General features: G+C 27.0%; 2 protein-coding genes and 1 non-coding gene across 7 annotated transcripts; all 3 read left to right on the forward strand.

Annotated features, from left to right (window-relative positions):
* The first annotated feature begins 26,115 nt into the window (after positions 1-26,115).
* Positions 26,116-26,234, forward strand: LOC149056017 (5S ribosomal RNA). The gene has a single exon (XR_016191821.1). It is a non-coding gene; the product is annotated as a 5S ribosomal RNA (ribosomal RNA).
* A 7,255-nt stretch (positions 26,235-33,489) lies between these two features.
* Positions 33,490-51,615, forward strand: Hel89B (histone acetyltransferase 1). 5 transcript variants are annotated; one of them, XR_016191436.1, is made up of 33 exons: positions 33,490-33,789; positions 34,937-34,994; positions 35,184-35,428; positions 35,498-35,644; positions 37,338-37,468; positions 38,236-38,424; positions 38,775-38,936; positions 39,056-39,191; positions 39,269-39,405; positions 41,786-42,051; positions 42,113-42,341; positions 42,413-42,568; positions 42,659-42,794; positions 42,871-43,214; positions 43,299-43,465; positions 43,538-43,655; positions 43,721-43,849; positions 45,324-45,380; positions 45,452-45,556; positions 46,400-46,559; positions 46,663-46,769; positions 47,586-47,853; positions 47,923-48,296; positions 48,363-48,514; positions 48,667-49,016; positions 49,092-49,192; positions 49,251-49,391; positions 49,460-49,608; positions 49,686-49,811; positions 49,874-50,036; positions 50,136-50,259; positions 50,340-50,421; positions 50,487-50,606. XR_016191436.1 is itself a non-coding variant. In XM_089225946.1 (33 exons), the coding sequence occupies exons 2-33, from the start codon at positions 34,984-34,986 to the stop codon at positions 50,655-50,657; spliced, it is 5,346 nt and encodes a 1,781-aa protein (XP_089082072.1). In that variant the 5' UTR covers positions 33,492-33,789; positions 34,937-34,983; the 3' UTR covers positions 50,658-51,615. The 5 variants fall into 5 exon arrangements, 4 of the variants coding, with proteins under 4 accessions (XP_089082072.1, XP_089082073.1, XP_089082075.1 ...); XM_089225946.1 differs by having other exon boundaries at positions 33,492-33,789; positions 50,123-50,259; positions 50,487-51,615; XM_089225947.1 differs by lacking the exon at positions 33,490-33,789 and adding an exon at positions 33,810-33,935 and having other exon boundaries at positions 50,123-50,259; positions 50,487-51,615.
* Positions 51,616-57,166: 5,551 nt separating this feature from the next.
* On the forward strand, positions 57,167-67,045 carry LOC107162834 (uncharacterized). The gene is made up of 9 exons (XM_015509881.2): positions 57,167-57,348; positions 60,032-60,350; positions 60,477-60,545; positions 60,969-61,072; positions 63,462-63,501; positions 63,566-63,643; positions 63,724-63,975; positions 64,505-65,209; positions 65,611-67,045. The coding sequence occupies exons 2-9, from the start codon at positions 60,036-60,038 to the stop codon at positions 66,040-66,042; spliced, it is 1,995 nt and encodes a 664-aa protein (XP_015365367.1). The 5' UTR covers positions 57,167-57,348; positions 60,032-60,035; the 3' UTR covers positions 66,043-67,045.
* Positions 67,046-72,089: the final 5,044 nt, after the last annotated feature.

The raw sequence follows: 72,089 nt of genomic DNA on the forward strand, positions 1-72,089 counted from the left end.
ACAAAACGATAATAATAATAAAAAAAAATTACAATTATGTTACTATGTCAGTAGGTTAATAATAAAAAAAAATAAAAAAATAAATTTTATTCTATTATTCAAGTTAGTGATAATAATATTATTATAACATAAAAATATTTATATTTTATTATTATTATTTTTTTTCTTTTTTTTTTTTTTTACTTACAGTATGACGGTCTTTGTTATTACTCCGGACTGCATAATAATTGACTTCTTTGACAGACTATCTGGATCCCTTGTTGAACTCGCCACGTCTCTCGGTGTCGTTCCCACGTAGTTTTCAAGTTATTTCGTTTGAAGTTCTACGCTCCGAAACCGGTATGCGCGGAGACCACACTGGTGGGTTTTGTTTAATTTGAACGATTAATTAATTTCTGTTTACTAATTAATCGATGTAGACGAGATGTAGTGTAGCTTATTGTACAAGTGTGCGTATTTGTATCGACAATACGTGTTGATTGTGTATTTATAATGAAATATTATGTTGATACCGTTTTTACGTAGGTGATATAAAACAAGTAGCACCTCCTACGGTGTATTTGTAGATGCGTGTGGCGTAAATCTTTAGGTAAAAGCGCCTCCGTGTGAATTTATTCACTCGTGTTCACTTTTTTTTTTTATTTATAAAAATTATTTGAATATATTACTCACTAGACAGAATTTCTTTCAAAAGAAATGAAAATTAAAACGGCTACCGCTGCCACCAATGTTATGAACGCCACCGCGTACGCCTGTGATGTCCCGTTATATTTTATATTGTGTCTCCGGTTGTATCCGAAGACGACAATTTGTTGAAACCGTTCTCTGTGTAGTGGGTGATAATCAAATGTTATTAAATAATTTATTAATAAAAGAACACACGTTTTAGATTTAAATGATGATTGATATTATATACTTTATTAGTTTTTAAATTGACATGTAATTTATACTATAAGCAAGCACACTACTTAGCTCGAATGAGTCGAGTTTCAGACTGAACTGCCGACAGGACTGATACTATCGTCTTGTCGCGCAAAAGCAAAATAACTAAGATAAGACGCCTACTACATACAGGCGTTATTATATTCTGTAAAACAAACGTCTCTATAGTCTATAGTGTGGGCATATAACAGTCCGGTGGCGTGCGACTTCGTGGTGACGGTCATTGCAGGACAAAGACGCGGCTGAAGGGTCAACGCCAGGGCGAAAATTACCGATTGTCAAGGATCGCGGCACGTCGTTCGTGCGGCGGTCCGATGGCTCTCGCCTTTTCGTCCCGCGGTAAACCCACATCGGCCGGGTCGCTTGTCCGTATAGCGATCACCGTCCATTCCGCGGCATGCACCAAATCTCGATTCTCTCGCTTCGTGTCCAACGGTATCCGCTGCAAGTCTGTCGCTAGAGTCGTCTCACCGTCAACCATCAAAGCGCTAACATCGCGCACTAGCCGCCGTTGCTTGTCACCGTCGACCATCGATCCCGCGGCCGTCTCGGTCTGGCCTCGCCGGCTGGGCAAGGTCGTCACGCGTCCGAGCAAACTCGCCCGTGACACTTGTCTACCCGTGGGACCAGTCGTGGAACGTTGTGGAGGTGACCAGTGGCCAAAACTGTTACAAATCCGCACCCAATCGCCATCTCGTATCCTCCCCTCCTTGTTTTTGTGTCTCCTGACTGACGTATTTTTTTTTTAATTTTATAACTTTTTTTGTGTATGTATTGTTGTTGTTTATCTCCTTCTTTAATGTTGTTTGTCCCCCCCCCCCTTTTTGGCTAAATCTTGTACTGGCAACATTTAAATTATAGTAATTTTGTGCTATTTTTTTTAATGTTCTCATCTTTTTTTTAAATGTTTCCCCTTTTTGTATTTAAACCATGTGTTTCCCCAACCCCTTTTTTGACTTTGAAAATCTTTTACTTGTAAAAATGTAATAATTTAGCCATTTTGTGCTAATTCATAAAAAATTATACATATTATATCTTCAAAAATGTTTTCCTTATGATAATAGCAACTTTGCTCTATTTTTTCAAAACTGTATGTTCATTTTTTTTGATTTGAAACATGTACCTATATAAATGTATACATTTGTAACTGTTCGTTCAATTGTTATAATAATATGTGAATTTTCAATTTTGTAATTGATTTGTTAAAATAAAAGATAATTTTTGTATACACAAGCAATTTTAGTTTCTTCTTTTTTCGTAATGTTAAGTGTGTAAATCAAATGTTGATGACTAAAAAATCATTAAAAGGTATATTTTCAACAGAAACCTTGTTTGTTATCTACAGAGATTAGAGTTTATAAATCCGTCAACATTCAGTATAACTAAGGTTACCATTAGTACTCTTTTAATAGTACATGTACTCAGTGCCGCAACTTGGTACATAATGGTAGATGTGCGACCAAATATATAGGGCCCATGTACAGTGGCGCAACAATGTGGGATGGCGGAGGTGGGGGCAAAGCTCCCGCGAATAAGATTCAGACCCCTTAAAAAAATATTCCTTATTTAGATATAAGCCACTTATAAGTTATTTTAAATTAATAGTTTTGATAGGTGTGCTATACAGCCCCCCCCCCAGAAATTTAACCCTAGTTGAGACGATGTTTATGTACCAATAGGTCATTAAATACAATTTATTGCTTGTTGTTTTTAGCTATATACATAATGTTATGTAGTTAATATAATATACACTGCTATACTGCTTACAGATAGGTGAAGAGCATTGAACATATATAATAGGTGAGGACTGAGGAGCAAAGTGGTAGCAGCACATAAAACCATTCATTTTCTTTTTTTTCTCAATTTTAATGCAATAAACATTTAAATTGGGAATCAGCCGTCACAACATGACAAAAATAAAAAATTCGAAAATTCGAAAATATGATATAATTCATGCCCCTATCATTCGAAATTATTATTTTCATTATTTTGATATAATTTTGGTTAGGTGTTAGGACTTAGTTTTATATTATAATAAATAATAATTATTATTATTCTAAGGTATTCATTAGTTTCTATTTTTTGATAAAATAATAAGATAGTAAGATAACACTTTGTGAAAAATCTTAGTAATAAAATATATTAAACACTATCTTAATGAATACACATATTATATTAACACATAATATATGATGATTTATAAAATAATAAATAATAATAAAATTGATTTCATTAAGATTGGTAGTTTTAGATTCTGAACGGAGTGATGAATGTATTGATTTCACAATGATGTGTGTTTTTTTTTTTTGTGTCTGTGTCGTATAACTAGTCGAAATAATGCTTCGATTTCAAACTTTGGGGGTGGTTTCCGATGGAAAAGTGAATACCTATGGTGCATTAATGAGGTCAAAAGTAAACATTTTCCAACAGTTTTCAAAAAAATCGAGAAAAACAAAAAAAAAGTCACCAAACTTTGGTTTTCGACCAAACCGATTTTTTTATATGGTTGTAATTCTAAAACTAATCACTGTAAATACTTGAAATTTTATCCAAGTGTTTATGTTATTGTTATCTATTTACGGTTTAATTTTCGAAATTGTCTGACTTTTTTGAGTTATTTATAGACAACTGAAATTTTCGATTTTTTTGAGAATTTTTTTTTGAGGTGTCGATAAAATTTTTTTGGCCCCATCTAAATACATGAAAATTTAATACAAAGTTCCTCATAAGTTATTCTTTTAATGATTAAAAAATAATAAGAATACATATGCACAATTTTTTTTTATAAGCATTTATAGTTCAAATTTTTACGAAATCTGTCGAAAATGCGAAAATTTGCAAGTAATTTTGCAGTTGAAAAATCATAAAAATTTTTGCGTTTATAACTAAGGATTAAAAATACAACACTAAATTTTCCTTCATGTAGCTATAGAGAAAACTCGAAAAATCATTATAGGAACAATTTTAAGTGCGTTTGAATTTTAAATTTTTACGAAATAGCGTAACTATAACGATTTATCCTGAAACAATTTTAAATATTTGTTATTATTCTAAAAGTATAAGTCGTAGATACTTGAAAATTTTATCAGTTATTTAGATTGGCATTTTCTTTACATGATTTGACATTGATCATGAGACATCATGAGACATTTATAGACAACTGAAATTTTCAATTTGTTTGAAAATTTTTTTTTGAAGTGTCGATAAAATTTTTTTGGCCCTATCAAAATACTTGAAAATTTAATACAGAGTTCCTCATAAGTTATTCTTATAGTGAATAAAAAATTATAAGAATACATATGCACTATGCTCAATTTTTTTTATTAGCATTTAAGTTCAAATATTGACAAAAATTCGTCAAAACCATGAATATTTTTTTTTTGTTTGTCATTACGTTTTGGGGCAGTAAAAATGCTTTGACTTTTAACTTCAGTACCTTGTTAAGTCAAAAAGTGAATCTAGTTGATACTTTGGGGGATCAAAAGTAAAAAACTCTAAATATTTTTCTAAATAATCGGGATAAACAAACTTAAAATTAACAGAAAAACAGGAAATTTTACGTACAATCAGTTTTCGACAAAATCAATTTTGATATTTTATGTAACTTTAAAACGATGGACCATTGATACATAAAATTTTCACCGAATGTTTGTATATGTACCTATGTTCTATCCACCATGAAATTTCTAAAAAAATTGACTTAAATTGAACTATTCATAGGTATATGCAATTTTCAATCATTATTAGTTTTTTTTTAAATTAAAATCGATAAAAATTTATTTTTTGGTAGAAAATCTTGACAATTTAATACAAGGCTTTTAACATATTGTTACAATAGTAGTTGAAAAATAAAATAAATTCATAATCACAATTTTTTTCATAAGTATTTAAAGTTTGAATTTTGACAAAATACGTAAAAATCACAAAAAATCACAAATTATTTTAAGCTATAAATTCATAAAAAATTTTCTTTTTAAATCTAAGATTTAAAATTTTAATACAAGATTCCTTACAAGTTTGTCAATCTTTATCACAAAAAAAAATGTACACTGGAAATTCAAATTACATTTTTACAACATTGGATTTTTGCTGGATTTCACATTTAGCGATTTTCTTATTTTGGTGTAACTCTAAAACAAATGACAGCAGATACTTGAAATTTTCACTGAATTTTCATATAGGCATTTTCTACATTTGATACAATTTTCAATTATTCATTTTGATATTTTGTTTAAAGCTGTTTACTGACATTTTAATTTTTCAACTTTTTTAGTTTTTATTTATTTGTTAGGTAGAAAAGCTTGAAAATTTAACACAAGGCTTTTAACACATTGTTAAAATAGTAGTTAAAAAATATTAAAAATAAATAGGCACGTTTTTTTTTTTTTTTAAGCATTTAAAGTTCAAATTTTGACTAAATACGTAAAAATTACGGCAATGTTCAAATTATTTTACGCTAGAAATTCATAAAAAAATTTCCTTTTATATCCAAGATTTGAAAATTTAATTCAAGGCTCCTAAAATATATTTCTATACCTAGCAGTTGAAAAATAAAAGAAATACATAGTCACAATTTTTTTTTATAATCATTCAAATTTTAATTTTGACAACATACGTAAAAATCACGAAAATTCACAAATTTTTTTAAGCTAGAAATTCATAAAAAAATTTATTTTAAATCTAAGATTTGAAAATTTTTAATAATCTATAATATATCTTAGACAGATAAACCGTCTTCGCTCAGAATCGTTTTTCGTATACAATGATATAACATCATTGGATTCAAATTTAATTCCATCCATAACAGTAACCCACTTGTAATACCTACTGTACTGCAGAGCGACATCCACTTTCCCGCTTTTTTTATTTTCAGTTTTAAAAAATAAAAAATAAAAAATGTATTCTAAAAATGTAGCGCAAGTGTCTATGGATTATATTTAAAAGAAATTTTTAAAAAATATTGATTAGAACAAAAGTTATTTCATTTTTCAGAATGTCAGATCTCTTTGGGACATCCTGTATATATATAATTGAAATACAAAAATATTGTATATATTTTTTTAAATTTATTTGTTTTTTTTTTTTATTTGATTAAAATTGTCTGCGTGACACTTATAACGAAAAACAGATACAATATTATTCAAATCTACTTATCGTTATAAAGTTTGCATAGTATATATTATTTAGTGAATAATCATAGTATATAATAACAAGATAAAAACACATCAGTCAAGTTCGTGTAATTTAGCATTTTCAATTTTCACACCGTAAAACGCAGTATTCTAATTTGTTAAGGATAAATTTCAAAAATATTTTAACTTCGTGAATAGAGGTAATAGTATAATACACAATTTTAGCGTGTAACTAATGATTGACATAATATTTGTATTTAGTTTATGCATTGAAATCATAAAATATATTATTAACAAATATAAATAGAAGCTAATCAAAATTATATTTTTAGATGTATAACATTATTTAACATGACTCATTGTGTCGCTATCTATCTATATTAATATATTATAGTATTACATTAATATAAATTAAGATATTTATACCCAATACATTTAAACTCTAATTTTGAATTTTTTACGGGATGTTTTGAAATGTTCTAACACAAACGACTTCAATTATAATCAGTACACTTAACAATTCTTATAATTTAATATGATATTCTATTTTACTATGAATAGAAAAATAGTTAATGAATTATTTTTATTAGAGTCGAGTCTCAATAAATATCGAATATCAAGAAGAATAACAATAACCTCGACTTTTGTTTTTTTATAGTTTTATACCTCAAACAAAACTTAAAAACACTTCAAAATCGCAACTAAAAAATTTTTTTTATTCAAATTTTCGAGTTTTTGAGACTCAACTGTAAATGGAAATAAATATACCATATATTATGATTTTATCATCATCTCTTGGCATTGTAAAATGTTAATTTTCGAAAGTATATAATTAAATATTTCACCGTGTTTCAAAGCAAGACTAATATTAATTGGATGAATACCAAAATGCAATAGATTAAAATTGAAATACACTTGATTCATAAAAATGAGACACTATCTGAAGAGTGCATAATCACTTCTTGTTCTTGTTCTTGTTCCTTAAGCCCACACGTCCTACCTCCTCATATAAGTTCCGTCACCCTAAACAGTACGATCGCTACGACGGAAAACAAACCAAGTGAATAATATTAAAGTTTTACATTAAACGTAATTAAAACCTCTACGCCAGTTTCAGAAACAGGAAGTGCAATGAAAAGGGAATATTATTATCAGTGCAATGCGTATAATATTGTCTACAAACAGCGCGAAAACATCTGCGAGATTTACTGAACAGCTTTAATGCATTTTGTCAGTTATACAAAACCCTTAATACAGCTGGATTTTCAAAGCATTTAAAGAAATTTTTTTTCGTTAACAATTTGCATTAGCTTATTTACAAAATACAATATGTTGTACAATGACAATATTATGTTATTTATAAATAAATACGAAACACTTACGCAATAAAGACGAAAACCGCGGAAGTCACTCTACTGTACAGTATCTATATTTTAACTGTACCTGGTCATTGAGTATAAGTCACTCTAATAAATGAGTTAAATTTGAATTCAATGATAAATCATTGTTTACAAAAAATATAGGTAACATTTACTTTTTCCCAGAAAAATTAAATTCCCCAACTCAGAATCGAAATTCCTTTAAATGTTCGTTATTAACTAAATTTTAATTTCAAATTTCAAAGTTTATTTGTTTTTGAATTACAACTAAATAATTAAATTTGAGTTTTGTAAATTTTACCGTTTTCTATATTTTCTTTTAGTATTTACTAAAAATTGTAACTTTTACCCATAAAGAACCAACTCGATTCAATCTCCTACAATAACTAACCCTCAAAGTTGATCATTATAAAACCAAAATTGTAAAAACCCAAGATTGAAAATAACGTGTAATGTAGTGAAAATTACATATTTATTTATTTTATGTTTAACAAACACAGTTTGGCATTTTAAATATTATAATCAAAGACTTGCTTGATAACGTAGGTACATCTTTATTTTGAGCTAAGAAAACAGAAGAAAATTTAAACCTAATTTAAATGAACTACAGCAGAATGTTAATGACATTAATATTAAAATTAATATTAAATTGTATCCATTAATATTTAATATACAATACATTTATAGCATATAAATACACAAATTAAATGTAATTTACCATTAATAATTAATTAAATCATAATTATAACGATTCACACAATAAGCTTTTTCTTGGATGTTTAGTGTGTCCTAAATAAATTCACATTCAACCTCAATCAAACGTATTATACTTAACTATGGATAAACAATTGATAATTTATCAACAACGTATTGGAAATATATACAATATAGCATAATAAATAATAATTCAATCCAAACTTCTCTTAAAAACGTATACGTATTTTAAATTATAAACCAATTTTCTATTATTTTACATTTGTACATAATTATTATTGTATTGTACTATTGTATTTTAATCTCTTCATTATAAATTTAATACAGGTTTTAAAATATTTTCCTCGTTGTTTTATAATTACCATAGCAACCAAAATGAATGACTTGATGTAAAAAATACTTATTAGATACCTATATATTTTATGATTAAAATTTAAATATTTTAAATTACAGATATTAAATTTCAAGACACAAAGGCACTGGTGATACTTGGGTCAAAGGGTCTTGAGTACGGAGCCACCTAGTATTTAACCTAAGTATTTAAATATTTAATGATTATTTTTAATATTTTTTTTTTTTAATAAGCATTTGATTACAAAATCAGAAGGGTTTTTCACTGCATACTATAATATACTATTTCTATTGAAAAACATGGAAGAGTTGTCAAATAGAGCGGGCTGAGATAAGAACTCCTTAGTTATAAAATAAATATTATTTTAAAATGTCATTAGTGTCATTCTAAATTAAGAATAATAATTAGAAGCTTCTACAATAATTAATGCAACTCACGAGAAGCTTCTTTACACTTTAAATTAAATAAAAAAATTATTAATTAAATATTAAACTTCATCAAAACACAAAAATATTTAATCCATAATTTATATTATTATATGAATTTATTCGCAAAAAAAAAATAAGTTATTAAAATCTAGAAAAATTGAATTCAAACAAATCTAAAAAGACACACGTCATACATAGAAAAACTGAAAAACGTATTAATTATTATTATTTACTTAGTCTCCTCTCTACATAATAACAAGCACCAAGTTACGCGCTCATGATTAATAAAATATGTCGTTACGTCTTATTAACTATAAAGACAAGCTAAAAGATTTGATAATAATTTTAGGTCTGAAATTAAATGGGACAAGGTGGAATTATTTCCACTCCTTTGGTGGTGGAACTTTCTGGGATTTTTGTGTTTAGCCAACATTAATGACCTATAATGATATAATATATTATGTAAATATTTTTTTTTTTATACATGTTGCTGGTGAAAATATAAAATGACAATAACAGAAGTAAATATTGTAAGATATTCTTTAAAATCTATTTTTATACGAACAATTCTTTATAAAACTACTTATAATTACGGTATAACGAAGAATGCAGTCCGCAGCTGGCGTAGTTGGTTGTAGTTGTATAGCTAATGTTTCACTACAAATTATAATACACTATCATGACAATATGTTTAATGCAATAAAATATATTATGAGGTTTTTATTATACTGACATTTTATCCACTACTGATGTGAAATTGTACATGATAAAATACATGATTTTACCTTTAAGTTATTAGTTTACTAAACACAGTAAAATCAATGAATTTCTGTTATAAATCAATTTTTTCAAGATAGAATTTTGCCTTGATTTGTATAGTGAACCTACAGTTATTTAATCTTAATTTTCAAGTAAATTATAAGCTTGATGTTTTTTTTTTTTTTAATTTACAAAATAACTTCAAGACTTGATTTAAATTTTTTTTTTTAATACTTGATTATAAGTTATAACTTAAAATAAAAATACTTAAGGTGTTTATTAAAATAAATTATATACTATACAGCAATAGGAAATAAAAATATTTGAACAACCATAAGAAAATAAATAAATAAATATTTGCCTACTTATTTCATTAGTGGGTCATTCATATCAATTATAGGTCTAAGTGTTATAATGTACAAGTCCTAATAATAATAAAAGAGTTTTATTAATTGTTTCAAAGAATATTAACAACTCCTTCTTATAAATCCCTTATTCTAAATATAAATATAATTGAATAGTGAAAGAATACTAATATATTAAAATATTAACTAATATTTTTATTGAACACAGATACAAAATAATATTATGTAATCGGTTGATCACTTAAAATTAACAAACATTGTCCAATGTCCACCTATATAAATCTTAAGTTATATTATTATAATAATCTCATGATAAAGAATTTTATCTCACTTATTTTATATTTTACTGTCGTAATAACATACGTTTATAGAAGAGTATAACTACTTACCATGATAATACATTTAAATCATACTTGTCTTTAGCTATAAGACGTAATGAAGTACCGAGAAACTACGACAGTGGTGTAGCTAAAATGCCTATTCATTGCGCCGTATTACTATAGACATAAATTATTATCAAAAACTAAATCATAAAATTGTCAGCACTTTCATACTATTAATATTCCGGGAAAACGGATCTCATACAATAGCGATAATTATTACTACAATATTACATTATATATAATATTTTTATTTATAGTATGGTAAAAATAATGAAAAATATTTTTATATTTTTATAAAATAAATCAGATATAACAACAACTGTATGGACTTAAATATATTGGAATTTATATATAATGCATATTATAACACTGAAAATGTATTTAAATACTTGTATAAATATTGTATAACAGCTTCTATCATAATTATTCTTTTAAATGAAACACGATCTACCTGATTTTATAGTTAGAGACAATTTTTAATATTACTACCATACTCAAAAATAATAATATTCTCGTAGTTTCACATGTACACGTGTGCATATTATATTTATACAAATGGATTTATAGGAAAAGCAATAAACTATCGAGTATGGACTCTTGCTGTTTATATACCTAGATACATATTTACCAACGTAGTACGTATGTTTCTGATTTTGCCGTCATCCTACTCCGAGTGTAAACCACGGTTATTACTTTTCACAGAACTAAATCGTCTACACTTCTACAGTGTATAGTTATAAACTCTACACCCCATAACCGCAACATTAATTACTTAAACTAAGTAGAAATATTTATAGCTACTAAGCTACGACTATACTAATTTATTGAAGGATGTCATTATCGAAATATTATGAAAACTGTAGTTTAGTACCCAGTATGACCATTATATGTTGATACAAAAATATCGTGACTTACATTCATCAAATAAAATCTACAACTAATATTATTAATTAAATAAAACTATATTATAATTTTTTTTAATTCTTCACCGCCAATATCTTTCAAAATAAATTGTATACAAACACATTTAAAAACTACGATACTAAGAACAATCAAAATGTCTCAAATTACTTAAGATCCCTCTTTACGTCTCAATTTACACTCTTCACGAATAACTTGTGATTCAAAAATACATAATGTAACTAAGACTTTCTATAAACACCTTTACCTAGTTAAACTAACACAATTATCTAAATCCTTTTATCTCTGACATATCGGTTGTAGATACTATACCAGGTGATCACGCCATATGATTGAAACGTAAATTGTGTCGCGACTTGCTGGATAAATAAACACAGGAAACACTGAAGACTTGAAAAACTCAGAGCAATGTGATGGATGTATTGATTTTACATTGATGCGTGTTTTTTATTTTTAATATTTTTTCTAATAATTGTGCAAAACATGCTAAATATTTTATACAATGTTAATAAACATTATAACAGTAGACAATTATAACTCTAAGACTGGAAAATAGAGATATAATTATTTTATTACTCAACGAGTTAATACACGCATCATCAGAATATGAATCTGTATTGTTCTATATAGAAAAAATACCTTATGCTAATGAAAGCATTTCATCAAACAAATTTAAAGTATTGATAGAGCTAAATCAATTAAATTGAGCTTCAATTATTAAGTTGTGAAAATTTAATTTTAACTTCAGAACCAGTGTTTATGTGGAATTTTTGATTCAAATAGAACAATTAATTTAGTTTAATTTTTAAATAATTATTTCAAATTGTAAAAAGGTATAAAGTACTAAATAAAAATATGTTCTCAAAAAGAAACAAATTAAAATCAATATTCAATAATTACGGTAAAATTAATATGAATATACTTATTAATATATACACCGTTATCATTATGAAAAAAAAAACTATAATTATGACAGCAATAACATGATTGATAGCATTTTTATCTTCAAGAACCAGTAGGCAGTAATGACAGTTTTTTCTTTTGAAAATCATAAAACACAGACATCTTTAAAGTATAATGGATATTTTAAATAATAAATATAAATATTTTAAGCTAGCACACTTATTAATCACAAAAATAAACTAAATAGTTAAGTTTTAATAATATAGTGTAAGCACAAACCATATTATTACTAGTTTTTGAAAATTAAATTTCATGTAATATGAAATAATCTTTACTATATAAAGTATATGTTTACTGTGAAAGCATAAGATAAATTATGATTATTGGTGATTTAAAAAGTAAAGAAATAATGGAAAAGCTAGATAAATTACTCGCAGATGAAGAGCTTCGAACATAAAATATATTTTTTGGGTAATTTCGTTGAAGATGTGTAGTAATTTAAAATTTAATAACTGTAATCTTCCAAACTTGTTTATTGTTGATATAAGTGTTATTTACAATTCTCTTAAAAAATAACTGTAACAAGCTATATAGAGGCATTGATTGATTAGATATATTAAATAAATGATAAAAGAAAAATATTTTACTTTTCATTCACTTTATTAATGTAAAAAATATGTATTAAATGTATGCTAAGTGTAGGTATCATATGCATATTTATTTTAAGTAAAAATAATGGATTCATTTGCTAAATTCAAAATAACCTATTAACAAATAAACAACTTAATAATCAGTTAATACTTATGAGATTATTCAGTAGATTGTCGTAAAAGTGACAAAAGATTAATAATCCGATTTTCATGTAAAATTATTTTGTTTATTAAATACGTACATTATAATAAAATGGTTTTATGGATTTTAAATTAAACATATTTAACTATACTTAAGTAAGTTGGTACACCTAATAAAATATTTTAATCATTTATAAATTACACAACAAATATATATTTACATCTGAGCATTTTGACTTCCGTTCCGTATTATATAGTGTTAAGATTTATCTTTCACTTGGTAATTAGCAAGTGTGAACCCTTTTTACAATATTAACCCCTTCCCCCAATTATTCTTGTTGGTCTTTCTTTAAAATAGAATTCTTAATTCCAAAATAATACATTTTACATGACACCGATTCCATCAAATTCAAAATCCTTAAAATTTAGATTTTTATCATTATCACTATTAAAAGTCAGCTATAAATGACACTGCCGGTGCGTCGCCTGCAGAATTTCTTCGAACTTCCATTATTGGTTATCAAATTAAATCTTTTGCGCGGTCGCGACTCCGCTCCAAATGGTTTTGAATAATTAGTCCAGAAATGGGCAAAAACATGGAGCATCAGATCGGCTGCGGACGGTGCAGATTATAATAGCATCTCGTCTTCAGACATCTCTAGTACGGCAGTACTCCAATATTTGACATTGGCACAATATTAACGATCATTTAACAAAAAGTATGTTATAAACTTATAATTTATAGACGAATAGATTATTCGATGTGTTCGTTGAAACAAGCAGATTCGAAATGAGACAAGAATGACTAAAATATATTTCAAACATTTACATTACCTATAAGAACATCATTTTTATAATTTAGTAGATCAGGTTTAAATATTGGTTGATTAATTAATATGTTAATATAAAAATGTTTAAAAAATATTCTAAGAAGTTAGAAAGTTAAGAAAGATCGTTCTGCGAGCGTTCTGAATTCCCGATTTCTAAAAAGCATCTATATTTTAATATTATATTTAACAATTTACAAGTTTTATATTTTGTACCTACTACACTTTTACTTTAAATTATTTATATTTTAATGTTAGGTACTGAACACTGAAGTCGTTGTTACAAAATATTTTAAAACAATATACCAAATTTATAATTTTATTAAAACCCGAATGCAACTACTATATTATAGGTTTAGATATATTATAATAGTCATTTTGTTTCCTTTGCCTCTGCATTAATTAAAACACAAGGCATATGTCTAATAAAAGTTGTATCGACAAACATAATATTCCCCGGAAAATGCCTTGTTAATAGTTTCTTGTCGTGTGCCAGTTAGTTTTCGCACGGTATCTAAAACATGTTGTGCAACTTTACTTTGATGTCTACAAAATATAGTAGGTATTGTAGAATAATATTATGCTTTAAACGAAGAACTCGTTGAAAATGCTATGTGTAAAAAAGAAAAGGATAAGTATTAAATTTACATTTGAGTATAATAACTCATATTATTTTGTTTATATTTAAGTTTAAACTTTTAATTCGTACGATTTATAACCACATACAGATTGTTCTCAAAATATATAGAAACAGTTTATGTCTACCTCTTTTTGTGTTATTAGTTCAATATAGTATAGTTATGTGAAATAACTAATTAAATTTTTTTATATTATATAATTTATTTATGTATTCTTTTCAAAAATTACGACTATAAAGATACAAACTAGTAACGACATACAATATTCAAACAACATTTTGTTTATACCAAATATTGGGATTCAGAATATCACATTACATTACAATATTATACATAATATGTTATGTGAATGATGTTTTATTTATTCTAATCGACGGGGCTTGTGAAAACCATACTATTGCGTATCGTTACAAAAAAAAATCCAAGATCTCTATCACAAGCCACGAGTTCTACAATATTGCAAATGACGGAAAATTTACTCATGTGCGCATAAAATATAAATAGAATAATTTTTTATTCTAAGGCCACTAGTTTACAACTATGATAAATTAACAGTTACAAAAGAATAAGCTTTAAACCATGGAATTAGAATTCATCGAAAACAATGAAATAATAAAATAATTGTAGAGAAAAGATTTAAATTAATATGTTATTATTATTGTTATTGTTATTATATTATATATTTAATACTATATAACATTATCTATACATACATATGCCATATATAATATATACATTTACATTAAATTAAATATATATGGAAATGTTTTATAAATTATATAATGTTAGATATTTTAAATTTACATAATTATGTATACCTAATAATGTATTATTAACATGAGAAAAACTCACAATTAAGCAATGAGTTGTTATATGTATATCGACACGTGAAGGAATTTATTGAGTGGCATGTCTGTATACAACTTATCACAAATTATATATTAATAATTAACTAAACCAAATGAAAATATCAAAATGTAATATAAAATCGAAAAACTTTACGTGATAGTTTTGAATAGTTGATTGTATAAAAAAAGTTTTTAATTTTCTATTAACACATTTGCTGCAAGTGACAATGAATAAAAAGGTTTTTATTTAAATAATCGATTACAAAATATACTCGGATTGAGGGTATTCATATTATGTTTCATTATTGTCAGAAAAACTTAAAGATTACCTATATAGATTACAAATAATAAAAAAGCTATTGAGATTTATTTGTATTTTTAATATCAGGTGTAATTCGACGTGAAAAGAAATACAACTATATTGTCTGTGAAACCTATATTTACCTATATATGTTCAAACAATGTAAATCGCTTAAAAAAAAAATCAATATGCATACTATGATTGTTACTTATACTAAAGGTATCTATAAATGAGACTTTAAATGTGAGACATATAAAGATATCGCATATAACTTATGGATACACGAAAAAAATACTTGATTAAGAATTATACGGTCTATATAATAGATAGTTAGTATTATACATAACAGTTAACATGATAAAGAAGACAAATCATACCTGACGTACGGAACAATCATTACAGTCAAGCATATACTGACAGAATGTCATAAATTCAGTGAAAGGTGCATTGAACTAAAACTACCTGAGACACTATACGAGATGCTATCACCCACTACCGAGATGACCAAAAAACTCCTCAATTTCGTCAACTCAACAGAACTGTTTCAACTGATTTGAATATTCTAACTTAGATTAAAATGTAAATCTGTAAATATAGGTAATAAGCAGAAATTAAGCAAGTATGTAAGAAATTAATGTAAATTTAATATGCAACGCTGGCTAATAACCATGAAGTTGATGCCTCAAACAATTAATAAAAAAAAATAATTAAAAAAAAAAATTATGAAATACTAGAACTCCTTTATAGAGAAGATTTCAATATAATTTACGTATTAAGTGCCTACCTATAATTATTTATGGCTGGATAAAAAAAAATGATATAATTTGAACCCCTTCTCTCCTGAATAGTAAAATTAATTCCTTCATTCCTCTTCTAGGACTCTTGAAATCTAAATAAAGGAAAGATGCTCATTTATTAGTTATTACTGCAAAAATAGTTGACACAATTATGTCAAATAAATTATATTACCATTATCCGCAAAACAATATTAAATCGTATTTAATGATGCAAATAAAATTATTTGCGAAAAAACTACTAATATTGATATTACACACATCAATTTGAAAATATTAATATTTTAAATACATATTTTTAGCAATATTTTAAAAATGTTGTGAAAATATTATAACCAATAAGATATTTACAAACACATATTATAATCACAATATTCCTAAAACTTATTCAGATTAATATTGTATTACCATTTGCCATGTTTAACAAAATATCATTAAACATGTTAATACAATATTGATCTGAATAAGTTTTAGAAATGTATCTGAAAATATTTTATTGGCTAATATTTTCACAACACTTTTGAAATATTTCATTGGAAATATTGCTAAAAACACGTATTTAAAATGTCAAAATTTGGCCATTTTCTGTCCATAGGCCTAATATATCTTTGTACCAAATTTTGTCGCAATCGATTCAGCAGTTTAGGAATTCATAAAAGACAAACAGACAGAAATGTATAAATTGCATATTCTACTAGATTCGTTAAGCATATCTACTATAGTATCTACGTATTAAATAAATATATAATAAACGATTAATTTTCAAATTTACTGAAATGTAAAAATAAAATATATTTGTAAATACATATAGGTTCCTACCACGGACTAACGGTTTTGATATCTCAGTCCGTGATTCCTACGCATATCTATAGTACACGTCTTATTACTTTTATCACAGTTAAGTAAATATCACTAACGTTTTTAAATATCATTCAAATAATTTAACAAATAATAGGTATTTATAGTTGTAGGTATAAGTTTAATTATGGGTATTTTTCATACCTTATGCATTATGCAATCAATAATAGGTAGGTAACAATTTATGTTATTTGCTTATTTAAATTTAATTTTATACTATAATCATACTACCTAAATATGACAACGAAGTTTTCTACATATATATAATATATATAGGTACTATAATAATCTCCATTTTGTTTATTTTATGCTTATATTTAACGCAATAACTTCAATTGATGAAACTACTCAATGACTAGGTTTAGAAATTATTAACTTAACCCGTTGTTAAACGTTCCATAGGCAAGAGACAACTGCACTTTTTTTACATCTTTACCAAAACATGCATTTTACATTTAAATAATTATTCATTGATACTCAATTTATCATATAAACATATCATTAAAAATAATATAATAGTAGTTTAAATAAATGTTATTACTTATATTAAAATTAAACTCAATCTGGATTTTCAAAAGTTACTAATCTAAGGGAAGTGGATCTGGAGTTTACTACCATTTTGGTTTAGCTGATGGTATTTCAAGATTACCTTCAGTTATTTCTTTTTCTGGTGAAAAAATAAAAATAATTCTTGGAGTTGACGGATTACCAATAGCTAAGTCTAGTTCTAGTCAATTTCGGCCTATTTTGGCATATACTCCACACAAAAATTATGTTTTTCCGGCGGGTATAGGTATTTATTACAGTAAAAGTACGGATTTCGGTAAAACCTAGGATACACAACATCATTTGGTCAAACCCCGAATGATTTTTGTAGTTCGGACTTTTACAAACAAGACTTGGTAAATCTTAGGATAAACAATTATTAGTGTTAGAAAAAGTTCAAACATATTTACCAAAATTATTTATTATTATTATTTATTTAAGTATATTAGGTAGGTACTACATATTAAATACATCACACATTTATATTATTGTTATATATTATGACAACTAAACTCCGATCGCATTTTATCTTGATTATCATAATTATTATTATTTAAGTATTGACTTTGGGAATTTTCATTTCGACTTTCATATACGTATCATGATGATGGAAGACCTTTACACGAGTACTTATATATTCATACAATCAAATCACTATCAATAGAATCACAATACAATCAATAAATTAGCCAAAAAGGTACCTAGGTATGCGATAAAAGTTGCTCCTACTTAATTCTGTGTTACACATACAATTTAGTTTATGATACGGAACAAGTTTTATGACAGATTGACTATATATTGAATAGATTGAAAACAACTCGATATGTCACAGTAGCCAAGCATGCACAAATAAATAATTATTAATAATACATTTAATTTAATTATAATAAAAATAATATACTAGTAATAAATGTACGTAGTACATTTAATGTCAATTTTTGCATTAGTACTTGATAATAATAATTATACAAATTTGTTGCCATAATATATAACATTAATATAAATGTGTGTATTTAATAAGTAGTACCTACCTAGTACCTACCTAATATACTTCAATAATAATAATAATTAACAACTTTGGTAAACATTTTTGGACTTTACTAACACTGATTGTTTATGCTAAGATTTACCAAATCTCGTTTGTACAAGTCCGAACTACAAAAATCATTCGGGGTTTGACCAAACGATGTTGTGTATCCTAGGTTTTACCAACAGTAGTCAGCGAATCCTAGGATTTACCGGTAAATCATAGGTTTAACCGGTATTCGTACTTTTACCGTAACATATTATATATATCATGGAAATGAAAAACATCATGATAGTAATATTTTTCTAAAAGTTTTGGATTTAACAATTAATGGAATAATTGTCAATAAATTAAAAAAATACATATTCGTAGAAGTAATTTTTTTGAAGCTCCGTCAAAATCATTCTTAAATCTTAATGGGAGTTAAAAGTCATTCAGGATTTTCTTCAAATTCATCGCAAGATGTAAGTGCATGAATGTGAATATATGCATAAGCGTGTCTGTTTACCATACAATGATAATGTTTCTATAGAAAGGACTTACGATGATTATGTTTTAATATATTAAGAAGAGTATCATACTTCAACAATATCTTGCCTTGCTTTAATTCCTGGTATAAATATTATCAAAATATTCTTTATGGATTATATTATGTACTCTGTCGACTTAATGTGCAAGCAGTTTCAACAGCGTCGTCGATGACAAGAAAAAAAAATATGCACTTAACTTGTCTTGGAGTTACAAAAGAGTTATTAAATCTTTGGTTATTAAGTAATACCCAATGAATATTCGTTTGCCAAGTTGGAAAGTGCATAACTTATCAACTATCAAGTCTCTTCTCAAAATAAAAACCTGTATTATAAGTGATTTTCCCCGAAAATTAAGATCTATACCTACAAGAAATGAATCATCGGAAAATTACTGAATTTAGGCAATTTGTATTGTACGCTGAAATGATAGTAGGTACCTGGACCTACTTAAAAATCTTTTATCTGAAGAATGATTTTTAAATTTTTTGGCCTTAAGTATTTCAATAAGAATTCTTCATAGTAAATGAAACTACAATTATTACATTATACTAGTAAATTATCAAAATATTTTTTGAAGTCGTCCTGTATATTATACAGGGTGTCCCGCGATATCTCCCGAAATAATGGAGATATCAAAATGTTGGTCGTGTAATAAGTCTCACGGGGATAAGAACTACAACTATTTTATATTTTAATGTTTTAATAAGAAAGTTAAAAAATAATTTTTTTCATTTAATTATTTCCAAAAAAAAGCTATATATTTTGAGGAGTTTATTTTTTCTGAAAATATTGACATTTCAAAATGACTTATTTAACACCGTAGTATTATCAAATATGTCACCTGCCATGCCACGCACGTGCTCGTACGGCCGGCCGAACGCTTTCAGTGTGCCTATAGTTATAATCATATTTTATTTCTTCAAAACTAGAAAATATATTAAAAATCAGGAAATAAATGAAAATCAAATTTTTAAACGTCAATATTTCCAGAAAAATAATCTCAACAAAATGGCTATATTTAATACATTTCTGTTGATTTTATTCCTGATTTTTAGTTTAAAAAAAACTATTACACTTGGCCAATAAAAATACAATGTACTTAGTTTTATTGAAAAAATAATTAATTTAGATACAGTGCCAAATTAATTCACTTCGTGAAATAGCGGAAGTATTTAATACTTCTGAGGTTAAATTTAATAATTTTTTATAAAAATTATACCACGATTAACACAAAGCCTAACAGTCAAAAATTCAAATTAATTTTTCGGAAAATCCTTTTTATATTTCTCGGCAACATTTATTGTAATAATATGAGTTATTAATATTATAAGAAGAACCGAATAAATCCGATTCTAATCCATTTAAAAACAAACTGTTTCAGTTAGGTTTATATTTTAGAGAATTACAATTTGTATTTATCATTAGGTAGATAAACTTTTAATAAATCTAAACAATTTTATATATTTTTTAATCTACTTTATAAAAGTAATCTAAAATAATTGGATTTATATTATTAAACAAATTAAATGTCTAAATACATGATTCAAGAAAATTTTTATTAGTTTATTACACTATTCGTAATTATAAAAACTTACAATGTATTGATTGCATAGTCTGATTTAATGGGAAAGGTTTTTCCATTTCCACTATCATTCTTTTTTCAAACATATTCACGTTATTAATTGAAACATACATATTATTACCTATTCTAACCTTCTTAGATAACTTTTATAGCGATGACTTGTGCGATGTTCGTGCAATAAGTTGTCATTAGCTGTTTTATAGCTGTTTTATAGGTAGGTACTCTTTTAATTTCAACACAGTGTCCTATATTATATTGCTCTAGAACATCAAATTTTTGTTTCATTTCATTAAATTTTTCATTTAGTATTTATTTTAATCAGATTTTTTTTTTCTTCACATTAATATTTGTTATTAGACTTATATTTTAATAGTTACATTTCTACTTAAAAAACAATTTAATAATTAATCAATCAATCAATCAATTATAATGAACAAATAAAATAAAAAAATTTATTATAATATGCATAAATACAGTGAAATGGATTTAACTATAATACAAACAATTTCACACTGAATTTTATTACAACTATTACCCAACAGTAATAGGAATGTGAATTGACGTTTTTCAATGATATATTGTCATATTGATATTTTGATTTTATACAACATATAATTCAAAAACTGCAGGTATACTCATAAAGTCATAAACCTCAGTAAATTTATTGTCTAATCCCTACATTTTGAAAAAAAAACTATAAACATTAAAATATTCGATCTAATAAATATTGTAGGGCATTCCTTGAATTTCCTAAACCTACTCGAGACTTTGAGTCCATACAAGGGAACAACCATAAATACTTATTTTTCTAAAATCTATAAACATAATGACGTACGTACCTACAACTTGATTTTTTACCATTTATATAGTATATTACATTTTGTAACATGTATATATTTATTATTTTTTTAATATTTTTTTTTTTTTTTAGGCAAATATAGTTGTAAAATAAAATAAAATGTTTTTTTTTTGTTTTACACAAAACTCTTTAACAATTTTTATTTTGATATATTCTTTAAAATTATTTAATTATTCTTAGTACCTACATCTGACGGAAATAATGAGATGACGCTTACGAATTTCATTAATGATTTTTAAACGAGATCATCAATATAATAAAATATTTATAAGACAATATTTTGATTAGGTAGATAAATATTGTGATATCAGATGTGGACCGTTAATGTAATATTATTAAAGATAGGTATTAATGTATTATAATCATAATTTTTAACTGATAGTACACATGCGGCAGTGGTATATTTATATGAAAGAATCAGTTAATTTAGAAAGGGTAAGTACTCGGGCGGTGGTAAACTCTCCCGATTGTATGGTAAACTCTCCCGATTTTTAAAACTAGTAAACTCTCCCGATGGTAAACTCTCCCGGGTAAGCATTATGTTTACCTGAAAGAAATGTGTAAACTCTCCCGGGTCAATATTATGTTTACCTGAAAGAAATGTGCAAAAACTCTCCCGAGTTATTTTAAATGTTATTGCTACCCTATGAATTAGTTATACTGCAGAGATTGTGATCATTTTTTTTATTATGAATTTTATTACCGTATTTAATCTGTATTTATCTTGTGTTAACCTGTATTTGTCATTTAAATATTTAATTACCATTAAAGTATTTTTAATTTAAATATTTAAAACGATATCGACTATAATGGCTCAACCAATTCTAACTGTGTAAAACAAATAATACCCCATGCTCCCCAGCTAGCTTAGTAGTACTGAAATAGACCTGGGAGAGTTTACATGTTCTCTTCAGGTAGTACTGAACTAGACCCGGGAGAGTTTACCATCGGGAGAGTTTACATGCCATTAAAATCGGGAGAGTTTACAATCGCCCAAGTACTCAACCTACCTTATCAGACCCAAATTCTTATTTATGTATACCTATATAACTTTGTAATAATTATAATTGTTATAAAATAAATGGTTTTATTTAATTAACCATTAAATAAATTACTAAATAAATAAATAAATATGAGTTTTGTTTTTTTTTTATTTAAATATTTTAAGTACCTATTCATAGGATGTCGGAGATGATGCATTTAAACCCCTCCCCTCTCTAAATAAGTATCAAGTATTAGATAAGTGGAAAAGTATTATAATTAAGGTAGCAACTAAAATATAGAATATAATTTTAAAATTTTATAGAATTACCAGAAATTGGGAAGGCCGGGCCCCGCACCGACACGCTTAAAATAGTAATAATATTATAAGAACAATGACTGTTTTACGAAAATAAAAAAAGCATAAAACAAAATTTTGACTAATTATTTAAATATCATTTTATGGTTAAAAAAATCAAGCATAGAACCTTTATTTGTATCATATTTTGTCATTATATTTAAATGTTTATGTTTACTACGTACTGCAGTATAGACTTTAGAAAAGAAAATCAAATATTACGATTAAAAATACTAAGAATTTTCAACACATGGATCCTGCTTAATATTTTCTATTTAGTACTGCACATTGGTGTAATGATATCGTAGGTTATTTAATGATAGGTATCCTCTTTCATTTTTCAGAGACTCAAAATATTGACTTATTTTAATTTTATTTGAACTAGCTTACCATACTTATAAAATAACAACTTTTAAGCTTTTAATTTCACTGGAATATTCTGTTTTCAATTCAAACGACTAGTATAACGCATAAAACCCCTAATCCCATACCAACTTTAATTTAATTCATTATATTCATGAATTCAAAATACGAATCGAATGTGCTCCAATATGAATTAAATATTACAATTTTAGTTTTCATTCCAATGGGCAATGCATGGAGACAACAATAAATATATTATACAACGTTATGGCGTTTTTATTTTAAACGAACAAAAAAATAATAGCAATTGAGTATAATTAGGCAATGTTAATTAAAATAATATGTGCAATCATCATCAGATGTCTATTAGTATCCGGCCGGCGCTAAACTCCAAAACTCCAAACAATAGTTCTCAACACAAAAACACATTACGCTAAAAAATTACTTAGGATAACACAATAATTCCTTATATTATAAAATAAAATGTATTTTTGAATTTATCATTGAAATTATTAAGCGTTATATTGTGTACACGCGTGGCATGAGATGACGACATGTTAGCGTGGGTGCATGGCGTTGGTAGGTGTAGTGCCACAATTTGTGATGGTAATACTAGTTAGTGAATATTTGCTGAAAACGCCGTCCAGACGGTGCCAAGAAATCTGCTATAAAAAAAAAAATAATTACTGACAATGAAGAGGACGTGATACCCGCATATGTCGTCTCCGTCTTATAAGTGCGTAACATACCACATTATATGCTCAGAAGATCACTGAGCTTAAGCTCCGTTAGTTTAAAAATTAGAGTGAATCGACGTCGTATAAAATGCATAGGTATGGTCATTATTTAGATGACCTGGTGGGCTTTTTACTATATTTTGAATTTTGAAGCGAGTTATAAGTTTTTTAAGATGTACAACAAAGAAATTACAATTTTAAAATACTTATAACTCGCTTCAAAATTAAATTATAGTAAAAGGCCCATGAGGTCGTCTAAATAATATTCTAACCTTTAAATTTTATAAGTGGTTAATTTCCTTCTAATTTCTAAACTAACTGTGCTAAACGCGACTGCTGAGCGTAAAATTTCTTATATTACGTAGGACTTTTAAGACGGAGACAAAACATACAGTCATCACGTCCTCTTAAACAAAATATTATAAAAAAATGATTTTTAAAACCATAACGATTGCCGAATGCCAAGATGAATTTAACAGGTAATTTCTGTATATTATATAATATTATTACTATATTATATATTACTTATAAATTAATTGTACCTATATTAAAGAGGAATCTATAATCCCACAAATTTAATATTGGTAGGTACTCGTATGTTACATCATACATTTAGAAATAATTCATGTGAAGAGAAATATTCTAATATAACTGTTACGTATTATTAACATAAATAATAACATATACGTATTATATTTTAATATTATTTTTTATACGACATTTTTTGTTTACAGTATAAATTGTAGTGACGTACATTATAGTTCTACTCGCTAATAACCGATGGACAGTCCCCACCGATCGTAATATGATACTTATGATTATTGTTAGTATAAACAGTATACGTGTAATATCATATAATATAAATACTGAATATGCAACAATACCCATTTATAATTCATGTATACAATCAAGGAAGCCCACTCAGATGTGGGGAGGGGGTAAAGTTAAAAAAATCTCTAAAAACCACAACACATGCTATTTTTTGATGTTTTAACAAGTAGTAAAACAATTTAAAATAATTAAAATAGCGGGAGGCATGGCTCTATTCTATAGCGCTCAATCATGTCACTTTTTGATATTTTATGATTTGTATTATTGTATTATTGACTATATTATAACGATTTCGATACACAAACTTGGATCTTATTACTAGTTTGTCGATTGTTTAAACGACAAAGCGGTATGCTTTAGATAAATACAAATATAGGTACTTCAAAAGTTCAAATCGTATAAAATATATCTAAATAGCTATAAGTTCACGTAGCTTTTATATAAATAAATGGACGTAAAGCACGTAAAAAATGTATCGCATAATATAATAAAGTTATTAGTTATAGACAATAGAAATATGATCAAAAACACGTGCGTAACATTAACTGTGACAATGACCCCGTCGATTTGTATTTATTTCAGCAGCAGCCAGCTGCAGCAGCAACAGCAATAACAACACCAGCAGCAGCCTGCTGCAGCATGGTCGATGCCTATCATCACGATCCGTACCACCACAACAACTACTATCATCTGTACAATCACACTGCTCACCACCAAACCATAACCAACATAAAAAAATATTTACAAACTTAACAAATCAAGGAGATTGGACATTTTTGATAACATGAAATGTGAAACTACTAACAATTTAATTTAGTAGTAATAACATAAGAATATTCATTTTAAGTTCACATTAAAAAAATACTTCGATATTAAACTTATTTTGTTGTATAACGAAAATGTATTGATCATATTGAAAACAGTTTAATTTGATCTGTAAATAAGATAAAATACTAAGCTCATAACGCCAACGACCATACCACGTTGAATACACCAGTTCTCGTCTGATCACTGAAGTTAAGCAAGGTCGGGCGTAGTTAGTACTTGGATGGGTGACCGCCTGGGAGCACTACGTGCCGATGGCAGTTTTTCACGTACGTTGCGCCAGCCCGGCCCATTTCAAAATTTTACAATATTTCGAAATGGGCCGGGCTGGCGCAACGTACGTCAGTTTTTCTACTTTTAAGTAGAAATTTTTGATACAAATAGAGCACTAGATTGCTAAAAAAGTAGAGTCAGTACTTTTAAATATTATGTGAAACTTTCATATCACACTACAGTACAGCTAAGCACTATTGCAAAATGTAATAGATCACGAAAAATGTTGTACTGATCTCAATAATTTATTTTAATTTAATTGAGTATATATTATATATATGTATTGTTCATCACACCAGTGCAGAATTTATTTTAATGTGATTTCTAAGTGCATGCACGACAAAGGAACTTATAGCAATGGAGCTTCCTCCAGAAGTTAATGTTTAAATAAAAAAAATTCAAATACCACTTATTACTGTACCTTCGAATCCTTAAAGATTTTAAACTACTAATGAAATTATTATTATATTATCAGTAGCTGGTGGAGGTAATAATATAAACAATGATGTAAAAAATTTTGAATTTAACCGTATACAGCCCTGTCTTAAGATTCCAATTATTAGTTTCCAATAATTTAAATTTGTTTAATGCACAATAAAATGAAAATTGACTATTAAAAAAAAGCTACCATCATATAACTGACAAAAAGTAATTCAATTTAAATAATCAATGATTTTACAAATTCTCTATATATAATTTATAAAACTGTGGATAATATTGCATGCAAGTATCTAAACGAAAACAGTTCATTGTATCTTTTCCATGCATTATTATTTTTACATTTATGTTAACGTGGTATGTAAAGTAACGAGAAATGTTCAAGGTTAATCATTAATCGACATATTATAGTAAAATACATTAAAATATTACTATATTAGTAAATTTTGCATAATCTATTACATTCATAAATTATGTAATAAAAACAAATTAATTTTAATGTAACCAGTTAAAGTAACCTAACAAAACTAACTTTTATTATGGACATTATATATATATATATATATTAATAAATCAGAGACGAGTAATCATACTCTCCCTTAAATCCCTTTGGTGGACGGGGGGGGCCAAGCATTCTAAGGCTCGTATTATATTTTCCTGAAACGCTACTTGTATATAGTTTATTTAAATTAAATTAAACCACCAATACAAAACCTAACGTAACAAACAAAATATAAATAGCTTTTGTTTTAAATTAAATAATTAATAAAATACTACAACAGCTTATTTTTCATAAGCAAAGTTACCAAATGATATATATTTATCCATAACATTAAATAACATTATTTAAGCAAAACATCTTTTGACAACAATTGAATAAACAAAGTAACAAAACAAAATAATAACTAATAATATAACAGTAAGTTGTAGTGTTTATGGAGAATATGAACTTTGATAACCCACAGACGAATCTTACATTCATACCTGTAACCAACTATCAACTATAGAATGACTCATAGTATATCATCACCTATAATACTATTCAATTATAATTGATATACTATATGGGTCATTGTAGATGATAGTTGGTGACAAGTATGAATGCAACATTCATCTGGTTATCAAAGTTTATATTTGCCATAAAAACCAACTATTACTATTTACTGTTGACGCGGGCCCGCGTAATAGCCGTTTGAATTCAAACGGCCTTTGCGCGGATACCCGCGCAATTACTTCTCTTTTCAACCGCCAATCGACGACGGACGACACCGACGCGCGATAAGCGCGCCTGGAGCGGTCGATCCGCTGAGACTCCGAACAGTCCGAACCGGTCGACACTCGACAGTCAGTGAGTTCTCTGACCGACACGGAACGACGCACGGCCCGATGGCACTCACCCTTCCGAACATGACATTCATTTTGAGTGTAAAATCTTAATTGTTTTTTTTTTCGTGTTGATCATTTTCTTACGGTTGTATTTTCAACCACCACAATAAAAGAACCATAATACCGCGACGGTTTGTGTTTTTTTTTCCTACACCACTTCCTACACCAGTGACACCACTGACCCACGCGGCATCCGTCCAGGACCGCCACACTGTTATCGCCATCAACATTCGGTCATTCTCGATGGTAGTTGGTTACAAGTGTTTTGCCCATGATTACTGAAAAACAAAACAAAACAAAAATTATATTATTTTTATTTAAAAAAATAAAAAATAAACATCTGCTCAGTAAATTGGTACAATACTGAATCGACTACAACTACTTACCAAAAATTTGGGCAAACGTCAACTGTAATTTTCTCATAATTTTACGACTTGAGCGTAGTACCTAAATTCGATACATAACATTTATTTTGGCCTGATCTTATGCAAATGTTTAGTTTTGCTTTATAGCTGGCGTTATTCAAACTATATCAGCCATTAGGTTAGGTATATTATAAACATATATAGTCGATATAAATATAAACATGCTAATTTTCTTTTAAAGAAGAATGTAAAATTTTTGAATGGGTGGTGTTGGCGAGACAGTCGTAAAGAATACAAACATTGTCACATATATTTAGTATCTCTACTTTAAAAAAAACCCAAAGCAATTTAATAACACATACCTATTTTAATATAAATATTACAATAAGTTAAAAGATATTTTGCTTCTGTCATCTTTTGCAAGGTTATTAATCTAATTTAATTTAATACTCAGATTTACGTAAAAAACTATCTCCGTATTATATATATATATATAATTATATCATCATTTCTCTATACCTATAGGTCACCCCAAAAGTTATTTCTTTATAACAAACCTATAAATCGCATGTATGTTCAATACATATTTTAAACTTTTTAATTGAAAAGTGAAATTATACATATATTATAATACAATATATACATTTATATATATCATGTGATATAGGTACGTACATCATGATCTTCAAATTTTTTCCTTTTTTGCTGAACGTTCACCTAAGTCCAAGCATTTATTCGGTACAAGTTTCCGTTTGCGTTTTACAAGAATATCAAATTTCAGTAATTAAGTATACCTACCATATATACATTTACAGTAATATAGTTAATAACAATAATAATTGTTTTACATATATATTCAAATTAGTAGCTGGTTGATCTTCAAATTTTTTCCTTTTTAATGGAAGTTCCCCTAAGTCCAAGCATTCAGACAATTTGATAGATATAATTTTCCGTTTGCGCTAGAATGCTAGATATATATATAAGAATATAAAATTTTAATAATTAAATATACCTACTATATATAGATTTATAGTAATATAATTAATAACAAAAATAATTGTTTTACATGTTTATTCAAATTAGTAGCTGATTGATCTATAATTTTTTTTCTTTTTACTGGACATTCGTTTAATTCAAAGAATATATTAGGTAGAATTTTCCGTTTGCGCTATACAAGAATATCGAATTTCAATAACTAAATACACCCACTATATTCCATTAAATTTCAGCAGGTGCAAAATTTTATCGTTCCAATAATCGTAATGATAAATTAAGTCATATTATTCATATTTAAAGCTAATTGCATTGCTCGCGTGTACTATAGGTATCTTTTTATATTTGATAACAATATATAACATAAACAAGTTTCAAAATCTGTATGTACCTATATTTTAAATACTATATGTGCTGTGTCTGTACTATATGATACATTATACATATAAAAATATAATATTTATATGAAATTAATTAAAGTGATAAAAAAATTTTTTAATAAGTTTAAAAGGGAGATGGTATTTTGCGCCACGAATATGTACATTTAAGTACGTATGTAATTTGCGCCAAAATATAAAAATATAACATGTATTTTGCGCCACATATTATACTAATTAATTTTGGTATTTTGCGCCACTAAAGAAAACAAAATGGAATATGTAATTTGCGCCACACTTTCAACTTTAATAGCAGTTGGAATTCCGTTCAGAATCGTTTTTCGTATACAATGATACCTATCATTGCATTCAAATTTAATCCCATCCATTACAGTAACCTACTGTACAGCAGAGCGACATCCACGACTTACCCGCTTTTTTATAATATTTTTTATTACTTAACGATAATTTACATATTTAATATACATGGAGTTATTTATATTATTATAATATAAGTGGCGCAAATTACAAATTTAAAAAGTGGCGCAAATTACCAAAATAAATTTTTAGAAGTGGCGCAAATTACATATATATATTTTTTTTTTTTTTGGTTGATTTTGGCGCAAATTACATACGTCCATTTAAAAAAAAATCAACAAATCAATGAAATTTAGTTGGTATTGTATTTCAATAGGTATAAAGATCAGCATCTGCAGGTGCAAAAGCATATCTTTTCACCTGATATACATATTACCAGGGGGTGCAAGTGCACCGTTTTGCATCCCCGTATAATTACGCCATTGTTTATACTGTTTATAGTAATATAGTTAATAATAATAATAATTGATTTACATGTATATTCAAATTAGTAGCTTGTTGATCTTCAAATTTTTTCTTTTTTACTGGACGTTCGTCTAAGTTCCATCATTTATTCGGTACAAGTTTCCGTTTGCGTTTGCTCTATACAAGAGTATCAAATTTCAATAATTAAATTTAGAATATACTCCATTATAATAATGTAGTAATTATTAAAATAATAATTTACATGGACTTTTACAACAGAAGTTAATATTTTACCATCGAATTTCCTTCTTTTCAATAGTGGTTCATTGAAGATACTTAGATTAATTTCGATATTTTATTTAAGCTGAGATTATAAACACGTCAGATAATATTAGTTTTATACAATAAAATATATGCTTAATAAGTTATAATAGTATACAGGATTCATATTATCCGTAGACCGTAATACAATAAGAATATAACACAAATGTTTTAGAGGAAAGTTTATTAAATTTTAAATTATTACTAAATTATTAGCTATATTGTATAATGGTATTGTAAAGCTTAATGCTTTTCATATCAATAAATGCTAAAATGCCCTATGAAAGGTAAATTGCTTTTATTTTTTAATTTATTTACTAACTATATAATATTATTATTTATAATATATTAATGGTGTAGCGCTATCTAGTGTTGATTTTAAATTCAATTTTATATCATGAAGGAGGAGGAACAAGACAACACTATAAAAAAACAACTTGTACGTGACTAATGATCATCTTTTTTAAGTTCCTCAGCTCTCACGTGCTTTTTTAAATTTTGTCATTCTTTTGTAGATCAAGTTTAATTTGAAGGATCTCGTTTCTATTATACCTTCTGATAATATAACTATTATAGCTAAGTTTGAAGTTTTCCCATTGAAAAATGTATCATGAATAAATATTTTGTTAAAAATGCAACCTAGCTATTGGTTATTGGCACCATTCATTTTTATTGCACACTGTAATATAGCATCAACAGTTGTTCACGCTAAGAGGTACCACTAAATATTTCAGTTCTATTACCTTGTATTGAAATGGGGTTTTAACCGAATGATAGATTATAGTACTTAAATACACATTTTTAAATAAATTTCAAATTTTTAATACTTGATACGTGCATGCGCCAACGTTTTTTTTACATATTCGGATAGAGTATTTTTTCCAAGCAATTATGAATTAAAAGTTTTTTTATAATTACAAAATTAGCATATAAAATTTAATATTTACGAGATTTGTTTTTGACGAAATTTCAACTAAATTCAACTCTTATTGTTAATTTAAACTTAATATCTAATATTGTTAAATGCCTGTTTTCACACATAATAAGAAATAAATAAACACTTTTTTATCGTAATTTACTCTAATTTTTTTCATTCATTCTTCTGAAATAAGATAGCTAATTGAATAAGTTAAATTTAGTTTAAATTTCGTCAAAAACAAATTAGTAATTACTCCTAAATATTGAATTTCATCCTTAAATTTCATATTGCCAATTTTGTAATTAAAAAAAACTTTTAATACATTAATTGTTTAGAAAAAAAATACTCTATCCGAATATGTAAAAAAAGTTGGTGTTATCATTTAAAAAAAAAAAGTGGTATCGCGCATGCGCGTATCAAGTGTTGAAAATTTGAAATTTATCTAAAAATGTGTATTAAGTAATACTTAGATCATATATGATCTAAAATTAAGTAGGTACTAGCTATCATTCAGCGAAAACGCCATTTCAATACAAGGTAATCGAATCTGAAATATTTAGTGATACCTCTTAGCGTGAACACACTGTATATATCTGTAATGGTTTAGACAATTACACGTTTGTTTCGACAAAATTATTAAAATTAAATTTTATTTGTTTATTTGTAACAAATATATAAAAAAAGCATTTTATGGAAACTAATTTTATTTCAGATGCGACTGTCTGTCTATCTGTATTCAGCGGCCATAGATTTAAATACTAAAAATATTTATAACTAGATAACAAATTATTTAATATCATAAACCACGGTTTTCTATAATATACTAGTATAAATTAATCCGAGATATTAACATACCTATTCATGAGAAAATAATTATAGTCCTATTAATTTTAATTTATTTGTCATGCCCACATTATTTAGCCATGGTCATGACTAATTTAATATAAATGTGTATACTAAACTAATGAAGACTATATAATGATATTTTCATGAACTAAGATAAACAGAATTCTGAAGTCAAATCGCAGAGATCACAGAGTAAGACAAGGAATTCGTGTTATCGCCGACTCCAATATTTTTTGCTCGGATCTCGATAAAAAAAAAAAAGTAAAGAGAAAAATGTTATCTACGTCATAGCGCCTCAGATTACAAACGCTACCTTGCCACCTTGGGGAAAAACCAATAAAATACAATCGAACGAACGCCTGCGAACTTTGTCATCGACAGGAAACTATAATTATATTATTCGTTTATCGAGTACAATATCCATTATTCATCGAATGTTCGAAAATCGTGACCGTACAAAGGGATAGGGGAGTAACGGTTATGGACCACTACGGGCTACAGAATGACTGATCCCGACTGAAGATTGAAAATTTGAATAAAAAAATAATTCCAAACTTTGGATCATATTATACAATTTTCACGTATAGCATAATATTATGATCTAAGGTTCAATATTAAACGTAATATCGAGATATTATTATTATCATAGAAATTGCACAATGTTGTTCGGGAGTCGTTCGTACAAAGCGTAGTGCGTACTATTGCGTTGTACACAATCGCCGCTCACGATCAGCTGATCGACTGTTCACCAAACGCGTCCGCTTTCCGCCGCCCACCGGTGCAGTCGTTAAAGCGGCGTTCCCCGTGGGAATGGCCGCCAGTATAAATGTGACTCTCAGTCGGTCGACATGGCCGTCGTTCGTGTTTGTAACCGCTATCCGCACGTTGTCGTAGTTCGCCACGGAGTTAGGTTTTCGCGATCGCCGTTTTTCCGTTCACCGCCCGCCCGCAGACGGTGGCGGAACTCTGTATTTTTGTCGCCTGACGACGGGAACGCGCAGGACTATCTACAAAATAGATCGTGCGCCGGACGGAACAACAACTTACTATCGTCACCGTCCACTGTCCAGTCGAAACGAGTCCCCGCGGGTACCAGTGATAAAATGACGTAAACGTACGTGAGATCATCGACAAACAGCAGTTATATTATTATTCATTACTCAGTACTCTCCTACTATTTTAATGCAATATACGTCGTACCTATGACCTGATAAATCTCCCATTTTTCTACCCCCGGTTGACGGATACATCGTCGATCAGGTAAAAAAACCAAAACGCTAGAAAACCTCTAGGATTTAGTATTCACTACCTACTTAACAATACACATATTTTTTTTTAACTTGAGCGTTTCTAATTAATAATCGTTATATAATATTTACGCTATATTACGTTATAGCAAAATTGTATTTATATAGTTTACGACATTACATTACCGTTTTTGTTTATTTAAATTTTTTTTTTTTTACCTTTTACGGCCGTGTACGCCGCTCCATGACTGGATGACCGTGTCACTGATGGACAAGTCAATAAGTAACTGCGAGTATAGTGATTACCGAATACCGAAAAAAGGGGTACTGACCTACTTATTGTTATATACCTATTGTGTAACAACAATACGTGGTTATTTCTTATAATTGATCCATTGTGAAACATCCTGCAGCATTTACGTAGTTGTGTTCACCTTTGGATCGTATAAATCTTCCAAATTTTGAAAATGGTCTGTCCCCTTTTCATCCCTAGACCCTGGCGGTCTCGTCGCCGATCGGCCGTTGCTCGCGCTTGCGCATCTGGTGGTGAATCGGTAACTGATAAAACGCCACCGGCCACCACTAGTCTGCCGCCACCCACCGACTTTTGAGCATTGCCAATTTAAATTCCGTTAACACTTAACACGCGTGACGTGCATTCAATAGTGAAGGATCCGGCCTCCAAACAAGAGCACGCTATCATCGCGAAACGTTTTACACGAGGCTAATCATTTTTAAAACTCATTTGATACATTGTGTACGAGCTATATACGTGTACTTAACATTTGAAGGAATTCAATTTTACGTTTGAAGCGTTTAGGTTTAATTAGTTTTCTATTTGAATGTCTAAATCTACAAATTAAATGAAACTGTATGTGAACAAGACTGACATTTTTAACTTTAAAATACGATTATTTTTAGGTACCTATTTAATATAATCTACTTATAACTGCAGTGTATAACAATACTGTATCACTTGAAATATTTTAATTCCACCCTTAATTTTTTTTTCAGTGTGTTTATGGATAGGTGTCAACTTTGAAATTTGTCTGTAAAAGAAAATGGCTTCAAGGTAATTTACTAACTTATTTTAATTCTATATATTTTATGACCAACATTATTAAGATATTACTGCTTATAAATAAATGTATTCAAAGTTAAATATTATATTTAACTATTAATAAAATTAATTAGGTATATAATATTATCCTATGTTTGTTTTTTCAAAGTATTAATTGCTTATAAAATTATTGTTTTACAGATTAGATAGACTGTTTATATTACTAGAAACAGGAAGTAGTCCTGTCACAAGAAAAGCAGCAGCAAATCAACTGGGACAAGTGGTGAGGCTCCATCCTCATGAACTTGAACCTTTATTAGAGCGTATATCTACATATTTACGACATTCGTCATGGGAAACTCGTATAGCAGCTTCTCAAGCCATTGAAGCTGTAATTAAACAAATTCCCCAATGGTGTCCAAGTGGTTTACCTCCCATTAAATTAGGTGTGCAAGATTAAATTTATTGTTAAAATACATTTTGTATTGATATTTATATATTTTTATATTTTATAGAACTATATAGTGATTTGCAAGTAGATGAAAAAGAAAATGATGGGAAATTATGTTTTGATACATTTGATTTAACTTCTATTATGAATTGTTCTGCTTTGATGGCTTCTACAGATATTGATCAAGATAATCTAGTAACATCAGAAAATGGTAATTTATAACTAATTACTGAACATATCTTCTTTTTTTGCATTTTATTGAAAATTAAATGATAAGTATAAGTTATGACAACATTTATATAAATATTGCTATACAGTATACATGAACACAATACTTTTTTAATAGCTATTATCTTATTTATAAATATTTCCAATTATCAATTAATTAAATCACTTAAATCTGTTTTAATTAATTATATCTATCTATTTATGTTATTCTTTAATTATTGATAGGGTATTTTATCTATAATCTCAGAATTATATAACTAAAAATATTTATCTGAGGTGAGTCACTTGTTGATAGAGTATAAATATGTTTGTTTTTAATTAAAACATGAATTTTGTTATTAAGTCACGCGTTTATTATAACATTTATCACATGACATTTTATTTTCAATATGCATTTAGTATCTTCCAATGGTTTCGTTGTTTCTACATAGTGGTGATTGGTGATCAATTAATGCAAATCATTTAAAAAAAATATTCAATTTGAATAGTGAAAATAGAATTTCATACATTTTGTTACAAAACCAGCCGTCTCGTAATTTTACTACAATACCATTTTTGAAACATATTTTTAGAATAGTAGGTATAAATATTTTTAGTTTTTAGGTATTTTTTATTAACATATCTCTTTAAAAATGTTGATAATATTTAATGAGATTAAAGCTTAAAGTAGTAAATATTATCTTTTAATCATATATGAAGTAAATATACGTGATTATATGAATCTTAAATCGCGTTCAAATTTGAGAATTCTAAAAATTATGTTTCATATGGTTTGATCATTTAGCAAATTCAAATTTTACATTATAATTACTATTTACAACAATAAACAATTTCAGAACAGTTGTGCAAATAGTTAGGTTTAATATGTATTCAATTATATATACATAAAAAAAAATTACAATCTAAAATGGTTGTTTAGAATAATAATAATATAATATACAGTACATTAAAAATGCTCATAACTCACTTAAAAATTAAATTATCGTAAAAAAACCAACGTACAAACACAGATAATGTTCTGACCATCAAGTTTCATAATAGGCCGATTCACTGTAATTTTTAAACTAAAGGAGCTACAAGTGTTCTGCTGACCGTAAATTTGCTATATTACGCACTGGTAAGACGGAGACAACAAATACCACTGTTACATACTCTTAAAATGAACAAAGATTTAAAAAAATATTAATCTGAGTTTAAAGGAACGTTAATTATATAAAAATATTATTATATTATATTACTTATGGATGAACTGCTTATCATTTTACTATATTAGAGTTTATTACTACTATCATGTTGTACATTTAAAATAAAATCACCATTCACCACTTAATGAATAACAATGCACCCATAACTTATACATTTATATTAATACATTTATATCAAAAACTGATTACTTAACGACAAGGCATAAGGAATTTTCTGTTAGATTTAGAATTGAATTGATTCATGTTTAAAGATCAAAAAAAAATTTATTTATATGCCAAGAATACAAATCTCTTTATTTTAGTTTTTTCTTTTTACTTTTTACTAATTTTATAATTAAAAATAATGTTTTAATTTATTGTGCACCTCCAATATTCTATACAAATTAAAGTCAATATGTTAAATGTAATTAATCTAATATTCAAAGGTAATTGTATGAATATAATGAATAATGATGATATTTTATTTTATAGATACAGAAAAAGTTATTAAAGATCAACAAAAAATTATTAACAAAACTTTGGGACTTGAAATTATTGGTTCGGATATTATTACATCTGATGATATAATGATTTCGTCAATTCCTAGTCAACCCAGTTTAAAAGTTAGTATTTAATATATTATATATCATGAATATATAAACTAAGGAGTTTGCACTCACATTTAAAAAATTGCCTGGTTATAACATATGAATGTGTTAAATGAATCAAACTTTCCCACCATCTGTGAACATATTTTGACTATAATTAAACTTCATGATTCGAGTAAATTTAAAATTTCTTAATAATTTATAATATAATATTATTTAATTGTACTTGCTGCCTAATACAATAAATTAATATATTGTAGTACTGTATTTCATAAATTAAAAACAAATATCTTACCTCTAATATACTTCTAATAACTATTTCAACTGTACATAATTATATATTTATATCCAATTAGTAATGACAACTTACCTATATATAATAAATTCAATTATAACTTACCTTACTAACCTAACATTATGTTAAAAAGTTTAACCAACTGAATACTTCTATTAAAAATGCAAATCAATAATAAAATAAAATTTTTAATTGAATTAATTTTAATGCCTAATGATTTTAAAAAAATTATGGAAAAATCATATTCCATTTAAGTCATGGCTTAAACCAATATTTATCATACACATTACAGTGAAATTAGTATGCAATTTAATATAATTTTTCACCAATTAAATTTATAAAAAAAATCCTAAATATTTACGAATTTCTACTGCCTTTAAATGAGTGTAGCATATATTTTGTAAAGATTATTATTAATTTAACTTTGCACTAAACAATCTAAAATCAATAAGGTTAACTTTTTAATGCATATTTTTTTTTTTTTTAGAGACAGTTAAGTGATGTAGTAAAAATGGATACTAATTTAGATAAAAGTTCTAGAGAAACTAATTGTGATAGACGAAAAGCCCGCCAGATTGAACTAAATAACAAACTAGTCAGATCAGTATCTTTAGATGCTGGCTATACTGGAACTTCAAATTCACACAAAAAACTTAAATTGATTGATAACGAAGAGGTAATCTCAAAATATCATAGTAACATTTAAAATCATATTTTTGATTAGGCACTTCATGAAATTATTTTATATTATAATATATTATAAAATTTTACATTTTTATTTAAACTTTTATTAATGATTCATAGTTTAAGTTATACCTGTTATATTGAATTTATTTATTTATTTACTTAAATCCTAATTTAAAAAAGAAAATCAAATTTTTCTACATATTAATTATTAATTAATCATTGTCTTTGTGTAGCTATACTATGCTGTGCAATATATTCTTTAATTACAAATATCCATTGTAAAAATAAATATATTCCTTGGCATAAAACTAGTAATATTTTTATTTGCTTCTGATAAAGGTTGAAAATGACTGGCCTTTTAAAGATTTTGTTAATACTTTACTTAAAGACTTATTCAATACTAAATGGGAAATACGGCATGGTGCTGCAACAGCTATTCGTGAAATTATTAAACATCATGGTCGAGGTGCTGGAAAAGCTTGTAATTTGCCTTCAGACCAAGTATGTTCAATTAGTGTCTTATATATTACATATATACAATAATATGAGTATGTATAATCATTAATAACCTATGTTAGCGCTTACATTATTATAATGTTGAATGTATTATTTATTGTCAGCTGGAAAACCATCATCAAGCCTGGTTAGAAGATGTGGGACTAAGATTATTATGTGTTCTTGCGTTAGACCATTTTGGAGATTTTCTTGGTGATCAAGTTGTTGCACCTGTTAGAGAAACATGTGCTCAAGCTTTAGGTATTTAATTTAAAAATTTATACTAAGCACTTGAAAAAGTTACACTAAATAAAATATTATACTTGTGTTAATTATAGGTTTTGTTGTTAAATTAATGTCTGAAGAAAATGTTTTAAACATAATTCATGTACTTATACAACTTATTCAACATAGTGATTGGACAACCAGACACGGTGGATTATTAGGACTGAAGTATTTATTAGTTGTTAGAAAAGTAAGTTATTAAATATTGATTGTAATTTATTTTAGTAGTATATTAGTATAATACTAGCTAATCCCGAAAGGCATTACCTGTGACCAGAGTTGAAAATGATAATAAAAAAAGGTATCATGATACATATGTTGATACATGCATTTAGTGTATCTAAATAGAACATACATTGTAATGTAAAAAAGATACATGACGATCAATATTTTATATTTCCCATTGAATTTTAAGAACTATAAACGCTGATAGACTATACTGCCTGTACATTAAGACTTATATTTTAGATTTCAAATAACACAATAAGTCAAAACACTTCATGTTTCATGATTTATGATGTTACTTTTATTTTATTTTGTATTTCATATAGAAAGACCTACATGATTACAATCATATCTAAGTATCAGATTTGTAATATTTTATGAGAATAAAATTGCCAGTTTTGTTTTCAGCTGTATGACTAAGGGTAGATAGTAAATACAGATATAGTGATGAAACAAATCTAAAATAACCCATGAGCTACCTAAAATTTACTCATCACCCACCCTCCTACCAATAATTTATAATAAATAAAAGTATTATTGTTTATTAGCAATACTATTACTATTTGCCTGCTATAATTGTAATTTAGTAAATATTCTTCACTTCCATATTGAGCACCCTCAAATTTTATTTAAAAACTGAGAAGCAACTGCTTGTCTTGTTTATATTGACAAAATGATATGTTATACTTTAAAATTAGGTACATGATACAAGATACTATTGTATCTTTGGTACTACCTAACACCTGTCCGTTTCAATTTAAATGCCTGTTGATTTAGCGCTTATTGTGCTCTATCAAATGTAAGATTCACAGTTATTTAATATTTATTATTTGAATTGTTTTGATCAAATACAGGTATAAAATTATGTCCAATAGTAATAACTATTTTATAATATGTTTATTCGTTTTGAATTCTCTATCAAACAAAAAGACAGTCAAATGTGTTTGCGTGTTTCATACAATATATATTTAATTTTACATATTTATTTGTATATTTAAATCACACCATATATAGAATTTAAATTCTTTTAATTTGTGATACACAAGATCAATGAAATAATAAAATAAAATAAAATGAGATAGTTTTTTAATTGCATTATAGTCAATTTTTCAAAGCTATTATGTAACCCTTGAACATGCAATATAATATTATCTATTTATTTATTTATATATATATATATATATATAACAACTTGCCCTGGGTGATTCATTATCACCTAGCCGGAACCACTGAAGATATGAGTATGAAATTGTGTCAGTAAGTTCATTTCATAATGCGAAAACCCTTTAAGACTGGATTTTTCAAAATTTGGCCCTTACACAGGGGTTAATAGGGTTATATAATATATAGAAGAAAAATTGTCCATCTGATCAGTACAATTTCTGAAACTATTCAAGTGATTTAAAAATTTTTTACCATCAGAAAGTTATACAATCCCATAAATCTGTAGGCTATATTTAATCTTGATAAGTTGCCCTTAATTTTTTTATTGCAAATTTAAGATTTTTTAAAGAAATATTAATAATATTGATTATATTTTTGAATATTATATGGTTGTTATTCGTTATACAATTTAGTATGGAAGATTTAGAAATTAGCAATTTATTAGGTACCAATTTAAAAAATTGTTTCACCTTTACAAAGCTAAAAATAAAATATTATGATTGAATATATTTTTAGTCCTGTATTTTAAATTACTGTGTTAAAAATTTTTTATGGAGATTAAGACAGGGTAAATCCACCTGACGTTTTGATCGTGACTAGCCAGGTATAAACAACAAATTAACTATACATTTTTAATTTTATAAAGTGGGTATTTTTATCAGGCTACGAAGTGCAGGGGGTCAGCTAGTTATATTTATATTTTTCCGATAATAAATTTGAAATAATATTTGAATTAACTATGCAATCCACTTTAAATTCTTTTGAGTCAAAATTATAATGAAAAATTTTAAAAACTATTTCTTTTTTTTTCTTTAAAAATAACAACTTAAAATGTGGCTTAAAGAATCGAAAGTTAACTTAACACCAAAATAAAATTATTATCAGAGTGTGATTCAAGTCAGTTGGTTGGAACATCTATCTATAGATGTATTTTCCTCCTAAAAACCCTTGTGAGGAATCCCGCTAAAACATTTAGGTCCTCATTTGAAAAACATTAGCATGCTTAAATTATAACTCTGTATATATAGAACGAAATGAATATGAACTATGAATTGTACATTGTTGATACCTGGCTTCAATCCTTAGCATTCTTATTTTTAAAGATAAACTAATATAGGTACACACAATTAGTTAATTTATTTATATTAGATCATTATTTATTTAACATTTTCTTTTTTTAGGATATAATTGAAAAAATATTACAATTATCATTTCCATTTATATCTAAAGCTCTTATGGACACTGTAGATGATGTTAGTGCTGTAGCTGCATCTGCTTTATTGCCAATAGTTGATTGTATGATTAAATGTGATGAAAAATGGGTATCAGATGTTATATCCATTTTGTGGCAAATGTTGGCTGTACAAGATGATTTAACAGCATCTTGTTATAACTTTATGACTTTATTAGCTGCATTGTTTAGCCTTCCATCTGGAAAACTATTAACGTAAGTTCAGTAATTGTTTTTTATCATCTGTAAAATAAAAAATTAAGAGTTAGCCATTTAGAAATGAACCAATTCTTCATGTTCTACCTCGACTATGGTCATTTTTGTCACATAATGCAACTCAAGTACGTTTAGCTACTATGAAGTCTTTAATGACATTAACTTCAACTCCACAATTATCGTATACTGATAATATTGAAGATATAAAATTACTTCAAGATGCTATGAGACATATTTTTCAGAGAGCAATGGCTGAACCAGACGAAGAAATACAACAAATTATAAAAAAAGTATGTTTTCCGTAAATTATTAAAGTATTTGAATAATTTTTTAATTATTGCTCAAATAATTTCTAATCTAGGTTTGGGCTAATTTAATTGTCAATAGTAGCCTAACAGCTCTTTTAAATGCTGCTTGTCCATACATAGGATTGTGGTTGGCAATGACCATGCAATCAGATAAAATACCTTATGATTCATCTAGTATTATTCAACATATTCCAACTGGACCTAATAAAGTAATAATTGAGTATCCCTATATGTACCTAAAAATGCTTTTTTTTTAATATAATAAATATTCTTATTTTAAACTGGGTTTTATATTCAAGGTAGATAATGTATCTAGTCTGCCAAATGAAGCAAGTATTGATATCAAATATTACATCGGTGGGAGTGAGGCAATCCCTGCTGACCAAAGAGAAAAAAATGCAATTAGAGCAAGACATTTAGGTGCAGAAATGTTGGGTATGTTTTCTGATAATGAATAAATTTGATGAAAATACTATTAAGTATTAAAGTAAAATGTAAATTTGATTTTTAGGTTTATTATCTTGTTATATTATAAAACCTGCGCCTAATATTTGTTATACAAATGAAGATGAATCACCTGTAACATGCTATACAAAATTATTAATCAGTAATTTGGAATCTAATGTAGCTATGCAACAAAAGATGACTTCTATGGTAATATCAGAATGGTGTAAATTACAAAAATTAGATAATTCAGCTTCAAAAATATTATCTGAAAAATTATCAGACTGTATGAATCGTATGATTTATTATGATGAAATGTCATTCTCAATAACAAAACTTATACAAGATGCTCATGATTTTCTTTCATCATTGAAACATTATAAACTAACTACTGCACAACAATTTAACCAAGTAAATTTTAAAAAAAAATGTTGATGTGTTAAATTATTAAATTATAAAAAGATATAATTCAAATTCACAAAAATTGAATTTAAGATTGTAACTTTGGAGCACATTGAGCATCTTACTGGACCAGAAACTGGAATATTGATTTCATCTCAAAAACTCAAACCAAAAATATTTGAACAACTTGAAGATAGGCGTCTTTCATTGAATCAGGCCCATAAACATATCAATTCTGATCTCATTTCTCTAACTACATCGTAATTAATGAATTTTTTAAACATAATTTATAAGTTATCATAATTATTGATTTATGTTACTTCTCAATTTAGGACTAAAGCATCATTAGCGGGAGCGTTAACAATGCTTCAATGTTTACCCGAAAAAATACGACCTATTGTTAAACCATTAATGGAATCTATAAAAAAAGAATCAAATGAAATGTTACAAGTAATAATAAATATTTATAATTTTTGATTAAATATTAATTAATTTTTTATAACATTATATTTTAGCGCTGGTCAGCTGATCATTTGGCGATTTTGATGGATTTATGTATAAATCGTTCTTCATGCCCTAACACTACCATAATTAATAACCTGTGTTCTTTTTTATGTGTTGATCCAGAATTCACACCTAAAATAGTAAGTCAAATATCCATACAAAACCATTTTTTAGAATATCATCAACTTTAATCTCAAAAGAACTCTAACTTAGTATTCTTCTTTTAAATTTACATCTCCTTAGATTTATATCATTTTTTGGCATTCCATTAGTGTTGTATACTAAGAATTTTTATATTATACTCCGGCCCGCAAGAGAAATAAACTCTTTTGCACATGTATAATGATGGCAGTGATGTTTCGATGTTGACAGTTGGTAGCGTGTTATAAACACTAACTTATCTGGCGAGTGTGGCTTGCGCGAACAAATTCTAATCATGCTGTTGTGCCACAATGCAGTACATCTGATGCGAAATACAAGCTATTTGTTTTTTGCTGGATTCATTTAGGACACAGCGTAAGCATTTCCGATAGTTAAAGACTGACTTCTGAAGTTACCAATAATATGTAAAATAGGTAGGGGTGCTTGAAATTGGACACATGGTTTACTTTTCTTGTGGGCCAGAGTATTCAATAGTTTGGTAAAATGGTAATATAAAATAACTCCTTTAGAAATTCTTTACATTTTCTATGTTAATTTTAACACTTAATAGTAATATAAACTTACGTTAATTTTAAAGATAAAATATTTCTGCATTACCTTCTTACCTGTCCAAGTAATTACTTAAGTGTTTTTTGTTATTTTACAACTATTATGTAATAAAACCAAAACTTAGTAAAAATTCAAACTTCATATAACTTAAAATCACATTAATATTATATAGTATATACTTACACAAGAGCATATTTAAGGAGAGCGACATGGAGCCTGTGTTCTACCCCCATTCACTGTATTTTATCCTTTTTTATTACTTAGAATTTCACTAATTAAATGTTATATTTCTATCAAACTCATGTATTTTGGTTATTTGGCTCTAAATTATGACATTATTTTGGATGGAAAATATGAGTTATAACTTATGTTATATAGTATTATACATAGTTTATAGCTTATAAACTAGGTACAATTTGAATTTTTGTTTGTGCCTCTGCCCCATAAGACTTTTCTAAACACACCTGTGTGCTAACTTATATTTCAACTTAAAGATCATTCTGAAATATGAAAGTGCTTTTTTAAATTTTTTATGGACTACTATTTGGCAAACTTCTGTCTGTTTTCTTACCTATGAATGTCATAATATACAATGGATTATTTCTCAGCCATCATCTTTCTTATAATATTCTGCTTATAAACTATACTATAATAATATAGAATATGTATATTAATATTCTTGCTACTAATCACTAATCAGTAATTTTCTTTTTTATGTCTTATCTTTTATACAATTAATAAATGTACCTCGACCAAATCCATCAAAATAAAATCATATTATACCTAAACTTCAATGTTTTTGAAATTAACTATTATTTTAATTTTAGTTACACAATATAATATTTGAACATATATAATCTGTAAATGTATTTACAATAAATATATCTATACTGTTTATTTTAGGGTACTGAAGATAGAATAAAATATCAATTGATTCTAACGCATCAGAAAATATTACAAGTAATAAACATAATAAATATGTTATTGTTTTGAACTATTAAATATGCATTAAGTAAATGATTTTATTACAGAATGCAGAAAGGTTGTTAATGAAGCGTACTGGACAACGAGGATCAGGAAGACCACCAGTACACTGTGATATAAATGTAGAAATTATACTAAGCGACCAAGATCAGGTTATTACTATAATCTTTACATTTAGATTTTAAACTTAAAGTGACACAATACTTACTAATACTATGGTGTTATGATATAATTTCAACTGAAATATGTGTGTACATCCAAATAATCTGATAGAAATGTATTGAATACTACAGATACTTATTAATTATGTGCTAAGTTTGACACAGATTTATTTGTGTTTGTATCCTATAATTTTCAAAAAATTGTCAAAACTATCAAAAAGTTGATCAACCCCCAATCCTGGAAGACCAGTCCAAACCAACTAATTAATGTAAGGGATGGGGGGGGGGGCTATTGCAATATACTTTGTAGTATATTGGGTGGTGGGATGGCCACTTTCCTGACGCCATGACCGAGGTCCGCGGGTTTGTCACACCCGTTACCATGCACCCCATGCAGGGCTTTTGGATTACCTATGACTAAAAAAAAAAATCAATTTTCTAGCAATTTAAATTTATTTTTAGTTATACATACTGTATTAATGATATCAAAATTATAATAATGTAATACAATTATTTTATTCAACCCATTGAATGGCTGTATTCGATGCTTTTGTAGCTTTTGAAACATACTGTTGAACAGGGCAATAATTCATCATGTAATTTTAACATCACATGCTTACATGAGGTCATTTTATGAAATTAATTTCAAATACGCAGTGTGTAAACAATCACTATGTAATGTAGTATGATACCTACATAACTTTTGTAACAAATTTTATTACCAGGAAATATTAAAATTATGATATACTAATATTTTAATTGTATATTAACATATTATTGTACCTAATCTTATTTTTAAATTTTATATTTATTAAATGTGTTTTAATGTTATAGGAACAAAAACTTATCAATAATATACAAAAAAGAGGTGCATTGTATGCTTTACAAACTATTTGTTCATATTTTGGTGAACATTTACAAAGTAAATTACCAAGGCTTATTGAAATAGTTTATAACAGTATACAAAATATAAAATTCCCTATAAATGATCCAAGTAAGTTTCATAAATAAAACTAAAAATAAATTGAACATGTTAAGCTAAAATTTTTAGTTAATTATTCTTTTTATTCTTTAATTTTAACATTTTGTTGTTTTAGATATGAATACCTTAAAAGAAAAAGATGAAGAAGCGCAAGAATTAATTAAAAACTTGCAAGTTTTTGAAGTAGTTTCTTCAAAAATTCACAAATCATTTGTCCCAAAAGTAATAGTAATATGACCTTAAGTTATTATAAGTATATTCTATTAGATGATTTTTTTTTGATAACTTGTACATTATGAAAATCTTATTGGTTTTTACATTAAAAATTCAAAACTAATTCATCAAGAAAGGCAGTATTTCTTACAACTTACTACATAAATAAATAAGCCGATCCAATATTGTGGGGTTGTTAACTTTAATTTTTTTTTTTTATTGCAACAATAACTAAATTTATTATTTTTCGTTTAAATATCCAGTTTTGTCAAAATAAAAACTTAATGTTAAAACAAAAAATTACACTTGTTTAATAATGATATTTGTAAATTCCTATTAGTAAGACTTATAAAGAAAGTACTAATACTCTAGCCCTTTTATTTGTAAACAAAAATGTTATAATACATAAATGGATGGAAAAAAACTTTAAATCAAACTAAGTAATTAATGCAAGAAAATACTAGAGTAAATATTAGCTGAAAATTACAATTCTCTACATTTATTCAGTTTAGATAACAACCAAAAACCAAAATTAATTTTGTCAAAAACTGGTTTTTCGTCAATTTTCTCATAGTTGTTTACCTTGATTATATTGGAAAGTACTTGTTTTGACACTCCAAAGTACCATGTAAATACTACTATTGCCAAGTCAAAAATTGAAACATTATTGTTTCAAAAATATGACACTAAATAAAATTAATATTTTCATTGATTTGCTCAGAATCAAAGTATCTATTGCTTTTAAAATAAAGTGTAATCTTCATTGGCTCTTAAAATTATATTATGTTATTATTAAACGTGGAAACTAATTATTTGTTTTTCTAGCTTCTGGAGTTGTTACCAATTTTCTCCAAGCTTCTTATTCATCCATATTCTGCTATTAGACATCTAAGTGCACGCTGTTTAGCTGCATCTGTTGAGCTAAATCCTGGAATTACAATGACAACTATTATTAATGATGTCTTACCTCTTCTTGATGCTCCTGACAGTGATGTTAAACGAAAAGGAGCTATTGAAGCAGTGGTGTGTATTGTCGATAAGTTACAATTTGACATTGTTCCTTACATTGTCTTATTAATCATCCCACTTTTAGGTAAATTAAATTAATTCTATTATATTAAGACAATTTGAATATTCTTTAGTAATTGTATTATTGTATTAGGACGATTATGTGATCAAGAAGAAAGTGTTCGTAAAATGTCTTCACAATGTTTTGCAACTCTTATTCAATTAATGCCCCTCGATGGCAGTGTACCTGTTCCTCCAAATTTAAGTGATAAAACCAATCAATTAATTCAATCACAAAGACAGTTTTTAGACCAACTTTTTAATCCTAATCAAATAAGTGATTTCAAAGTACCAATTATGATTAATGCTAAATTAAGATCTTATCAACAGACAGGAGTAAATTGGTTAGCTTTTTTGAATAAATATAAGTTACATGGAATTTTATGTGACGACATGGGCTTAGGAAAAACTATACAATCATTATGTATACTTGCTAGTGATCATTACAATAAAAGCGAAAAGTTTAAGGTAATAAATGAGTAATGTATTATTAAATTTTATCAAATTGCTATATTAAAAAAAAAAATACTTTAGGAAACCGGTAGTCCAGATTCAGTTCCTTTACCATCTATAGTTGTATGTCCTCCTACATTGATTGGACATTGGACTCATGAAGTACAAAAGTTTATTCCGAAAAATATATTAAGGCCGTTACAATATTCTGGTCTACCTGTTGAAAGGCAAAAGTAAATAATTATTTTTATTTGTTTTGTTATTATTGAACAGTGTACGTATTAAATGTATAGTTTTAATATAAACATATTTAATTATTTAACCGAATACAGTATTATAGGTATAATAAATATATTTTTTTAATGATTGGAATATTTTATTTCAGATTAAGAGCTTATGCCGATGACTATAATTTATTTATAGTATCTTATGATATTGTTCGTAAGGATATTGAATTTTTTTCAAAAATAAAATTCAATTATTGCATATTAGATGAATGCCATATAATAAAAAATGGAAAGACTAAAGCAAGTCAAGCTATTAAACAATTGAAGGCAAACCATCGTTTAGTTTTATCTGGCACACCAATTCAAAATAGCGTTTTGGAATTATGGTCATTATTTGATTTTTTAATGCCTGGGTTTTTAGGTACAGAAAAACAATTTGTCGCAAAATATAGCAAACCAATTTTAGCTAGTCGTGATTCAAAATGTTCATCAAAGGAACAAGAAACTGGTGTGTAAAATTTCCAAATTTAAAATCATAAAATTAATCTGTGTATTATTTATAATTAAATAATTAATTTCATAGGTGTTTTAGCTATGGAAGCTTTGCATCGTCAAGTTTTACCATTTGTTTTGCGTAGAATGAAAGAAGATGTTTTAAGTGATTTGCCAGCTAAAATTACTCAGGTAAAAAAAATTTTTAAAATAATATGTATAATCTTAATAAATACAATTTTATGTTTAGGATTATTATTGTGATTTGAGTCCTATTCAACAACAACTTTATGAGGATTTTTCAAAAACACATATACATAAACATTTATCGGAAACTGAATCTGGAGAAAAATCAGTTAATAATCCTCCTAATAAAAATAATATTCTTCAGGTAAGTTATTTAGTTATCTTAGATATTTATTTACGCAACTATTTAATATTAATTTATCTTTTTTATAGGCGCTACGTTATTTACAAAATGTATGCAATCATCCAAAATTAGTACTTACTCCACAACATCCTCAGTATTCTAATATAATTAAGCAAATTTCAGAATCTAATTCTAGTCTTACCGATATTCATCATGCTGCTAAATTACCAGCTTTAAAGTGAATAATTAAAGTTTTTGTTTATGTACTTCTTATTCTATGAATTATTGTTATTGTTTTTATTATTATTGTTTTAGACAACTTTTAATGGACTGTGGTATCGGATTAGTAAGTAATGATGAAACCGTGATAAGTCAACACAGAGCTTTAATATTCTGTCAACTAAAGTCCATGTTAAATATTATTGAAAATGATCTCTTTAAGTAAGTTATTTATTTTTAACTCTATATTGAATTAAATTATTAAAATCGATTTTTTATATTAGGGCTCATATGCCTAATGTAACTTACCTTCGCCTTGATGGAAGTGTACCTGTTTCACAACGATATGCACTTGTCAATCGTTTTAATGTTGATCCATCTATTGATACTCTTATAATGACCACTCAAGTTGGCGGATTGGGTCTTAATTTAACTGGAGCTGATACTGTATGTTGAGTGATATATTCACTACTTAAAAGTTATTTTAAAATCAATACTAATAATGTACCTAATATGATAATTATTTACTGTAGGTAATTTTTGTAGAACATGATTGGAGTCCTATGAGAGACCTACAAGCAATGGATCGAGCACATCGTATTGGTCAGAAAAAGGTAGTCAATGTATATCGTTTAATTACAAGATCAACACTAGAAGAAAAAATAATGAAGTATGTATTGTGATAAATGCAATATTAAAATTAAAAACATTAACCGATACATTATTTAATATTTATGTTTTTTATTTTAGCTTTCAAAAGTTTAAGCTAAAGACTGCCAACACAGTAATATCTTCTGAAAATTCAAGTCTTCAAACAATGGGAACTGATAAAGTAATGACCAATATTTTGTTTAAAAATACTAAAATATACTGATTAATACCCTTTTTGTTTCTCAGTTATTAGATTTATTCTCATTGGATGATACGTCAAAAGAAAAAAATAGAACCAATTCTTCAGGCAGTTCAATAAAATCTGTTCTTGAAACTTTGCCAGAACTCTGGGATACCAAAATTTATGATGATGAATATGATTTAAATAGTTTTATTCAGACCCTTAATAATACTTGATCTTATAATTAACTTAATTATGTAATGTTATTTAAAAAAATGTTTTAAATATAATTTATACCTAGTGAAAACAAACCAAAAATTAGGCTTCTAGATTTATAACCATTGAATGTAACTATTATCATTTAATACCTTAATAATTGCTTATAGTATTTTGTACTTTTTATGTAATAAATGTTTTTTTTATTGAAGCAATTTTGATTACATTAAATATTTTATGTAATAAAATCAATATTTTTATTTCACGACATAAAAAAAAATGGATAAAGAATCTGGAAATGAAATTCTAATATTCTAATTCTTATTCAGTTTAAATAAGTTATCAAGTCTATTTGTTTTGATGTCTAGTCATATTTAGACTTCTAGTAACAATTTTATAGTCATAACTTATAAGTAATTTGTTTGTAATTATCATATGATTTCCAATATGCACACCAATCTTAATCTTTATTTTTTTCAGTCCAATTTACTTAATTAAATCATTATAATTTAAAAATTATACCTATCGATTAGGTCGCAAAGTCAAAAATTTCAAGCGCCCAAGCTTAAAATTTTTATAAACAATTTCAATTTTTTTTTTTTAAACATTTATAAGGGTTTAATAAAAAAAAAAATATTTGTTAATTTATCAAGATGCACATTCCATGTTATTAGATTACTAATTTATTTTGTTTTTATTATTAATGTTAAGTGTGTTAAAATCGTTTGATTGACCACGACAACTCTTGGTTGGAGTTAATTTTACATTTTAACAAGCTAGGTCGATTTAATTGAAAATGCTTTCTTCTTCTTTTTTTTTTGCCGTGGCCGTCATGTGATGATAATTATAGAAACTAGTATTACTAGATGTTTTTTTTTATTTTTATTATAATTTAAAAATTTAAAAAACTATTTCATAATATAAGTACACATTATTTTTTTGTATCCAATAATTTTAATATAATATTATGTTCAATAATATAGTCTTTCTATAGTTTTTAATCCAATTACATAAAGAACAAATTTGTTTTACCCTGTGTGCTAAATAAGAGTTTTATGAAGTGTTGATCAATTTTTAACTCTTTAAGCAGGAATGTTTTACATAACTACACTAGAAATATATAGGCAATGCTGGGCAATTAGACTTTTTTTTAAAGTTGAGTTTAAAGTTAAAAGTTACTTTTTTATATATAAATTATAATATATTGTGTATATATTAATTAACTGTCTTAAGTACTTTTACACTTTAATACTTTAATCAATAACGAAATGGAACAAAGTAATTATTTGAATATAATTAAATACCTACACCAGTGGCCAGCCGAAAGGCTCAATCTCTACACAGCTGCATCGACTTTTCAATGGAGGTAAAGAATAGCTATAAACATATACATATAAATATATTTATATCTATGTCTATGAGAATAACCCTGTGGATTTGTGATGTTAGTCGTTATGGTTTGGTGGTGGTGTTAAGTATTTAAATATGAAAAGGCGTCATTATAAATGTAAGTTCAGTCCACTACTGACCTACACGGCTACACATAATATTGTCAAATACAGAAAATACTATGATATACCTATCAAAAATAACAGTGCTTAAAATAGTGCGCAGTAGGCAGTAGCAAAATCTAAGTATAATGATTTTTATTATTTAATAATACCATAAGTTTACTGACTCAAGCTTTTTAGTCTTTAATTTTAAATTTCTTATCATATACCAAGGACTATTAATAAAAATGTTAAGCACTGAACAATACATCTTATTTTTGTGTGTATTATAATTTTCTATGGCTAACCTTTCTTTCGATACTTAGTCCAGCAATTGTATTCGGATTTTTCATAAAAGGAGTCAGAAGATTTGTTAACTCTTGCACTAGAACTTTACTTAATCGATAGGTTCCAATGAATTGTCGGTCAGAGAGTACTTAAAAATTTAAATATGTTTATTATATGATAGCTGATTTTTATAAAGCAATTATATTGATATATGAATAAATACATTTATCAATTTATAATATGTAGGTATTACACTTCAAAATGTATGAAGCGATTTTAACTGAATATTTACCGGCAAGTAAAGAATCATATTACTTGATTAATAATTAAAATGATGTATATAATTACCGACGAAAAGATCTTCTTGTATTAAAACTCGCCTTCCTTCATTTTCGAAGTTCATATCGTTAAATATTTCCATATTCATTGCATTTAACTGCATATTATATACTTCAAAATCGTCATCAATTAATGCCATATTGCTTAAATTATCTTGTTTACAGGTATTATTAATACAAAGTTAACGAATATCTTTACAGTTCGTGGAGGCAGATTAAATATAAATAGTATACTAAATTAAAATATACTAATATTAAATGATGACGTGAAAACCGTTGTGTCGAAAACCGTTTTCGTCACCTAATTCACTATCGTAGAAAATTATCGAATAGTAATATCGGATTTGTAGTCGAAAACCGTTTGAGAATAGTGTTTTTTTTTACAATCGAAACCAGAGTTCTTTTCGACCAATTTTTGATCGAAAGCCGGTTTCGATACCTTTGAGAATAGGCCCCCAGTTGTATCTAATTCTATGAATGGATAAAAATGTAATAATAGATAAGTAATAATTATTAATTGGGTATATAGTTTAAGCTGACGTGATACCCGCATAATATGTTGTCTTCGTAGTTCGTCTTACAAGTGAGTAACAGCAAATTTTACCATCAGCAGAACACGTGTAGCTCTATTAGTTTAAATTTAAAATGAAATAACATTTAAAGGTAAGATTATTATCTAGGGATTCTCATAAGGTTTTTACATGTTATATTTTAACTTGATGCGAGTTAAGTAAAGACACACAAATAATTTGCGATTTTAAAATACTCATAACTTGCTTTAAAATTAAAATATGATTAAAAAAACATATGAAAAGCCCTAGATAATAATCTTACCTTTAAATTTTATTAGAGGTCAATTCACTCGAAATTTCAAACTAATAGAGCTACACGTATTCTGCTGAGCGCCTGAACGTAAAAATTGCCATGTTACGCACTTGTAAGACGGAGACAATTGCACATACGGGTATCCTTTTGGATGGGCGCTGCCAGCTCAACACTAACCGGTCCTAAAACCATTACGGGCATACAACATACAAATCAATAAATATAAATCGAAAAAGATTAACCGATAATATACGATAAGACGAGCATAATATTATTGTAAAGTCATAAAGAACATACAATATTACTATTCGACATCGACGACATCCTGCTTGTAAGTAATAATAATACAAGTATACGGTATAGTAGGAAAAAAAATCAAATGAAAATATTTTACAAAAATAATTATAATAAAAAATAATATTTAACGAAAATAGACTTTAAATATACGTGGTTATTTTGTACCTTAGCCCTCTGGGTCTCCCTTCTCTCTCTCATTGATAGGTTTTATAATTTATTGATGACAACCCATTGGAAACCTCCAGTAGTCCAGTCACTAAACGAGTAAAAATAATCTTTATTATTTGCGATAATGCAATCAAATACCTGTATCGGTATGACGGTATGAGTTGTGTGGTCATGTGGAACTAATAAAAATGTCAAATTCATACTTATCTTATAATGATTCAAGTTCAAATAATGAGATTTTATGAAATATCTAGAGTATTATCGGTGAAGCCCAAAAGATCAATTTTTTTTATAAAATTAATTTGCGCTTATGGGTTATTAAATAAAAGGTAATTTTTTTCGTGCTTATGGGATATTTATTTTTGCACTTTTGGGTTGCGTTTGGGTCATATTTTGCGCTTATGGGCTACAGCCAATATTATAGTATGTTAATTCCTTGGTACACTGTATTCTCGACTGTTCTGTGCCGAGCAACAATGGAATATGGAAATAATAAAATTGAACAAAAAATAAGACAAAATTTGTCTTGATGGTCATATGTACACTTTATACTATAAGACAAGCGATTCAATTAAATGGCGATGTTCAAAAAACTTTTCGTTAAAGTGTCCAGCAGTTTTAAGTACTAAATATTAATAAAAAAATGACAAATCAAAATATTCTGCAACATGGTCATAATCATTTACCAAATCGCAAAGAAATCATGGTAACCAAAGCTTATTTGATCAATAAGAAAGAAAAATTATGTAAGTTGTAACTTGTAAGTATAAATAGATAATAATATGTTCCCGGAATAAAAATCCCCGGTAAATAAAATCCCCGGAAAAAATAATAATGATAATAAAAAATCCCCAAAGCAACTAATTAGTATTTAAATTATAATAATAAAAATAATAATATTATCTTATATTATATCTTTATACCTATATTATTAATTAATATATATATATCATAATATCATTGAAATATGCAACAAATATGCATTTACAAAATTTATATTTAAAAATTCAAAGTTGTACTAAGTATGAAAAAAGTATAAAATAATAAAATATATAAATGTATAAATAAGAACACGTATAAATAAATACATAAATATGACTGTTACCAGTGTTACCGACCAAAATACATTTACAAAATTTATATTTAAAATTGTCTAACAATATACGAAAACGAACTGACTGAACCGAATCTGACTATAATTTTACTATATCTATTTTTTTTTTTTATTGATTAACTAACTAATATTATATTATTATTATTTTTTTTTTTATTTTTTTTTTTTACCAACTAATATACATACTCTAATAGTCTAATATACTAATTAGGTATATATTATTATAATTATGTAATTTTTTAAATAATTGCTTTGGGGATTTTTTTTCCGGGGCTTTTTTTTCCAGGGATTTTTTTCCGATTACCATAAACATTTAATAAATTAACTCTATTTCTCTAACAAAAAATGTCATAATAATACTTTAAACGTTTTTATTTAAACTATATTTTTTTTATAAATAAAAATAGCCATAACAAATACAAATCGTGTTGAAATATTTGCCACTACTGTATCAGAATTGGAAAAAACAGCAAGCGCTCAAATGCCATTTGTTGCTTTTTTTTTCCTAGATTCAATTTGAATCTAATTTGAATCATTCAAATATACAATGTAAGATAATTTCTTCAAATTTCTGCTAGTAAATGTAATTATGAAAATATTAAACACTGCGGTAATAATGTGCTTGATTTGCATATACAATACGCCGGATAACACATTATTATGTTTGAGTGAATAGTACCTATCTAAAACAATTTATGTTAAGTATACACGTCCAGACGTCCCCATAAGTATTTACGACAACTTTTAAAGTAGTCTTTAACCTCGGAGATGGTGTATGTATTACATATTTTATCTTATATTATGTTTGATTATAATATATAGTAGGTACCCAGCTTTCGAGTTTAATACAAAATATTTTTTAGCATAAAACGTAAAAATAATTAAAGAGTTAAATACTTAAATAAAAAATAAATTTTTTAAAACTTATTTTATATTTCCAATAACATAATACTTTGTGAATAAATAACTGAATGGTCAAAATAAATAAATAAATAATATAAATATAATATCTCGCGAGAATAAAGCATCATAGTGTTCATCAATGTTTTACAGCAAGACTTAAGGAGTACAATTATTCAAAAGTTCATGTTAAAACTAGTGTTATACCTACTTTACAATTTTATAATCTATAAAAATTCGCAGCTTAATGTTATATCTACAATCTATTCACTATAATTGACTATATTATACCTTTTCAAAACTTATTGACCGGTGACCAATTTGTATGTGTATAAAATTATGATGGAGACAATTTTACAATTTTATAATCTATAAAAATTCGCAGCTTAATGTTATATCTACAATCTATTCACTATAATTGACTATATTATACCTTTTCAAAACTTATTGACCGGTGACCAATTTGTATGTGTATAAAATTATGATGGAGACCGATTGTCCGCATACGACATTTTTATGTGGGGACCAATTGTCCGTTTATCGGGGGCAGTCACTACCCTTCTTAAGAGTAAGCCTAGACGTTGTTAAATACTTAGTATAAAGTATAAAGTCTATGATATTACAAAATTTGGGAATTTGATATATGATCCAAATCCAAGTATCTATAAATTCAGATTTCTGAATCGCATAATTATTTTTTTCTATTAATATGGAGGTGTAGCGTGTATAACAGAAAAAACCCACACTACTGAAGACAGACAACCTATGTGAAGAAGAAACGTCGTTTCTCTCTTTGTTAGATTGACTTCAAGTCCTAAGCACAGTAAGACAACGCCGCATCCATAAGCTCAATATCTATGAATGAAGCATAAACAATAATATTTATTATACGATATAAGACATATTAATTACTTGCTACTTATTATTATTATTTTTTTCGTTTAGTATAAACATTAAACACAGAACATAGTTTATTTATTTAGATGCTACGAACAACTTGAACACGTCATACGACACAGCGCGTCAAACCATATTTTCAAAATGCAACACTGGTCGACAGTTGGTTACACTGTTGAAAGACCACTACGAGTTTTGGCGTCGGTTTCCGCCATTTTAGTTGCAGTTTTCGTACTATATTCTCGTATCTTGTGTCGCCGTTCGCGTTTATCCCGTCCGTCGATTCGTTCGTTTTGTGTTCTGTACAAACAAATCCATTCAAAAACCTCAATCTTCGTTGTACACATTTTACACCTTGATATCATCGTCGTCGTCGTCTTACAACGACCTAACCGTGAGTATTTACAACATTCGGCAGTCGTCGACGCCAATACACATATAGGGCGCGTGCCGGGTACACGACACGTTGAAAAACATCGAACAAGATTCCCCTTATTAACGATAATAATATGATATAATTTATGTTTGATCAAATAAAATAACCTGTTCGACAACGCGACAGTCGATCTAATTCAAGAAATCTGTTGTATTTATCTCAATTCACGCATCGACGCCATTCCTCTGACGGCCCCCATCGCATTAGTATGTAAATACCTACATCTATCGAAAACGGTTTATCGTACTAATGTTTATTAATTAATCATTATCGCGTTTATGAGACTTCATACCCCTCGCTGACAATTCGCTTAGGTTCTTATTATTTATGACTGATAGCAGATGCCGGTTTAACGTGAGTTAATTTTATATCGATTTTCGGAAGATCCTGATCGACCGGCACGCGTCATAAAGTTGTACACTCATACGTGTTGATACACGTGAGAGGTGATTGGCCTACTTACGCTCGGATTGAAGCTTGACTGTTTTGGCTGACGTGAAAACTTTTTCAGAGCTGCTGCACCTACTTGGACCTGTAGTACCCATTTGATAAATTTTTCGCGTTCTAAATAATTATAATCAGTGTTCTCTAATAGTTTGATTTAGTGGGGGTTATTGGGGCTCATTCAATTTTGATTCAGGTTTATGTACTCAACTCATGTTATGATCAAAAGATAATAAAACAATATTATGTGCTGTTGCAAGTACAATATAAAATCACCACTTTATATATGATTTTGGTTATTTTTCAAGTAGTTGACTAAGAAAATTACATTGTGTGTATAGGCATGATAAGGAGAAATATAACTGAAATTATTTTACCGAAGCCGAAATAATATTTGGTACCTAATGTGTTACAGTACATTTTTGATGATCCACTGAAACGATGGATAATCTTATTTTCTGGTTAACTTGCAAGAATGCTATTACTATATATTATTTTAGAAATTGCCTATATTAAATAGTATTTAAAGAAAATTTAATAAGTATTTGAATTTTTATCGAATAATTTATTTATTTTAATATTCCTATTATTTAACATTTATATTTATTTTTTTACATACATGTATTGTAATAATTGACATTATTATACATAAAGACACCTACTTACTAACCCTTGTATTTTGATCTCTGTAGATAGTTATGCTGATGACCATAGATACTCGAGAATATACTGTTTTTATTACATTTAATTTTATAAATTTTAGCATAAGACAAATAATTACAACTAAATAGCTTCTTATTACTGATTGTAAAAATAAATAAAATTGTAATAAGTCTGTATTCTGATTATTTTATTATATATACTTGGTATAGACGTATGGTTACATTAAGTTGTATTTATCATATATTTACCAATATTAAGGAAATTCATTAATATAGTAGCATAGCAACATTTTTCTTACCTATTTAATTTAACATAGATTATTGTAAATATTACAATCATATTATCAAAATTAATATTTATAGATTTGTTCGTTTTAAATAAAAAGTGTACACTAATTAGTGTAGTGTCTGGATAAGTGCAGTACCGGATCTACAAATTATGCAACCCGGGGCACAACATAATATTAGCGCCCCCAAAAGTCACCAAATCATAAAAATGATGAGTTTGAAATTTGCGCCCGGGACATGGGACCCGGATGCCCCCCCCCCCCCTAGATCCGGTACTGGATAAGTGTAATAGGTGTAATCGGATATATATGTGTTCAAAACAAACGCTATTGGTGTAGATTAATCTAATTTATTTGAAAATAGACTTATAGAATTAACCATTTGTCGATAATTAATTAATGATCAATACCTACACCAGTTACACCTGCTCTTGGGACAGTTTGAAAAAAGTGTATACTGATGTAAAATTTTTTTAAACAAATAGCGTATACGACTACGCTATTTTGAAACAAACACTTAGGTATACACTTGTTGCAATAAAATGTACACTTTTTTTCAAAACAAACAAACCTATTAAGACTTTATTTATAACACAACGCTACATCTTAGCTCAGTTTGTATTGAAAGAGTGACATTCTAGAATTCTTTTTGTTAAAATTATACAATTTTAATATAATTAATGGGGTTTCTATTTATTTTATTAACCAAACCAAACAAAAATAATTTTATAAGAGTTCAACTTTTAATTAATATTTAAATTGTATTTGTATTTAAATAATTTAAAATCCTACTACAAAAATTGATCTTTGTTTATAATTTCTCCACTTAGGTATTAATTAAAAACAGAAAATACTAAGGATATGCCGAGGGATATGCATATAGTCATTTTCATATAAATATTAAAATGTTCTAAATTCTTGAAGATATTGAAAAACTATTAATTACAAATTTAATAAGCACTTGATCTATCTATCTAAAGTACATAAAACTATTTGCTTCTAATTTATAATAACATAATTATAATTTAAAGCCATTGAACACTAAATAGTGTCTTTTATAACTGGTGTAAAATATTACTAGTGTTAAGTGGTAAAATGATCAGTAAATAATTAAAATTAATAATAATATTCTGAAATTATCATTAATCAGACTATTTATTTTTCTAATAATTATTGTCTATACAAATTTGAATTAAGTACTTTTTGGTACCTATAATTAATTTTAACTTATGTTTATTTGATTGACAGCAAAATGTCTTACAACCGTCGAAGTGGTGGTGGTTATGGTGCCGGAAATAGCGGTAGCTATGGAAATTCTTATGGACAAAGCGCAAGCAATAATTTTAGTGGCTCTGGCAATTATGGAAGTGGAGGCGGTGGTGGAAGTGGCAATTTCAATGGGGGTGGCAGCAGCCGTTTCAATAATTTCAATAATTATGGTAGAAACCCGAAGATGAGTCCTTGGGAATCTGGTGTATCCCCAGGAGGTGGGATGATGCCTAATGTTCACCCCAATCAAATGGCTCTAGCTAATGATTTATTATCTAAGCTTTTAGCTCCTAATCAGGTAATAAATACAAATAAAAATATAAATTAATAAATTTTATATGTCAACTTCTTTTAAAAATAAGGATTTTTATCATTTGTTAATTTATTTTTATTAATATTTAAATCTAAACATTAAACATTTTAGGGTGGATACGGAAGTAGTCAAAATTGGGGTCCAACCCCTGGAATGGTGAGAAGACAAGAATCGTTTAAGGTAAAACCAAGTTTAAATTCAACAAAATAGTACTTAAGCTGTTACATATTCTTAAAACATTAAATATTTTACAAATTAAAAGAAAATAATTGGATAGGTTTTTAAATATTCCTAATAGTACCTATTAGGAAATTATTTAAATTAGGTTTTTGTACAGTAACTAATCATATTTATACTATATCTAAACTTTCTATTAAAATAATTTCGATTTGCCGATTATTATTGCTGAGCGTTTTAGCTAATCTGAGTTTGGCCTGTTGCCGTTGGCAATTTGAATTCTGGAGCTGGCTGATTCGTTTCGCTGGCAATCGAATTATCGAACGAATTTCATAATCTCATCTGAGTTTGTTTTTCATTTGTTGTGCTCTATCGAATCTCTCTGTTCCTGGCACAATAATTGATCGGTTGTTTGATAACCGCCAGAACCAAAACCGGCGCAGGCCTGATAATCGCAATCGTAGACCTCCTCCAAAAAAGGACGATAAGAAAAAGGATTCTAAACCTGAAGCGGATAAAAATGATAAGAGGTAAGGAATCATTTCATAAAATCTATTATTCCGGATTTATATAAATATATATTTATATAATTCTTCGCTGCTATTTTAAAAGCATTTGGCAATCCCTCTTCAGTTAAATTGTTTTATCCGCCTGTATATTCCATTGCATTTTATTGAAATGTTAGAAGAAATAGGTGTTATTATTTTCTACTCTTTTAACCCTTATTGTTTATTTATCTTCTTTATACATAATTTTGTATTCTTGTTAGAATTATTACTTATATGGATTCAAAGCCCTATTTTATTACTTGTTGTAAAAATTATTTCTTTAGTATAAATATATCAAGTAAGTATTTTTTTTTGTTTATAAGCTACATGTTGGTTTGTGTTAATATTTATTTAATTAATATACTAATTTTTATAGTTTTAGTTAATTTTATTTAGGGGTATATATTATGATTAAAATTACAATATATTCTATAAAAATTTAAATTATAACATTTCTCTATTGTTGTGAAATCATTTAACTAAACTATTTTTAGAAAATCAATCATGTATTACCTAAGCAAATTAGTATTTTATCAATATCTTAATTGAATAACATTTGTTTCTTAAAGTATTGATAGAATATTTTATTCATAAATTTGTTATGAAGTATATACCTACTTATTTTTATATTTTAAATTCCAAAGAATCTATTTAAATAATTATACAAAATATTCAACTGACTAATCCATGGACTAAAATTCTGTGGAGTATAATGTTATATAATTAATTAAAGAAAATGTATTTCTATTTAACGAATTTGATTATCTCTAAAGGCCATCATTATTAATGGTTGTGTATATTCATATTGTGTTAATTGTTAAGTTTTATTTAAATGCTCATTGGTTTGCACATTATTCTATAGTAATTTGGAATGTAAAATTTTGCTTTATTTATGCATATGAATAACATATGCATATTAGAGTTCAATTTTTGAAACAAACTCAATATTTATTATTTTATATGTATGTTATTCCGACAACTGTAAACATATGAGTATTTTTTTATATATGTTAAACTTTTGGTGATTTTGATACAAAATGATACAAATTTTTATGATTGTTGCATATTTGCATCTCGCAAAAACATAATACATATATCAGTTATAAGAAAATTAACCTCAAATGACTAAACAACCAATGACCTCAGAAGTATTGGACAGGTGGTCATTTCAATTCTTAGAATACCTCTGACAGGACTAGATACTAGTGTGCAGAGAAGTAAAATGTACATTTCAAGATAAATTAATAATTTAATTACTTTCAAAATTTTTAATTTTTCTATTAACTTTTAATAAAATAATATCTAACTTAATCATTTTCATCAATACTTTTATTGACTTTTCCATAAATTTAATTTTTAGAAGTATAGGGTTAAAAATCCATCTTGAGCTGTAATGTTAATCACATATAATAACAAATCACAAGTTATGAATAAAAATAATCATGACATCAGTTTTTTATTTCCTGATTTAAGAAAGGATGGTTTGTGTTTTCTCTATTATGCCATACTAAGATTGTTTGGCAGTTTCCAAATTTTTGTTGAAAACTTAAAAATTTTGAGAGAATTGATATCTAGGCCGATAACTATCCATTTTTTGATATTTAAATTTTTTAACTACACAAAAATAATTATTTAATATATTTAAAAATAATTATAATTCAATCAAAAATAGTAACATTGTTCAAAACTAGATTGAGAATACAGAATAGATACTGTTTTTAATTTAATTTTAGTAGTTGGTGAATTTACTCTCTATTTAAATTAGAACTGCTGAACACATATTTTACATATTTGGTGTTTGTAAGACGTATATACAACATTTAGATATGAATATCCTTCTTACTCAAAATATAAAAAACTGCTTTCATTATTATTGTGTATTCATGGTTTTTGTGGTTTATTGTTATTAAATATAATTTAACTAATTATTTCAATAAAATGATGCTCTCATTGCACAGAAATATCATTCAAGGAACCAATAATGAAGACCTGTTTAAGGTGTTAAATCCTTACATTTTCAACCAAGTATATTGTATTGTATTTTTTTTTAAATATATTTTGTTATGATTAAGCATTTTGAGTGATTATAAATACAATAAAATCATCCAATGTTAGTGTATAATATATCCCTTAAGGACAACAACTTAAGTCATTTATGGTTGACATGGAGTAAATGGGATTATACTTCAATTGAAATTGCCATTCAATTGTATATATTTTATCTTTAAATTATTTATTATTTAAATTAAGGTTTCATTTTAACTTTAAAATTGTGTTCTTTTTATGTTTCTTGAAAGACCTAATTTGTATGTTATATAATGATCAATTTTATTAACATGAACTTTTTTTATTATTTTTTATATAATTCAAGCAATGAAACAAATGGTATCAAGAAAGAAACAACAAACCAAGTAAATACATTTTTATTTTAACAAATATCCAATGTAATAATTGTATTTTATATCAAAAACTTAGGAACATGTGGATTATGATGGTATTCCAACAGCTGTATTATTTTGCCATGTTTGTCAAAAACACATGTGGGACGGAGCCGTTAGTATAGTTGTTTTAATTTCTTATAATATCAAAATGTACCTTAATAAAAAAATCACATCAATAAATCATTATTTTAGTCTTTTGAGAAACATGTACGTGGTCGTCCTCATGAATTGATGATGACATACTTGGATGAAGGGTACAAAATGCAAGTGGAGTTAATGCGTCATCAGATTAAAGCAGCTGAAAATCAAAGAGAAATTGACCTAGAACGTATGCAAGCTCAAAATAAGGGAAAAGCTAAACCATTGTTCCGTAACTACTGTCCTATGTGCAATATTAATTTCTATGGCCCTTTGACTGGACATCGTAAGAGTGATCGTCATCGTGTAAGTAACTAAATGAATAAAATCTAAGTACTTTCCTAAAATATAATGCACATTCGTTATATAATGTAATATACATGTCTTATGATCTCAGAATCTTATATTGATTCATATAGTCAACCTCGTTAGTCGTTACAAAATAATGAGATCTGTAATAATTTGATATAAATTCTAAATAGGTGCATATAAATACAAGATCTTTATTTTCATTATATATTCAACTTTAATTGTTCATCAATAAAAACAATAATTTCAAATTTTTGCTCAAAATCTCCATTAAACCCTAATAATATCTATGTTTATTGTATACATAAATGTGTAATTACCTATATTTTATATTACATTCATACTCATGCCTACAAAAGAACATTATTGTACTTGATCTCGCTCATCTCCCACTTTCCAACAGTGGCTTGGTGCTTATAGTCTACCGTTAAGGCACTAACTGAGCTGTACAATATCCTAGACTAAAGTCCATTCCTCATAATTTAATTAATATTGTGTACTAACTAAAATTGTTTTATTGCTTTAGAAATTGAAACAATTTCTTCATCCTGAATGCAAAATGTGTGATACATTATTCCATACTCGTTTAGAATGGGATGATCACAAATTGTCTTCAGATCATTTACGCAAAGTTGGTGAACAGCGCCGTCAATTTAATCCCGATCTTAAAGATGATGAATTTGAATTGCTTGATGTGATAGTAATTGAAGATGATGAACATTCAGAAGAAATACCTGTAGTATCAAAATTAGATATGCTTGACGATCAAGATATGAAAGATGATGAAGAAGAAGAAGAAGAAGAAGAAGATCAAGACATTGGAAAGGAATCTGAAGACAATAAAGATAATGAGGTAATAGATGATGTTAAAGTTCAGAAGGAAAAAGAAGAGAATGATGTTTCCAAAGAAGATAATGATGTTTCAAAAGTAGAGAATGACAATTCTAAAGACGAAAATGTAACTTCAAAAACAGAGAATGATAATTCCAAAGAAGAAAATAACATTGATAAGGAGTTGAATGATACTGTTAAAGAAGATACATCAGTGATTAAAAAAGAAAAAGAGGAAAAATATAACCCTGCTAATGTTGTTGGCCGTGAACTTGTAGTTAAAACTGGAGGATATGTATGCCGTATTTGTTCAATGTTTATGAAGAATGACGAAGAAGCAGATTTACATTGTCAAACTGCTTCACATTATATTAACTTCACCACTATTACAAAATTACATGTAAGTATAATGTTTTTTTTTTTTTTTTTCAAAACGAATAACGAAATATTTTAACTCGTTCAATGCCGCATCAATATTTCTAATCTGGTACTACAATACTAGATCTACTGATAATATACGTGGGTTTATAAAATATGTATATGAAATAACGTGGGAAATAGAAACCGACTGAAAAGACAAATAGTATATTATGAATGGCTTTGATTAATGATAAAGCGGTAACTCTATGGCTAAATTATTATAGGAGTTTATTTTCAATATACACTAGTGGCGACCACGGATCTGCGGTGGCCTCATGAGTCTTACTACCATCGCCGACCTGTGATCGTCAGCAGCAGTGAATGTGTTAATATCATGGATCTAAAATTTGCTCAACCTATTATAATTATTTTTTTTTTTAGGCAAAAATCAACAATCGAAAGCGTAAAATGAAAGAAGATAAAAAAGAAGATGATGATAAAAAGGTGAACACAGAAGCAACTGAAATTGAACAACCTGAGAAAAAAGCTCGTTTGGATGAAACTGAAGATGGTGAACCAGTAGTTGAGCAAAATGGCATAGGTGAACCTCAATCTGAACCTATGGATGATGATGTGCAAGAGATAAAATCTGATATACCTTGTATTGAAATTCCTGATGATGAGTTGAAAACAATTAACTCTGAAGATTCGGTAGTTGCAGATCCTGTTGTTAAAATTAATGAAGTTGTTGCAGAACCAGAATCTGAATCAGTAAAAGAAGCTCCAGCCCCAGCTGTCAAAACTACTCCACCACGTGGTGGTCGTGGTGGCCGTGGTCGAGGAGTGGCAAGAAGAGGTCGTTCAAGTCGCTAAAATAACATTTAAAAAAAAAAAAATTTAAAAAAAAAATGGAGGATATACAACTTCAGAATAAGTAATTGAGTAACCAATAATTAATTTGTAAGATTATTTGTTTTTAAATACTCTTCATTCATGTGTATTTAAAATATCATTCAATTTTAAATAAATAATTATCATTTAAATTATAAAAAGTATACTAAATATTTGGAATTGTATTCAATATAGTTCCCTTACCATCGCATTTTATTCAAGACATGCGACTTATTTTTTTAATTATAGACTCAAATTCATATTCATAATAATATAATGCCTGTAATTTGGTATTAGAAATTATACATTTCTAGGTTTTTAGATATTTTTTCTTGGCAAAAATTATTATTTTACTAAAAAAATAATTAATAACTAAGCAGACTTTGATTTCTTTTGAACATTTTTTAATTTTGTTAAAATTTACTAATAGTTTTTTAAAAAAAATAGCTAAATTAGTGTAATCACTTATGTAAGTTAAACTAAATTCATAAATCGAATATTCTATTGGTATTTTGCTAAGTGAAATTGGTTTTTAAAACATAATATAGTTGATAATTTAATTTAATTTAATATAATATAATTTTAGTTTTAGTTAAAAATTTAGGGTCCTTTAAAATAATTGAATATTTCTATTATATGTTTGTAAAATTGTTGCATTGAAAAAAAGTAGATCATCTAAAATAGTGTAATATAACTATATAAGTCTTTATTTTTATGTTCCAACAAATTAATCATAACACATTAAGTGCATGTATTAAACAATATTATCTATGTAAAACAATTGTACTTAACATGTTTGCATAATACATAAGTAACTGTATGTGAAATTTGTATTTTTAACCTAATTATCATACTTTAACTACATTCGTATATTACTCGCTACAATATTTGCCAATTGTATTGTTTTTAAGCGAATTGTACTTTTATACTGCATATATATATTTATATACAATTAATAATATATTATATCTAATACCTCATAACACTGCATGGTTTTACTTCTTATTTTTATTCATATGTGTATTACTATATAACTGTGGTATAATAGGGCTATAAGACAGTCAATGCAAGATACTTTAATTTTTGGTTTTGTCTATGTGAGGGAACATAAGTAAGTGGTTTACATCTGACTAATTAGTTATTATATCTAAGGAATGCATAAATGTATTCTGTAAACTTCTCTGTTACTAACAATGGAGAAATAAGCGTTTTTGCAGTGGAGAACATCATGGGCCCCTCATCTGTCATGGCTCATTTTTAAAATCGCATAACAAGTATTTTGATATTGAAGTGATTTTCAAATGTTATGAACTCTTAACCTGAAAATAACATTTAATAGTGACTAGTTTTCTTTTCCCATATTTTATATTCTGAGCGGAGCGATGAATGAATGTATTGATTTTACAATGATGTGTTATTTTTGTGTGTACACACGATAAGTTGTCGAAATAATGCTTGATTTTCAATTTCATTAGCTATTCTGGTTGGAAATCGAAATCTAGTTGGTGCATCGGGGAGGTCAAATTTTGAATTTCCTAGTAGTTTTCAAAAGCACCAGGAAAACAGGAATTTTTACACAACATCGATTTTTGAGAAAAACGAATTTTGATATTGGTGTAGGCACATGAAATACTCACTGTATGTTTTTACTGGCATTTTCTATTCTCAATAAAATTTTCAAAATATTTCAACTATTTAGTTATTTATAGACATTTGAAAATTTTCGTTTTTTAGCTTTTATTCTATAAATGTCAATAAAATTTTATTCATTGGGTCAGAAGACTTAAAAGGTTAATACAAGGTTCTTCATAAGTTGATATAATAGCAGTTGACAAAATATTAAAAATACATAGGCACGTTTATTTGTATAACAGTTAAAAGTTCAGATTTTGATGAAATTTGTTTAATTGAAAATTTACAAATTCTTTTGTTGTTAAATAATTATAAAACGTAACTTTTATGGTTAAAGGTGGAAAATTTGAAACAAGGGTCCACGTAAATAGTTATTAAAGTTCAAATTTGGCATTTTTCGATTTCGACATATTATTTAATATTTAGTATTTTTGTAATTAATTTAAAATAAAGTCTAACATACCTTGATGGCTCAATATGGAATGAATTGTTCTTAAAGTTATCGATTTAATATTTATAAACCATACCTACCAATTAGGGTTGATACTCCCGGAATTTCCAGCAACGATCTCAAGAAAGAATATTCCCATTTTTAGGAATTCTCGAAAACGTGGTATCTGGTATTGCTAGATATACCCAAAGCTGTCAAAAATGACAATTTTTTCAATAATAATAATTTATTTTAATTTTAATTTACGTGTTTTTTTTTTACTTAAGCTTAACCTTAATTTTACATTTTAATAATTTCTAAACGTGTAATAAAATCTTATACCTATATATAATATAGGATAAAATTCATCATTATTCATTAGGTTATAATCCAATATTTTTAGTAGAAAAAAGATTAATATATTGTTCAAAGTAAGTACCTATAATATTATGACAATATATACAATATACTACTCAACTACCGATAACACATTTTTCTAAAGTTTTTTCATTCTTAGAGAAATGAGAAAAATATAAATATATTTTTTTTTTTAATCAAAATTGAGTTCAACAAAAAAATCATACCACCAATAAAATCCAATCATTCCAAAACCTAACTCTTCGACGACTCTCCAATGCACCACCGCACGTCTCAAACCTGACATTACATAACGATTTTCACATGAAAACCATCAATGAAGAAGCTCAATTCTTTTACTCGCGCTTCTGCATGCGACTTCTATCCCACCAAAATCCTCTTATTAAAAACCTCTCCTCTCTAACTCTTCCAGGAAATTAAGGCTAACAAGGAAATAGTGTCGTGACTTCTTACAATTACCAAGTTATAATATACAATATATACACACAATTCCAACCATCAGTAATTAAAAAACAAATATATATATAAATAAATGATAATTCATGTTAAGTGTTGCCAATGGGAGGCTTCTTAATCAATTTTTCGCGTCCTACCTTCTCTTAGCACATTAGCTTATTGTACATGCTTGTATAGATTATTTATTTCTAAATCAAATAGAATATTTAAAATTTGAATGAAATAAATCATTATATATTGCAATAGATACGTCTTTAGCCTTATTATATGTAAATTATAATTCGTTTTCGCTATTTCTGTATATTATGGTACTCGCGACGCGTGAATAACCAAAACGTTTTCAGGGATTGTCCATCATTGATATCAATTAATTGAATTTACAAAATGTTATTTGTAAGATATTCAATTGATGTACTTATCGGGTAAAATTAAATTATGAATACGTATTAAGACTTTTTTAGTCAATTTAAATCGTGTTCCTGAATAGTAGGTATATAATAAATCAATTCAGTTGATTTTTTATGGACATTATAAAATTACGATTTGATATTTTAGATACTCCGTAAAGCTATGGTGGAGTGATTTTGAAAAAGTCATATTAGCTAATCAATTTTGAGTGATTTGGAAATATACAATTCTTACAAATATTTTATTATATTAACATTGATGAATTTGTACATAAACGAATCATAAAATATGTGTGTAAATAGGGTTGTAATATGATATAAAACTGCAATATTTTCAGAATCAAATAAAAAAGCAATTACATTTTCAAAATATTTAAATTAACTTAAAATTGTATGATATTTATATAAGCTTTTTAAATTTTCTAATCTCTTTTTTTATATAGTGTCGATAAAATGTTTTCAAATATAAGAGAAACTTTCCGTCTTACCATACATCATAATGAGTTACCTGATTTACAAGGTTGTGAATATAATATTAAAATTTTATGACTTTTAATTTTAAGACCCGCGCCCAAAGTATGTAATTAGGTATTTAACTTATGTTTAGTGAAGGAATCGATGTGGTGGCATAACTATACATGTAAACTATATGTAGATTGTAGGTTAAGTTAAATAAGGAAGACATAATTTTGGGCCAACAGTGTTTCACTATAGATTCATACCAAACTAACTTCACATTAATCAAGGGAATAGTATATTATCTAGAGCCAGAATATAAATGTACTTAAAATCATACAAATATGTTCTAAAAAATAGTCAAAAATGACCTTAAAAATGCATTTTACCCCAAAAACTACCTTAAAAATGCCATTTATATTTTTTTTTTTTATACAATTTGGTATTTTAATTTGGAACTTATAATTAAAATGTATTTATTATTTATTATTTTATTTAAAAAAAAAATTAAAATTTGATAAATTAACTTTATGCTATGATGCTGACAAGCATGTTTTGGAGTGATATAATTCATTCTAAACAAAGATACTTTGCATTGAAATTCGGGCCCTATTATATTATATAGTTAACATAATAAAATGTAATGATTTGGGGATCAAAAATTTGTTTTACAAAGTGGTTAATGTCTTACTTTATTTTGTAACTTACTAAAGATTTCACTTGATTCCATTACTATTTTTCAACATACAATTAAAAGCTTATGGGTTTTTGTATAATTTATATTAATTAAAATATTATGTATATTAATAACTAACCTGATCAGGCACGATAATTGAGGCGTTGCAAGACGCGGGTCCCTCGTCATTTTAATTTCCCCATTTCCTTTTGTAAATTTAGAAATTAGTCTAGTCCTTATCGTTGTGTGGTAAAGACTTAGGTAACTACTAAATAGTTTATTATTTATTATTGCAATTTATAATTGTCGTGCACGTATAATTTTGTTCTGCTGCAGTTGGTAACGCCAGGAACTAACAGATCTCATATTTTTGTAAAAATAGTTATTAATGATGTATTGCGGTGGGTAATTTTGACGCGACGCACCAATGGAACATCGATATCAATTATATTAATATCTTTAGAATTTAAGTTGATTGAATTTCTGGATATTGCATAAACTTTTTATGATTTAGTATTTATATTTTACAGTAAAAATATTATTCAATGTCCTTTAACTTACAAATGATTCAATGAACAATTACAAAGATTACTTTAAAACCTTTTCATTATTAGACAATGATAAAATGCAAAATATGTTAATAATTTATTTCTCTAAATCAATCTACTATTTGGTCAAAACTACAACGTCAATCGTTGACAAAAATGTTTTGTATATTTTTAAAACACTTTAAAGAGTACGTGTTGAATTGTGTGGAATCTTGTATTAAATTGTCATACTTTTTAACTGAGCATAAACATATAGATACTTATATACAACTATGCAAAAAAACCTAAGAAAAAAATAAATATTTAAAATAATTCTAAATAGCTTAAAATGAGCCAAATATTTTGCAAATTGTATAATAAATAGTAAATGTCTATTTGATGCAAATTACAAGTACCTATGACAAACTATGTTTGAACTACAAACGGTTCGTTGATTATATTCTAGGATATTTTTACCCCTTTAAAAATATATTATTACCGGTGGGGGAGGGGGGGTAAAAATAATATACTTTAAAAATTCACGTAAGAGATAAATATATCCTAGTATATTTTAAAGTTTAAACAGATCATTAATTATATACTAGGATATTTTTACCCCCCTTTAAAAATACATTTTTACCGGGGAAGTAATAATATTTAAATAATAATTAACCTAGGATAATTTCCCCCCCATAAAATTTTACTGGGGGTATAAATATTCTAGGTTTATTTTACCCCCGGTAAAAAAACCTAGTATATTTTTACCCCCGGTAAAGTAATCCTAGAATAACTTTACCCCCCCCGGTAAAAATATTTGAGGGTTTTAGAAATCTGCGACAACTGCCCCAAAACGTGATTACAGACACAAAAAAAAAAAAATTAAAAAAGTAAAACACAGATAATGGTAAAATCAATACATTCATCGCTCCGCTCAAAATCTAAAAAGTAAGTATGGGTGATGAGTAGGTATCATATATAGTACCTACGTAAATTTCTATAGAAAAATGCTAATTTATCAATTATCGATCTCAAATGTGCGCATATTATAAACATTGCCAATTTAAAAA

This window comes from Diuraphis noxia, unplaced genomic scaffold, assembly GCF_037042655.1.
Source record: "Diuraphis noxia isolate RWA-SAM2 unplaced genomic scaffold, SU_Dnox_SAM2 contig0004, whole genome shotgun sequence".
NCBI classification, from domain to species: domain Eukaryota; kingdom Metazoa; phylum Arthropoda; class Insecta; order Hemiptera; family Aphididae; genus Diuraphis; species Diuraphis noxia.

Bases quoted from the DNA above. Each gene is read 5' to 3' on its own strand.
- Hel89B (XM_089225946.1), top strand. The intron at 42,342-42,412 runs GTATGTTTTCCG...TTTCTAATCTAG, and splicing joins TACAACAAATTATAAAAAAA to GTTTGGGCTAATTTAATTGT. The intron at 45,381-45,451 runs GTAATAAACATA...ATTTTATTACAG, and splicing joins CGCATCAGAAAATATTACAA to AATGCAGAAAGGTTGTTAAT.
- LOC107162834 (XM_015509881.2), top strand. From the start codon at position 60,036: ATGTCTTACAACCGTCGAAGTGGTGGTGGTTATGGTGCCGGAAATAGC. The intron at 61,073-63,461 runs GTAAGGAATCAT...ATATAATTCAAG, and splicing joins GCGGATAAAAATGATAAGAG to CAATGAAACAAATGGTATCA. The intron at 63,502-63,565 runs GTAAATACATTT...TCAAAAACTTAG, and splicing joins AGAAAGAAACAACAAACCAA to GAACATGTGGATTATGATGG.